Raw genomic sequence first — 60,948 nt, 5'->3', positions numbered from 1 at the left:
TTTGAGCATTGGCCTGCTAAACCCAGGGTGGTGAGTTCAATCCTTGAGGGGGCCACTTAGGGATCTGGGGCAAAATCAGTACTTGGTCCTGCCTGCGAAGGCAGGGGGCTGGACTTGATGACCTTTCAAGGTCCCTTCCAGTTCTAGGAGATAAAACATCTCCATAAAATAAATAAAAGAGGAAGATTTGGGTGTCACCCCTTATTGACCCAAGCAGCTATAGTCAAAATTCTGGGCCCTGGTGCTGTTCTAGCTGAAAGCAGAAATTGATGGTGTCTTGTTGGTTTACAAGAGCTGTACGAAGTCCTGCTTCCCCAAATGCAGGAGGAACCGGGAACAGTTTCTTAGCCAACAACCAAATCCAAAAGCACGCTCCCTAGCTTTTCCAGGGCCGTGTACCACACCCGTAGGCTACTGCCTTGCTTTCTCTCTCTTCTGCACGTGTTCTCACTCCGTTTCTGTGTGTTCTGCCTTCCCAATCCCCCACACACAAACAACGCACAGGCTATGGCTACGCTGGGCCACCAGAATGTTTCAGGGTAGGCACTCCCTACAGGATGGGAGGGGTTTTCCCATCGCTGTCATTAATCCACCAACACGAGAGGTGGTAGCTAGGTTGAGAGATTTCTGTCTTCTCTCTGTCCTGGGGTTCAGTTTAGCACAGCTGTCTTTCTCAGGGGTGTGCATTTTGGTGAGAGATCTCGCTATGCCAACATAAGTTTTCCGTGTAGAGCCGGCCTTAGCAAACTGTTCCGCCCCGAACTCCTGGATGAGTTCACAACCCCTTCGGCCTTAGGCCATGTCTACACTAGCATTTATGTCATGCAGGGGTGTGAAACACCCCTCCCAAGTGATGTAAGTTTTGCCGGCATACGTGCTCGTGTGTCGTTGAGCTGGTTTTATGATGTCAACAGGAGAGCTCTCACCCGTTGGCATAACGTGGCTACAGGAGCGCTCTGTGTCGGCACGTTGTAAGCTTGTAAGTGTTGTCATAGCCTTAGGTGGGAGCTTGTGGTTAACTTCTCCTTACAGTTATGTTAATTGAAGCCCGCGTTCACACCCGTCAATCTCAGCAAGGTTTTAACTCAACCCCTAACAAGGTTTCCTTCACCCGGCTCATAGCAAGTCTATTCTGTTTCTTTGCTGTATCAGCACTTTGCTGCTAGCAGTCTGCAGGGAAATCCATCCATCCATTTCAAGCTATGATTGCATGTAGTGGACTGGGGAGAGGAGAGGCATTGCTCCAGATCGCTGTGTATCACACTTCCTCAATCAGGCCCACATGCTGCGTTCAGTATTTTTGGAGTGAACAGAGGCATACAACATGCTGTCAGTCATCTGGATAAATATTCTGCTACAAAATGCTTTCCATTCAGTTGCTGTCTCTTATGACCTAGTTGCCATTCCAGTGCCCATCTAACCTCATCTGCCGTTAAAATCTTCATTAAGTCCCTGCACTCCAACCCCCCATCCTCTACTATTCAAATAACATAATAGGCTTTTAGCTTACAGACAAAAGATGCTTGGAACATGTGATTTTGGGCTTCTAGCATCTGAGGGAGGATCGAACGATCATGTTGGGAGTCTCTTTTGTCTGTAGAATAAAAGCATTTTGTGTGTTTGAATGAGAGATTTGGGGATAGAGGGGAACTCGACATGCATTTTCCTGAAGGATCTGCAGGAAAATCACAGCCCCCTCCCCATGAAATAAACATGATTTGGAGGGATTGGTCCAGTATTTTATTCCTGCTTTCCTGCAATGAACTGAAAGCACCTCTAAATCTTTCACGATTTCCTTCGGGCAGCTTTGTGCAGCTCAGTTGTCCTGCTTTGAGGAAAATCGCCAGACTTCGGAAATCAATGATTGAATTGAATGTCCTGAAGCGTGGCTAGTGGCAAAGTCACAGTATAAATTTCCTACCCAATACTGAGGAGAGAAACATCAGTTCACAGGTTATTCTAATGGGATGAAATTCAAATTCCAGCATGAGGCCTATGCATCAGTTAAACCCTCAGAATAAAGACTGGCTGGTGAATCCCTGGTTTTCCCAAGCACCCTTCACAACATACTGTGGCTGGAGTATGGGTTGGGGAAAGATGGTTTATGTGTAAAGACTAAATGGCGGCTCAGGAGACAAGGGTTCGAGTCCTGCTGCCTCGAACCAAGTCTTCCTATGTAATCTTGTAAGTCACTGCATCATTTTTCTTTTTTGCTTGGGGTGGCAAAAATCCTAGAGCCGGCCCTGATGTCCGCGTATTTCACCAACAAGAACTTGGCAGGAAAATGCAGGCCGGGTTTTCGGAGCAAAACCCTCCATCTGGGAAATGCTTTGGCTAAGTCCCATGCAACTGGCTGAAGTTACGGAAAGAAAAGCACCAATATGGGCACAGTTGGCTCCATGTTCATAGAGACTCTCTGAAGCTGCGCCAGTGAAATAGTTAAGGGGAAAGTGTGCAGTTCACCTTAACTGTGGCTAATGAGTGGAGAGAGACAGACAATGAAGTGTTTCCTAGAAGTGAGCTGGGAATTATTTTCTCATAGTCACATCATGGCTCATCCAACCTCTTCCCTCTCCATCTCCATCAGTCAGGCAATCTGATATGAGGCTGTGCCGGTAGTAGAAACTATTGTTCATTGTTACATTTTTGTTAACCCTAGATTTAATGAGGACATTTGCCAGATAAAGATGAGTGCCACTGGGACAGCACTGACCCATAAAGAGCGATCTGTCCTCTCACGTCGTCACAGGATTTCAAGCCCATCCAAACCACTCTCATGTTTAAGCTCTTTGTCTGCTAGGTTGCAGCTTTTTTTTCTTTTGCAAAAACAGAGGAACAAGCGGTAATATAATGTGACTCAAGTTTACAAACACACCCCAAATGGGCGTGGCTCTTTTATTTTCCCAAACGAAATATGTGATTAGCAACGGAAGAGACCTTGGATCTTCTTATCTGTCCCTACGCAGCGCTGTTCCAGAAAATGGGCCGGATCCTCTGCTGGTGTAAATCAGTGTCGCGCTATTGATATACACCAGATAAGAACATAAGAACGGCCGCACTGGGTCAGACCAAAGGTCCATCTAGCCCAGTAGCCTGTCTGTCCAGTGCTTCAGAGGGAATGAACAAAACAGGGCAATTTTGAGAGCTCCATCCCATCGTCCTGTCCCAGCGTCTGGCAGTTGGAGGTTTAGGGACAGAAATGAGGATCTGGACCGTTATTCTGAGTGCTTTGTCCAGGCCTGACTTAATGGGGCTTCTACTTCTTCTCTTGGGGGATTATTCTCCACTGTCGTCATCATCACTGTTAGGAGACAGTTGTTGATATTCAGCCTAAATCTTCCTCTGCTTAATTATATCCCATAATATCCCCTACCCCATGCAGCACTCTTACCAACTCATCTCCCTCCTTGTTATTTACTCTTCAAACATGCATAGACAATTATATGAATGGACTTTTAAAGCCCCCAGTGTTAATGATTGATCCTGGCGCCCTTGTGAGGTAGGGAAGTATCCTTATCCCCATTTTACAGATGAGAGAACAGAGGCACGAAGAGGGACGATTGACTTGGCACAGACACCCTGGGAGTTTGAGGCAGAGCCTGGTATGCAACCCATCTCCTGAGTCTCAGTCGAGTGACTTTACCCAGGATGATGTCATGGTAAATGAAAATGCTCATCCACGGCTCTTGTAATCTTTCTTCAGATGTTGTTCCCTTCAGTGGCTTAGGAACTTCTCAAAAAGAAGAACAGGAGGACTTGTGGCACCTTAGAGACTAACAAATTTATTAGAGCATAAGCTTTCGTGGACTACAGCCCACTTCTTCGGATGCATTAGTTATGCATTCGAAGAAGTGGGCTGTAGTCCACGAAAGCTTATGCTCTAATAAATTTGTTAGTCTCTAAGGTGCCACAAGTCCTCCTGTTCTTCTTTTTGCGGATACAGACTAACACGGCTGCTACTCTGAAACCTTAGGAACTTCTGTTGCTCTTCTGAGTTCCCATCGGTCACGGCTGGGTCGTGGGCAGCCAGACCTAGGGGTCAGAGCCGGAGTAGTCCACGGTCATGAGACAGGAGTTGGGTCACCTGGGTCGGGACCCTGCGAGAGCAGAAGCAGGAGATAAATCAGAGATCAGAACCCCACGTCGGTAACCAGAGTCAGGCCACCAGGGGTCAGAGGCAGGAGACAAACCAGAGATCAGAACCACACGTCAGAGGTCAAGGGCCAGCCCAGGTCAGGATACTGGGAATTCTAGCCGGGGAGCAGGAGGCCCAAGGTACACAATCCAGAGCAGTTGTTCAGACAGCTTCCTGTTGCTGGCATAAGTAGGGCCAGTTGGCCAATTGGCTCCTCCAGGACTCTGCCAATAGGACCTCAGAGGCAGAGCCTCAAACTGGGACTGGGTTTCATGAGTCCTGGGTCAGCAGTTGGCAGCAGGCTGCCCAGTGGAGGGTTGATGTGCGACTGCTCCTGTGGACCTGGGTTCGAGGCCTGTGGGTCATGACCCCTACAATTACTCCACATTTCTGGGATGGCGGCTCCCAGAACTGAACTCAGTGCTCCAAGTGTGGGCTCACCATTCCCAGATAATTAAGAAACTTCCTTTCCATAGTGGTTTTTCTCTCACTTTGGTGTAAATGCTTGTGTAAGATGGAGGGCAATAGAGAATCCGGCCTTCCACGCCTTTGCATTAGTTCTCTGGCCTCTTTTAAAGATGCTCCAATCTTCTCTCAGACTTGGGAACTTACGACTTCCTGCCGTTGTACCTTGCGCATGAGACTTCTTCATTCCCCTCTTGAACTCTAATGCCGCTGTACATTCCATTAACCGGTTCTTTACCATATTGAATTTGAATTTCTTGGGGCAACTAACCTCACCCTTCCTTATTACCCTCAATAGCTCCTTGCTATTGGTAAGTAGATCCCTCCTGGATTGCGAAGTCCTCAATGTAAATCAGAAATCTCTCTGAATCACGCTTAGCTATATTTAGCTGTATCTGTTGCACCACAGGTACCTCAGGGGGAATTGACCGGGAGAACTATAGGTGGTATAATTATATGCCAAAGCAGAGCTTTATAATATAATTATATCGTACTGTATAATTATGCTGGAATTAAGTCACTTTTCTTCTCTCTTCTATGTAGGTTCTGTTACCACGCTCGTCACCATAGTCTCTGAACTTCTTCCAGTCGTGCAGTACGCAATGTGACGACACATCTATCACATGTTCTATGTTCTCCTCACCCTCCGGGGGAGAAGCACATGAAGTACCATGTCTGCAGGGGAAGTTATAACAGCGTAGTTATAGCTATAATTATACTGCTATGGTCCATTTCCCCATGTAGACAAGCCGTAAGTACTTAAACTCCCTCCCGAGTACAATATCCGGTGGCGTCCAACTCTTACTCTGCAATAGGGGATCCAGCTGTCCTACCTGCATGTTGTCGTGTGATGGCATTAGTGACCCAACAGGTGTGGGTGTGTGGTCATCCTAGCTTTGTGGAGCCTGAAATGATTCCATTAGCTTCAGCACTAGCTTCAGGATAGAGAAATATCAAGTCAGGCAAAACATCCTCTGTGAACAAAGGCACAGTAATGATCATCTCTCCAGGTTTTCTGAGAGCCTGCATACATTTCAAGCGCCTTGAGAGGCAGGGGAAGGGGGGGGGGGAAGAGAGAATTTCCTGAGCCATCGCCAGGGAAGCCAGAGCTAACCATTTACATATGCATATAAATGTAATTATGAAGTCAGCCTAGACTTGAGATTCAGACAAAGGAACAGGCGGTTGTATAATTAATTGCACGTTTAAGACTATTACATTAGGGTTAATTAGCTGGTGGCTTTATTTAAAAATGATTCAGAAATTGCCTGCAAATGTAATTGATCTACAGTATGAATATTCTATACAAAAATATACCTAGATCTGTGTATAAATATAATCTTTCTCTATTAAAGTTGCATCTACATGCACACCATTTGCACTATTCAGCCAAATTCTCTGTGGGTGTAACTGCACTGAAGTCAAAGGAAGGTCGGAAGGGATCATTAAATTATCTGATCTCCTGTAGAACACAAGCCATAGAGTCCAATAACTTAGCTGACTAAAGCCCATCTTCCAGAAAGGCATCCAATCCCCATATGAAAACCTCCAGAGATGGAGAATCTATCTCTTCCCTTGGTAGTTAATCGCCCTCCCTGTTAAAGATGGGTACCTGATTTTCTAAAGTGTGTGTGTGTGTGTGTGTGTGTGTTTGCAAATTAAAACCAGGGATAATTACTGTCTGGTACGCTTGTTTTACGTATATAAAGCACATGTGCATACTCTTTTGCAAGCAATACTTTTGGGTGTAATTAGCTCCTTAAACAGGGCTGGCTCTAACTTTTTTGCTGCCCTATTGGCTGGCTTAGGCAGCTCCCCACTCGGCTTGCTGGTCACTCTCAGGTGCCGAACTCACCCCATGCATTGAACAGCCTGGGCGCCTAACGCAGGGTAGTGGATTGCATTAGGCCGCAGGGTACCAAAACGGTAGGCATCGCCACAACGAACCTAGGTCCCCTTTTTGGATCACCCCTTAATCGCTCTGTGCCTCAGTTTCCCCCTTTGTAAAATGAGGATAGTCATCGTTCCCTACCTCCCAGGGGTGTTGTGAGGGTAAAGTCGCCACAGGCCCAGAGACTATGATAATGGGAGGGTAGATCAATAGGTGCCACCCTGGGTTTGGTCTAAAGCAGCTGCCTGAATTCGGCTCTCGCCATGTACCTTCATGCCCACTGCCTCCTGTCTTAAGGCCGTGTTAAAGCAGCCCGGTTTGTTATGCAGAATAGCTTTTCTAAATCTATCTATCTTTTTTCCCCCCTTCCAGCACAATGGCAAATCATTTCCCTACTCCTGCCTGCCTCCCCTCCCCTGATTCAATCAGCAAATGTGCTCCCCTGAGACTGAAGGGTTATATCAGCGGGTGCTGATTTTTAAAATGAGGCCTTTTAATTCAGTGCTTAAATTTGCCCTCTGGCAGCAGCAGCTTGGCTGCCGTTTGGCAGCAAATATCGAAGGCGACGCTCGGCTCACCAGCCCCTAAGGTCACCTACACAGCTGTGTTTACTGGGGCGACCGAGGGCCCTATTGATTAACAAGGGGCAGAGACAGTTCCTTTTCCCCCGAGGCAGACACCAGGCAGACATTCTGTGTGTTGCTCAGCTGTATTTACCAAGCTGGCTTCTTCCCAAAGGCCAGTAGCCATTCTCCTGCCAAAACACGGGACGCAGGCCTGTCGCTAGAAACGCTAGCCGAGGTAGCCCCCTCCTCGCAGTAAATACGGGGTTGCAATTGGACCATTAAGGAGATGTGACACCGCTACGACTTTGGAATCCTCTCCAATGCCCAGCAGGATGGCCTGGATGCGGAGAGCCCAGGGAGCGCTTTAGGAAGATATGCAAATATCCCTTTTGGGCCAGGCCCCCATTGTGCTAGGCGCGGTATATTTACAGTATTATGGTAGTTCCCTGGCGCAGCAGTCATGTGCTAGGCTCGGTATATTTTTTATTGCTCTTAGGCAGAAGTGGATTAAGGTCTCCTGGGGCCCTGGGCCAGAGCAAGTGGGGGGGCCCCAGTGCCGGAACTGTGGCCCCGCCCCACCCCTTCCGCCTGTGGCCATGCCCCATTCCGCCCCCCCCACTTGCTCCTCTTCTCCCCCCTCCCCCCCCCGGCCCCGAGAGCTGAGAAGCTCTTTGCTGGGGTTGCAGCGGAGAGCAAGAGCGGTTCCAGTCCTGGGGCCATGGTGGGGGGAGATTTTGCCGGGGGCCCTTAGCACAGGCCCCATTGACCCGGGCACTAATCCGCCACTGCTCTTAGGTGTATTACGGTAGTTCCTAGGCACCCCAGTCATGAACCAGGACCCCGTTGTGCCAGGCATCGCACAAACACAGACCCAAAAGTCAGCCCCTGCCCCAACGTGCTTACAGTCGAAGTATAAGACCCGAGATAGCAGACAGGCCAATGTGGGGTGGACAGAGGAGCAATGCGAGGCTGTTGGTCCGCATGGTGGCAGTGATCTCTGCACACCAGCAACCAAACCGTTCCCAAGCGTTTTGTGGGTCCCACGGCACCAGCAAGTTTTGGCAGACGTTTACAGAACACCTCTCGGGTGCGAGGTAGAAAGCCAGGGTCTGATCCAACGCGGCTTTGTCCTTCGGAAAGCCATAAAGCAAAGAGAGGTTTAGGGAAAGCGTTTGCTTCCCCCTCGTGTTATTCGAATGTGAGAACGCGGCGTGCTGGACGAGCGCATCAGTATGTTCAAGCACCGGTCGTTTCGAGACAGGCGCACGCAGCCCGTGAAAGCTAACGTGGCGAATAGCTTGGGATCTGAACGGACCAAAACCGATACTCGTTCTTTGTTAAACCCGGAGGAAAGAAGTGTCACAGACTCAGGGAATCCAGTCTGCCCTGGCATCGAAGGCAATGGCAGATGTCGCTGCTTAATTTGAACCTAAGAACGTCCATACTAGGTCAGACCAATGATCCATCTAGCCCAGTCTCCTGTCTTCCAACAGTGGTCGGTGCCAGGTGTTTCGCAGGAAGTGAACAAAACAGGGCAATTTATCAAGTGGTTCATCTGCTGTCATCCAGTCTGAGCTTCTAGCCGTCAGAGATTTAGGGTCCCCTAGAGCACGGGGTGGGGTCCCTGACCACCTTGGCTAACAGCCATTGATGGGCCTATCTTCCACGAATTGACATAGCGGTGCTGACAGGCTCTGTAGTGTAAACGTGGCCTGACTCCTCAGTGGTTTGAAGGAATCTGCCGTGGGGTGGGGCAGGGAGTTATGTGATTTATTTTCCTAACCCCTCTGACCCTGGGTCTTACAGGGATTAGCCAGAGCATTTCATTAGCCTTTTGTAATGGAGGTGTCTCTTTCTGATAGGGGCGGGGAGCACCTGTCAAAAAATGAACTTTGACTTTCAAGCCTGGCTGAAATATTTCCTTTTTACTGCTTAAGCATGGACACGGCCAAGAGAAAGTCTACTCAAGTTTTAAAATGTTTTCTGCGCCACTGAAGGAAGCTAAAGTGCTTAACCTTCTCCCCCAATCTCCCCCCTCCCCCTGCCTCGCCTCACCTGGCACTGAGGATGGCAGCTCTGGGAATTGCACAAACTACTCATGCAAATCTGATGCCAATCTTCACTAGGCTGGGGCTGGCCAGCTGCAAAGGGGGCGGTCAGGATGTGTCTGAGGGTTATTCAGGGCTGGAACGGCAGAAGAGTTCTGGGAGGGGATGTAAAACCTCACGCTTCGGGACTTAAAGTGATCTCAAGCTATTAAGGGTTAGGATGGGGGGCAAATTACCCCACATCTGCCCACTGCAGGGGGTTCTTGCACCTTCCTCTGAAGCAGCTGGACCCTGGCCAGTGTCAGAGCTGGCATCCTGGACTAGATGGACCCACCTGGGTCTGAGCTTGCCTGGCAATGCCTGTGTTCCTAATGGGACAAGGGCAGAGTGCCAGCCTGGCAGCCCTGCCTAGAGGAGTCCTGTTATCCCCACACACTGGTACAGCCTGGGTGCTCCCTGAACTGAGACGCCACTGCTCATTTGGTCCCTGGTTAGCCAGGCCAATCAGTGCCAAGTCTGATGATCTCCCTGATATTGATACTTGCAATTAGCCTGAGACCCAAATTTCAGGTGCTTCCGACTGGAGCCAGATTCAAACCAGCTAGATCCTATTACCAGTCCCCAGAGCCATCCGGCGCCCAAATCCATATCTCCATTCCCCTAGGCCCCGGATCCTTCAAAGCACATTGGCCTGCGCATAGTTTCACAAATGCGTGCCCCCCCCCCCCTCGACTGACTCACCTGTTTAAAGTTAAGCGCGTGCTTAAATGCTTTGCTGGATTGGGGCCCTAGTTAGCTCCAGGTTCTGGCTTATCCATGTCTGGGGGTGCCAGGGAGCGCTGGAGCTCAGGAAGGCTGCCCTGTGACAGCCTGCCAGAATCCCAAGGCGTGTGCTTTCTGCTTTTGCCTCTGGGGGTGGTGCCTGTCTCAAAGGGGTGGGGCTCCCATTTCAGCGGGAGCTCCCCCGACTTCTGGCGGACTCCGTTAGATTTTCCTTGTAGCGCCTGCAGGACAGATTCTTGCCCGCACCGAACAGAATTGCCAGCCAAATATCCAATGGAAGCCTGCAAAGCCCAGCTCCAGACCCCGTTCTTCCCTAAGCCTTTTGCTGCTCTCAGCCTTTCGCTGGTGACGTTTCAGGATATAATTTTATCAGTTCACTCTATGAATAGGACGGTCGTTCGTTCATGACAGAAGTGTCTGTAGATCTAAACCCTACCTCTCTCTCTAATCCCATCACCTTGCCACTCTTTCCATTGTTTCTGAGAAGAAGAAAAACATTTCTACACGGAAAGGATCGAAGTAATAAATACTTAAATCCCAAAGACTTATTAACCAGAGAGCGAAGGGAGTAGGCTGATATGAACTATTCTGTTGCCTTTTCAATAAATCCTCATTTGCATTTAAATTGCAAATTAAATCTTACCAGAGTTGAACCAGGCTATTAAAATAAAACCATATCAAAAGGTCCGGCAGTAGCACATTGTGTTTGCAAAGGGACTCTACGTATAGTCGATTCAGTGTCAAGCGCTAATGATCACATATATTTTCAAAGTAAAAGGCTCAGAGGGAAGGCATCTGTATAGAGGAGGCAGGAACCTGAAGTAAACTACCTGCTGTAGTTGTGGGGACAGCTTTTTGGGATGTATTGACAATTGTGTTGGAATTGCAAGCTATCATTTTAAGGGTGGGGGTAGGGGGATGGGGGTGGGCATGGTTTCTGATCTTGCTTGTGGGCTAAGGAGCTCTATAGGAAAGTGTGTGGTTAGAGTCAGTTTGGGAAAAGAGCCAGCCTGGAGCAAGGCGGGGGGTGAGTCATGCCATGCTGCCTTAGGGAGCAGCCTGTTTTCTTTCTCTCTGTTCTTGTGTGTTGTCATTCTGAATTCTAAGAAATAAGTAGTGTTAGTCTGCAGCCTTCCAGCAAGAGTATTTATTATGTTTTTATTGAATTGTGTGTGTACTCCATAGCCACGATTTCAAGTGCTCAGCACCCATAATTGGGGACAGATCTTTCAAAACTCAGCTCCTATTGGGCTACTTGGAGCCAGATTGGCCAAAGGGCTCAGAGTGAGCACCTGACATGCTGAGCTCTTGAAAAAACCTGCTTCCGACTGTGGCTGCTGAAAGTCAGGCCTGAGTTTTCTCTACACCGAAGTCACTTGCATTTCTCAAGCGTCAGTGAGAGGAGAATCAGGCCCATGGGACGTAAAGCTGTCTTCAACTTGTTGTTCGTAAACGGGAGGGTTAATTGTCCTGATTAAAGCCAGAGATTAGTGCAAATTTCCCTTCATAGCTCTTCCGACCTGCTGCAACTCCTGCTCGTTCAATCCTGCTCAGACCCGCCAGTGCGCCTCATTCTAGACCCACAACAATCCTGCCGCTCCAGCCCTCAACCTCTCTTGTGCAGGGACGGTCAACTGTGGAGGCACGTTTGAGGGGTGGAAAATTATCCTTGAGACTGAAATTTTCAATGGAGAATCCCATTTATGGTCAACCTGTCTGACTCCCAATGGCTCCTTTAAATATTCCCCCTCCCCACAACACTTGTGAGATCAAAAGGCTTTTCCAAACGTTCTATTTATAGTCCCCCCCCCCCCCGGTGCATGGGGAAATGTCAGTCTCCCCAAGGGAGCCCCTCATCCCTTCCCCAACCCCATCACATCCCTATACAGACCCTGCGTAGATACAGTAATTTTGAGACCGAGCTCCAGCAGTGTTCCACTCTCATCTGTGTAATTTATAGATTACGCTCAACTCCCCTCCCAGGTGCAAGAGAAGAAAGAGCCCGGTGTGAATACAATCCCCGCGGCAGACTGGAGAAGAGAGGCCATGCACAAAACACACCATCAGCTCGTCCCACACACCCACGTGCCCCTTGCACGCTGCAGCGTGTGTATGGAGAATGTGTATGTCACATTGCGGGAAATAGCTTTATTACCGGCACAATTGCAGATTCATGAGACAAAAGCCAGTTTTCAAGGCGAAAGGAAAAAAACGCCCTGCAGGCGTGTGCAATGCCAACGAAGGGGCCGGGTAGGATAAAGCTTTCGTTTTTATGACTTTCCCACGATTGAGAACGATTGCCCAGCAAAATTAAAATGACAGTGAGCTTAAATCTGTGGTGCCGACGGGGACCCGAGTAGTGGCTGTGGAAGGGGCAGGAACGGAAGAGGATTAACAGAGCAGATATTTGAGCAAGGAGAGGAGAATATTTCTCGTTTCGGTGGTGGTGGTAGGATCTGATTTCAGCTGCTTTGTGGAAAGAGATGACTTGGGCAAAAATAAACATTGAGTAGGGCTGGAAGAAGAGATGTGAACCAGACCCACATATAGAGGTGTGGGGGATGCGGGGGTGGTGGTGGGGGGGAAGCATCAGTTTCACCAGTGGCCATAAATGCCTCTTGTTAGGCCCTTCTGAGTCAAATTACCCAGTGGGCCAAATCCAGAACGGGTCTCAGTCCTCTCCACTCTCCCTGGAATCAATGCGCTGCTCTTGTGGGTATGACAGTGGATTAGGATTTAGATTCTATTCCTGGCTCTGCCATGGAATATCTGGGTAACCTTGGCAAGGCACTTTGCCTGCTGTACACACAGATTTTACATCTGTTGGGCTGTTTTGGTATGGGCGTGGCTTCCGGCTACAGTGATACCCGCACAGTTCCTAGCGTGGAAGCAGCTATACAGAACGGGATGGTTGGGTTTTGTTCCCCAGGCACGATTGGCAAGGGTGAACCCACGCAAGGAGGAACAGAAAATCAGTTGGGATGAACCCTCCAGCCCTACTGAGCTTCACTGACTCTGCCTTCGCTGTGGCAGTCTTGCCAGGTCTCCACCGGCGTCGCACAGGTGCTGTGCCCTGTGGGGTTAGTGGGTGCAGGGCGGGGGAGGAGTTCTGCCAAAGGGACGGTCGTAACTAGATTGAGAGCCAAGCCTGCATCTTCTTTAATCTGCCGATGAAATAAATGCGCCGCGATGGGGGCAACAACAAACGCAGCCCCGCCTCTCCTCTGGGTGGATCGTTTCATCTCCTCTAAAGCACTTTCTTGGCAGACCAGCTGCCTGAAATTAAAGGGGGAGGATGTCCTTTTCCTCTCCCCTAATGGGGTCTCTGAAGGAGGTGGGGAAGCAGAGCAGAAGAAAAGCCCGTCTGTGCTCGGGTGGAACCTGCGTGCTGCCTGCCACAGGGAGAGGGAAAGGACAGGCCCAGGAGCTGTGTGTGCCGGGAGCTTCTAAGGCTGGGAACGGGTTCTGCTGGGGGCATAAAGAGACGAGGAAAAGGACCGGCGCTCCCTCAGCCCAGCAGTGCATGCCGTTGTCTGTTCATTGGTCTCTGTGCTTGGTACAGAAACTGACATGGGGCGGGGGCAAAGGTGGGTTTAAGCATTCTGGCATTCTCCTACGGCCTGCCTGGCCACTGGGGTAAATTAGCACAGCCTTAGGACTGCTCTACCTTATTCCTATGCTGCGCATGGCTCCGGTGCTCCAGGGGGAACAAAGAACAGTTGTAGTGCAGCAGCTCTCCAGCCAAACCCTCTCCGTACCTGCCCCCAACATGTCCCCTGTGTTGGAGACCACTGTAAAGCTCCCTGCAGGGGTTCTCCAGGGGGCAGATGGCAATGGAGAAAAGGGGCCAGTGTCCTACCTACGTAGGGTGACCATAGTTCCCAGATAGAGGTACCGCTGGGTGGAGGGGAGCTGGGGGTGTGTGTGTTTCAGTTCCTACTTTACAGTTTCTTTCTGCTTTGCATATCTAACATCTATAAATACCAAGTCTAATGGCCTCAGAAACAAATGGGAATCAAATTGAAATGTACGTTTTTACGCGCAGTCAGCCCTTTCCTACTGCACTTCTTCCTGTTGTGCCCATGCCTATTTCTCCGTGGAGCGTGTCTTTCTCAGCAGCGGTTGACGGCTCATCAGGTAGCCATGGAAGTCTTTGCCAGATGCGTGTCTGAAGTTGTACAATACAAGCAGGATCCCTTCAAGCGACTCAATACCATGCCACCCTTACTTCTGTGTTGGCGCTGCCTTCAGAGTTGGGCAGCCGGCCTGCAGCCGCCACGCTCCGGCTGCCCAGCTCTGAAGGCAGGGCTGCCAGTAGGGTGACCAAATGTCCCGATTTTATAGGGACAGTCCCAATTTTTGGGTCTTTTTCTTATATAGGCTCCTATTACCCCCCACCCCCTGTCCCGATTTCTCACGTTTGCTGTCTGGTCACCCTAGCTGCCAGCAGCAGCACAGAAGTAAGGGTGGGAAGCCAGTACACACACACTCTCTCTCTCTCTCTCTGCTATTCGGGCATGCTGGGAATTGCAGTTCTACCAGAATCGATGTTGGAAAAAGGAAGAGCAAGTCAAAAATCGTGGACATTTGTTCATATTTCAAAAAAATCAGCCTGGACAGAGATCAGAGGACCAAAAATGAGGTCATGTTGGGGGAAACCCTGATGTATGGTAACCCTATACCCAGAGAAGGTAGAAAGAGCCAGTTCCTAAGGCAGGCCTGGTCTGCTATTGGGGGAGACTCTCTGGTCAGGTGGGTCTGGTGGCAGGATAGCGCCTCTGTAAAGAGAGAGGTCTGGCCAAGAAGCTGTCCCCACCACCCTCGGGTGAGAAGTGGCTGCACACTGAGTGAGTCACTTTGTCTTGTTTAGGGTCCTGAGCCTTAATCCTTAACCTTGAGGTCAAACAATCCTGTGTCTGCCCCACTACCTACATTTGATTTAGAGAGAAACCCCCCTTTTCTTGCTTGGCCCCGCAGCCTGGCTGGTCGACGAACAGAAAAGCCCTCGACCCCTGGGTCATCATCACTCAGGATCAGGCCTTATGGGGCAGCCTCATTTCAGCCTTGCAGTCACCTGCTCTCAGCTTGGGAGCCCTGGCTCAGATCCCCAAAGGTGCCTAACTCCCTTTGAAATCAAAGGAAGTCAGGAGCCCACCTACCCGGGAGGATCTGGGTTCCCATGCTGATCTTGAGCCCAGGTATTTAGCAGGGCAGTTTGAGTTGGTTGGGAGAGGCTGTGGGAAGATAATTTTAGTCCCTGTATGACTCACCGATCGAACCGCCCCAGGGCTTGGTAATGCTCCTGCTCACTGGGGCTCTTTGCTTTGCATAGCCGCGAGGAGGACAAAGGGAATGGCGTAAACCTAGCGGAAAGACTCATTGTTCTATGATTGCACGGAGCCCACTTGTGTGGCAATGCCAATAGGCTGCTGAGACAGCTGCCCTGGGCCAAGCGTTGCAGCCGTTTTAAAGGTAATTTCATTTTCCACAGGAAAGTTCAGCTCAGATGTGGTGGCCGGGTCTGGCTCTCTGAGAGGTTCCCGCCCTCTGTCTCCCTTTCCCAGCTGGATTCTGCTGGGTACACAGAGGTTTTACCCCCAGCTCCAAGAGTGACCTTAGTGGCTATGCTCCTTACTCCCTCAACCCCCAAATCAGGGGGGCTTTGTGGCCACGTGGCGGATCCCCAGGGAGGGATGATGGGCGTTTCCCCTCACAGCTTTTGAGAAAGGTTGCGCTGGGAAAAGCGGGGTGCATTTCACTCCTTAGTGCAGTCTCATCCATGATCCAGGTAAAAGGCCACCAGGCAGCACCGCCTGGGACCATCCTTCCGGGAGCTGGAGGGCCAGAGGGAGGCACAGGGTTTGTCTGTGTCCAGCAGCCTCAGAAAGGTCAAGGTCAAAAGGAAAAGCTGAATCTTTGTTCTGACCGTTAGGGTTTTGTCCCTGACCATCTTGGCTAACAGCCATTGATCCTCCTTTAACTTTTAATGAGCGGTGCAGTGCCCCATTAACCCTCGCTTGTTCCCACCAGCCTGCAACATCTTCTGTGTCTTATTAATGAGTTTACAAACCCAGCAGTCTCTGTGCCTGTCCCTGCATATAAATTTCAAGCTGCGTGTCTGTCGGAGGTGAAATATCAGCATCCTCTCCACTCTCCGCTAGAACGGTTCGTATTTAACCAGCCTGCATCAATATTGAAGTGGTGTTAGCTCTCATTTATGCTCTGATTTAATTGACAAGCCTGGAGCTGGCGTGTTTATTAAAACCACCAGCTTCTCTCTCTCGCCTTCCTCCGCTCTCGCATTGTAACAAGGTTGTTAATAAAGAACTTCTGGAGAACTGCACTGCACGCATAGTTTATATTAATTGGCTTGGCTGGAACATTTGTTCCTCTCCGAAGGGAGGAGGTAGGTGGGATGGGGATCCCCAGCCAGATGACATGAGGATCAAGTTTGCCAATGACAGAGACATGCATCAGCTCTAAGAACAGGCTGTTCAGAGAGGTGAAAAGGTAACTATACATATGGGCAGGTCAGTTCTATGTCCATCTCTGGTTTTTATTAGAGATGGGCTCAGAACGAACTCCACAGCTGGACTGCCAAAGAGCTGGGGGAGATGGAGATGGATCTGGTGTGACCTCCAGACTTTGAGTTTGTTTATTATTACTGGTGGGGGTGTTTATCTGATGGCAGGACTCAGAGACCCGGACTGAGATCAGAACTCCATTGTGCAAAGCACGGTACAGACAGTGAAAGACAGAAGACCTTGCAATCGAAATAGACATTTATATTTATGGGTTATTTGTATTACTGTAGTGCTAGGAGTCCTAGTCATGGACCAGGCCTGTTGTGCTAGGTGCTGTACAAACACAACAAAAAGATGGTCCCTGCTCCAGGGTGCTTACAGAGGCGGATTAGGGGTTTGTGGGGCCCTGGGCCAGAGCAAGTGGGGGCCACTCCCCACCCCATCCTCCTGCAGTCATCCCCTCCCCCCAATGCTCCTGCTGGGGAATGGGGTCTGGGCACGGGGGCTTCCTCTACTCCGCCCAACCAGCACATTTCCCTGGCAGGAGCACTGGGTAGGCAGAGCAGGGGAAGCCCCCCTGCCCGGACCCCATTTCCCTGGCAGGAGTGCCGGGCAGGCGGAGTGGCTCAGGGTACAGGGGTGCCCATTTTCTGGGTGATCCCAGCATGGGCCCCGTTGGTCCAGTGGCTAATCTGCCACTGCTTAGAGTCTAAGAAAAGAGGCAACAGGTGGAGACAGACAGATAGGGGAGCACAAGGAGTATTGGTCAGTGGTCTCAGCACACCAGCAGCCTGGTTGTTGTCCAGTTTTTTGTAGGCATAGGGGCAGAGGATGGATCGAGGATAAGGAGGATAATGCGATAACTTTGCAGAAGTTCATGGGGAGCTGTGACGTTATTGACATAATCTGGGGCCATATAGAACATGGTTGCAACCAAGGTCCTGTAGTGGCACCAAAACTTGTATAAAGGGGTCAAATGGGGTGTCCAAGACAAGGTTATGGTTTACTGGTTTAATTATGCTGTCTATATGTGTGTATCAATTTTGTAGTTGAAGTTATGAATATTGGCTCTATACTGTCTGTATTTCAAACTTATGCTATGCTTCTGGGTGACATCCCAGACAAGCTGGTGTTAGCTCTACCTAGCCTGCTTGATGGCCCATTAAAGACCATCAGCTATACAATGGACCCATTGAGAGAAGGCAAATATGCCTTGAGACTCAGCAAAGTATGCAGGAACTGGCCCATGTGATTCCAGACTCCATTTTGCTGTAATTTTCCAAAGTAAGAACAAAGAGGTGATCTTACACCTGGAAAAGACTATATAAGGCTGATGCCTCATCTCCATTTTGTCTTCAATCCTGCTTCATACCTCTGGAGGGACTTTGCTAGAAACAGAAGCTCTACACAAAGGACTGAGGACCCATCCTAGCTGGGGATGTATTCCAGAGACTTGATTTGAACCTGCAGTTTATTCTATCTCTGCTACAAGCCTGAACCAAGAACTCTGCCATTACTGTATGTAATTGATTCCATTTAACCAATTCTAGCTCTCATCTATATCTTTTTCCTTTTATGATTTTAGATTCTAAAGGATTGGCAACAGCGTGATTTGTGGGTAAGATCTGATTTGTATCTTGACCTGGGTCTGGGGCTTGGTCTTTTGGGATCGAGACAACCTTTTTTCTTTTACTGGGGTATTGGTTTTCATAACCATTTGTCCCCATAACGAGTGGCACTGGTGGTGATGCTGGGAAACTGGAGTGTCTAAGGGAATTGCTTGTGAGACTTGTGGTTAGCCAGTGGGGTGAAACCAAGGTCCTCTTTGTCTGGCTGGTTTGGTTTGCCTTAGAGGTGGAAAAACCCCAGCCTGGGGCTGTAACTGCCCTGTTTTAGCAATTTGTCCTGAATTGGCACTCTCAGTTGGGTCCCGGCAGAACCGCATCGTTACAGGAGCATCTTCCAAGCACGAGGGGTAGCACTGGAGAACGCATGAAGGTGCTTCTAATGATGCACCCATGGATGTCAGCTGCACCAGAGATTAAACTGATGACTCTGAATGTAAATGTGGGGACCTCTACTGCCTAAGCTAAGAGACACCCCCCTTTTGGCTAATGAAGGCTGTAGCAGGCTCATTAACCTCTGGCAGAGTTCCAGTCACCATGAGAGGGAGACGGAGTGCCACTGGAGAGCGATACAGACAAAGGGTGTGAGTGAGGAAATAGTATTGTCCCCATTTTACAGGTGGGGAATGGAGGCATGGAGAGATGAAGTGACTTCCCCAAGGTCACACATGGAGTCCCTGGCAGAGCTGGGAATTGGCTCCGTCGCTCTGTCATGGGCCAAACCAAAGCTCTCCGATCTGAACACCCAGGATATTTGGGGAAATCCAGATGTGACCAGTGTAGTCCAGTCCCAGCTCCAATCTTAATGTCCCTCCCCAATCTTCCTGTCGTGATTGTAACTGAATTGGACCATAAATGTGGTGACAAGCAGAGGTTGCAGAAAATACCACGTGAAACTGCCAAGACGTGGAAGGATGGGCTTGCAGTTAATGCACCGTCAGGGGAGCTAACATTGAAAATCTACCTTTGTGTCAGATTTCCTGTTTGATGACAGGCATGTCTCCGTGCCTCGGTTTCCCCCTTGTAATATGGGGCTTATAATACTGCCCAGCCTGCAGAACGAAAGCTGCTCTTTTTTTGTCAAAACAGCAATTTTTGTGAAAAAATGTCCATTATTGTTGAAAATTTGGGGGGTTTCATTGAAAAAATAGAAACTGAAATTGTTTTGGTTTCCAGCAACTAAAATCCGAAAAGTTTTTATAAATTAAAACAGGTGGGAAAGCGGAGACTCGAGTCAGGGATCTGTTCCCTCTGCACGGCTGGAAATAAATATTGCCCCAAAAAGGTGCTAAGGAGACTCCGTTGGCTTTGTAATACTATAATTAGATCATATTTCATTGTTTAGCGCTCGGTTTGGAGCCTCTCAAGGAAGCCTTTTTCATTATGCAATTGAGGGCTCATCTTTAATGCCCGCAGAGAAAGGGGGTGGAAGCATCCCAGCTCATTGAAAGAAAACAATCAAAGCCCAGCTAGGTCTGAGGAGCATCTTGGCAGCAGAGACCCAGGGTAGATGCTGAGCGCTGATGTGGTATTGACGTCTGCAGAGCGCGGTGCTGACCTTAACCAGCCTTCTGCACAAACTTTGCCCCCCCGCTAACCACAAACATCCCGGGGAGTTCCACACCCTGACCCCTGGGGGGGGGCCGAGCTTGGGGTTACATCACCTAGAATCCCGGATCTGAACCCCGAATCCTGTTGAAATCCAAATGTGGCTCCGGATCTGAATTTCTTTCCCCTGGTAATGGGTTGAGCTGGAACCCCAGCGCCGTGCCAGAGGGCATTCCCAGTCCCACTCACAATGGGATGTTTCATTTAGGGGCTGGTTTGCAGAGGTGCAGGGCTCGTGCAGCTCACATCGGTTTCAGCTGGAGTGCTGGGTTGCAGTAAAATGGGTACAATGGGGTTAAGTGGATTACTCAAAGCAGTGTGGGGTTGGAACCATGGTCCGCCTCCTCCTTTAGTTCCAGTGCAATCTGGGGGAGCTTTTCTTCCCCCACCCCACCCCCGTTGGGATGCAGTTACATAAAGCAGCAACTTCCCAGCCTGCAATCCCGTGAGAAGACTGATTCGTGTTGCACTGAGTGGTCCCTTTCCCAGATGGGCGCTCAGCGTGAAGAACTGGTAGCTGCATTATTTCTTATGACTATTGTGCACGCCTCTGTGTTTAGGGGGAAACCTCCACGGGCCAGATCCACCCAGTCTGGGGAGTTTTGCACCACCACGGCTACCCCCCCTCAGTTTGGCACTGGTGGCTGGTCTACTTCGCAGGGACTCAAGCACTCCACAGCCCACCAGCTGCGCATTCTCTCTTTCCTCTTGGGCTGCCGCCAATATCACGTCTTCTTTTTTTAATGAGCACTGGAAGGGGACAATCAGCCCAGGAGTCGAGGGAGGATTTGGAACTGCACTCACTTTATTCAAACAAAGGAAAAAAGAGAGAAAGAAACGTCACCAAAACACCGCCGTCCCAGAGGCCAGGACTAGAGCCACTGGCCCAAGCGCTTGAAAGAGGACAAAGGTCGCTCATTACACCCTGGCTGATTCAACACCTGTCCCAGTCTTGAAAATTCACCTGCACGCAAGAACAGGCTGGCAGCAGAGCTGGCACAGGGCTGGGTTCATTTCAGCTGACGTCCATAAAGAGAGACAGAGATGTGTACATTTTTGTACAGCCATAAATACGGTTTATTTCCGCTGTACAAATCCACAGGAAGCAAGTGGTGCTGATAGCAAACAGCCTCTGCTGATATAAAACCCCATTGTTCGCTCCCCACCGCCTTCAGCCTGGCTTTGATATAGTTACATGTGTGTTTGCAGCTGGACAGACAGATGTGGGACCTACATCTGCTCTCACACTGCTTCAGCCCCATTGTCTTTAGTACTTCCTGCTGGTTTTTCCAGTGTAAATGAAATCAGAATCAGGCCTTAGAGCTTACTTCTTAAAAGAGACTCTGTCAAAATAAAAATCACAGGCCCTATTGGTAGTGATATTAATTAGTACAACCCCATTGGCTTGCTTACTGCCCAGATCCTCACCTCGTGTCAATCAGCATAGATTGCTGGCCCCCAAAATCATGAGCTTTGCTTAAAAATCCTGGGATTAAAAATACATTGGGGGGGACGGGACTCCATTTTTGAGTTGTTAGGGTCATGTTCTCAAGCTTTTCCCCACAACTACGAAGGGTAGAAGCTTAGGGTTTTGGGTTTTTTTGTTAACAATAGCTGAGATTCTCATGTAATCACAGGATTCCAGAAGCTGGGGCTTTAAGAAAAAAACACCAAATATTGTGAGACTCGCAGTAAAATTGCAAGAGTTGGCAATGCTGCATCAGATAATTAAAACTGAAATATATGTAAACAAACCCCCAAATCCTAATGTTATTGTCAATATTATCTGATCACTCTGAATTCAGATAGGTCAGTTTTGCTTTCTGTTTATAGTCATTTTCTCTTTCTCTTGCACTAACCCACTGTTGTTGTGTTTCGGGCTTTCAGCACTGTAGAGGAATATGTGAATAAAAAAAACCAACTGCTTAATCCGTTTTCAAGAAACAGTGAAAACATTTCTAGGTGTGTTGTGAAAATTGGCAATGCCCCTTTAAATGAAAGCAAGGATGTTACGCATGTGACCATTTGCTTCAATGATTAGGGGCAAAAAGTAGTAATTAAAACTTCCACAGGCCAATGCCGATGGGGCCTGATCAGAAGCCTTTTGGAGTCCATTGAAAGACTTCCCCCTGTTTTTCATCAGCTTTGGATGAGGCCCCTGAATGTTCAGAAAACACATGATTCATGTCCACGTTCAAAGTGAACGGCAAACAGATGTTTATATTTCTTTAGCCTGGGCAAGATGGTGTTTCACCAGCATCAAATGAAATTGATTCATTACAAGGGTCTTATATTTGCCAGTGATCGGGTCAAAGCCAATACAGCCTCTCTTAGTGATAGACTGATTGGAGAAAAAATAAAAACAACCAAACCAAAGGGGAAAAAAAAGGTTGCCTTTTGGGTGTTTAGAAACAGCGAGGGACTGATAGCAGTGCCCAGAGCGAGACATGACCTGGGCAGATGCTCTGAAAGGTTCTCCCCATCCATAGCTCTTGCATTGTAGAAGCAAAGAACAGCTGCTCTGCTGGTGTAAACGCTCATCGCTCCATTGACTGGTGGTATGGGGGTAACATGAATGGAGCTGTGCCGATTTCTATCAGCATCGATGAGCATCTGGCCCATCACATTTATGACAGATCTCACCTTCCATCCAAGCATCTCAAATGCGGGGGAGGGATAGCTCAGTGGTTTGAGCATTGGCCTGCTAAACCCAGGGTTGTGAGTTCAATCCTTGAGGGGGCCACTTGGGGATCTGGGGCAAAATCAGTACTTGGTCCTGCTAGTGAAGGCAGGGGGCTGGTCTCAATGACCTTTCAAGGTCCCTTCCAGTTCTAGGAGATGGGCTATCTCCATTAATTTATTTATTTATTTAAAGCACTTGACAAACCCTGAATAAACCTCACGCTGCTGCTGTGATCCGAAAACGCTACTATGATTTAAGTGAGGTTCATCACCGTAATACGTTGGTCCATATTCCCTGGATAAACTGAAGCAGAGAGGTTAAAGCCAACATTTTCAAGCGTGGCCAACGATTTTGGATGAACGTGTTTTTGGGGCCGCAGTTTGAGACAACCAGTGAGCTGCCCAAGGTCACGCACGAACTTGGTGGAAGAACCTGGAGCAGAACCCAGGAGTCCTGATACCTGATCTAACCACTAGACAACATACAAGCTCATCATACGTGTGGATCCGACCTCACAAAATGAAGCAGGGCTCACTGAAATGCCTTTGGTCGCAGCATGATGAATAAGAGCACATCAAAGGCAGAGAGACCCCTATATAGACAGACAATGAGATGAAACCAAGGCCTCTTGTTTGGAGTGCAGTAGGAGCAGCAGGTTCCCGTGGCTATGAAGTAGCCATGGTGTCGTGTAGAATGGCTGTCCCTCTCAAATAGTTCCTCGCAAGTCGTCTTCCTTTGTCAGTCAGTTGGGAGGATTTAGGCTTCTTAAATTCCTCAAAATTGCGTCTTTCCCCTTCACTCACAGCTGGCCTCATGATCTACCTCATTCGACCTCACCCTGAGTATGGAGGAAGCTTTTAAAGGCATCTGAAGAGGTTCTACAAAATTGTAAAGTGTGATCATATTCAGCGAGGCGGGACTATAAGGTTTCCCATCTCGTCTCTGTGGGTGACATCGGGATCAAATCAACCACGCTGACCTACCCAGAGCTTCCTTTTGTCATATTCCCAGCCCTGCGAACCTCACTTGGGCTCTGAAAAACCCAGCGGGGATCCTTCCTGCCACTTTAACAGCCTCACCATCCATAAGGATTTTCCAATTAGAACTTGGGAGCGATTTTGTTGCCAATGCATGGAGCTAGACTAGAATCCAGCTCGCGCTCTCATAGATGGTGCATTCACTACTAGCATCTGTCCTGGTTCCACAAGACTGACAGGCTGCCGCTGATAAACGTGAGCAGGTCTAGCTCAGCCCCGTGGGAGGCGACCGACACCAGTCGTGCAGTTATTGTTCTGCCGTCACTAAGTTCTATGCCAACACATTGCAGGGGCATTGTGCTGTCCTGCTCACCAGAGCAGATGTCCTGTCCCCTACAGCCTGGGCGTGCTGCTCTGACCCGGAGGAGATTCAAGATGCTAGCACGTGCAGTATGGCTCGCTCGCCTACATGAAGAACTGAAACGGCTGCTGCGTTTGGTGGTGGAGTGAAACAGACGTAACTGCAGCAAGAGCAGGTTCTGTTTCAGGGAGACAAGTACTGGGGAGAGAAGACAGATTGTTCACCCTGTGTGTCTGAGATCCAAACGTCAATTTTTCTCACTTTGTCCTTGGGAGGAAAATAATGTTTTTACAGACTTGTCAGAGGCTCATTCCAACCTAAGAGCCTGTCTTTACCAATAGGGCCATAAAGGTCTTCTGCAGTAGAGGCTGCTTAGGATACAGGGTTTACCTAGCATGTTTCGAGTCAATACAGTATTCCTAGGTTTTGAGGTCAGAAGGGACCACCCACAATCATTTAGTTTGTAGGCCACAGAACCTTAAGCACGAATTCCTACATCAGGCCCGTTACGTCTGTTTGAGCTATATCCCGTCGTTTAGAAAGACATCCAGTCAATCTAGTGGCGTTGTTCCCTAGTGGTTACTGTTGTACACAGATGCTCCACCTGATTTAGGCCCTGAGACAGCAATGAAGTTAACTTTGGCTTCAGCAGAGCTTAAAGTTAAGCTCAAACTTAAGGGCTTTACTGACCTAGGCCTTTACTGACCTAGGCCTTACTGGGTTGGTTTTGCCTGCCTGCTGTCAGATATTCCCTGGCCTCCAGGGAATGAGTGAGTAACCAAAGCCTTTTCAGCACCAAAACACAGACCTCTAGCACTTGAGCTAAAGGAGCAGCTTCATAAGCGGGCAGCAATAGTAGGTTGTTATCCAGTGCCCAACCAGAAAAGCTATCATCCTGAAATGTTGCATGCCCCATCTCCTCCTGGGGTAGAGTTTTTCTGGGAAGCTTGGTATAGTTCAGAAAAAGGAATTTTGAATTCATGGTGTTTTTTTGAACTGTCACCTGCCCTTCAGTTTTTCCAAAAATTCCTGAATCTTTTTGGCTCCTCTTTCCAAAATGGCTCGGTCTAGGAGCTCCCTAACTCAGCTGTTTCCAACGTGTAATGTGACGGAACCACACAGGCCCAGCGGGGTCCGAATACCCATGTTCACTAACTATATACAACATGCAGCAAGGCCCAGCTACACATACGCACTGCCGCTCTGGCAGGGCTCGGCTGCCTTTTGAAACTTGGTGAGCACCACTAGAAGGCTCACAAAGTATTTAAAGGGGTACAACCCAATTCCTATGCACTACACAGATTCTTTGAGTTGCTGGGGAGCAATGGAAAACTGGCCAGTGGCCATTCTTCCTCTTGTCTCTACGGCTTGTCATTTTCACTCATCAGCCAGATTTGCTCATTTGTTAATTACCGTTTTATAAAGCCACTCCATTCCTTTTGGGACTGACTAAGGCAACCAGGTTCAGCTGTTTGGTGAGAAACTGCAGCGCATGGTGGCAGTACTAATCCATACCAACTGTTTTAACGCCAACCGGGAAACATGAAGGCCCCGTGAATTGTTTCTGTTATGGGATCTTGCTGCAGTTGACAGCCATTAGAGGACTGATTCTCCATTGACCTGCACCTGGCCACATGGATGTAAGATGCTGCTAGGAGCATTTTATTCTCACTTGGCCCTAGTGTCAATATCGGCATGGGGTGGCAGTGGAGACTCAGGTCCCAGGAGGGTACTTCCTCTTCTGTCTTGGCTCCATCTGCCCTGGGCTGAGCTGGTACTTCTCACTCTTCGCGTCCCGGGTCTGATCATGAACCTACTGAGTTTCAAGGCTCCAGCCGGGTGGCTGGATCTGACTGGATTGTGGAAGGAGATCGATCACATTACTTAGTCAAGGCTTGCGGATTGCCATCTTGTCATTACACATCATCATAGGGCGCTCAGGGGGGATCCCGAGCGCTTGTCTAGTTGTTGGGTCTGAGCCCATGCGTGGGGCAGATCTGTGCAAAGATAAAGCCCAAAGATGGAAGGATTTATTCTTTGCATAGTTGCCTTGGTCTGTAAGTTAAGTGTTTCCTAATGGTAGGGAATCTGAGCTGTTTATATACATGTATATACGTGTGTGCCCAAATGCATACAACCCACCCACACACATACAGGAATTGTATGTGTGCAGGAATACATTTCATTTCTATTTTGTAAGTCTGGTAAGAGAGATAGGAGGGTTCGGTGGTTAAAGCGCATGCCAAGGCATCATGAGGTCTGGGTTGGACTCCCAGCTATGTCACAGACTTCCTGCATGACGGTAAGCAAATCATTCTGCCGCTTAGTGCCTCAGTTTCCCCAAACAGTTGAAAAGGGATCATGCTCCCCTCTCCCAGCAGTGGTAATTAATTCCTGTTTGCAAATACTGCCAAGGTTCTTATCTAGAAGCACGGAGTATTATTACTGTAAAGTCTCTCGTATTTTGAAACTAAATTAAGAATTATGCAGCTTAGGAAAGTTGTCTTGGGCTGCTTCATTAATCTTTATCTGCTGATTTATAGAAAGAATGTGCAGATCTTGTCCTGTGGGGCGAGAACAAGCCTATGGTGCATAATGAATTGGACATGCCACTCTGATTTTATAGCCAGTGCAGAGACTGGCCTGCACCGCAAAGCTCCGCTCCAGATGCACAGCTGAATTGGAACCTTTCCACGGGCTGGAGTGGTTCATTGCAGGTGTAGCGCAGCCATCTCAAAAGGATAGCGAAAGCGGGGCCAGCGCTAAGGAGGATGGACAGTCTTGTGGTGGAAGGCACTGGTGGAAGGCTCAGCTGATCGGGATCTCTGCGTGTCATCAGTGAAACCGGGAAAATAGCGCATTGTTCGTCTGTCTTGTTTATTTCGCCTGTGAGATCTTTGGAGTTGGCTGGTCTCTTCCTGTGTGTGTGTGTGTGTGTGTGTGTGCATGCGCGTGTGCGCAGCACGTACCGCAATGGAGCCCTGATCTCAGCTGGGGCAGCTAGGTACTGTGGTCAGAATAGTAATAGGACCAGCGGTAGGGTGACCAGATCACACAGATGAAATATCAGGATGCGGGGGTGGGGAAAGCAACCCCCCCCCCCCCCAAAAAACGGCCGCCGGAGCTCCACGCCCCCCCCTCCGCACCAGCATGCTTCCGCTCCGTCTCCACCTCCCCCTTCCCTCCAGCGCTTGTGCCACCATACAGCTGATCAGTGCAAGCCTGGGAGGGAGGGGGGAGGAGGAGGAATGCGGCGTGCTTGGGGGAGAGGCGGGGCCAGGGTGGGGATTTGGGGAGGGATCCAATGGGGCAGTGAGGGGACGGGGCTGGGGGCACAGGGCCTGGGCGGGGATTTGGGGAGGGATCCAATGGAGGAAGGAGGGGGCGGAGTCGGGGTGGGTGGCGGGGATGCGAGCCCCCTCCGGGCTCCGCTCCGCCTGTGAGTGGAGGCAAAATATCAGGACAATTCGCATCCCGACTGAAGGTAGGTCGGGACGCGAGACAAATCAGGACGTCTGTTCACCCTAACCAGAGGCAGTGGACAGCCGTCCGCTTTGTGCATCAGCCCTAGGTTGCCAGAACCATTCGTGATTTGTAGTAAAAGGCCACATCTGCTAAGCAACCCACATTTTTTCCCCTGATCCTTGGCTGATCACTTAGGACAGGTCAAATTGTGCATGTATATGTAAGAGTCTCTCTCTCTCACACACACACGCACACGTATGTGTTTTTATGATGAAGAGCCTTTCACCTGTAGGTTACAATCCAGCCCCAACAGCTAACAACCACAAGTCGCTTCTGTCTAATGAGTGTCCCCAGGCTGGTGTGAAATGAGTGGGATCAGGTCCGTCCAGCTCCCAGCAAGCAGGTGGACACGTCACAGAACCCACCACTTCTATTGGCACTGACGGGTCTCCTTGGGAGCCCTCCCAGCAGCGATGTCTTGGCATTGAATGGGCTAAGGAGACAGAGCTCTTTTCACCCCCAAAAGGAGAGTGCCCCCCGATGAGAGTCAAGGCACATTGGCAGGCTTGCAGCGTGAGACTGCTGGACCTGTTTTGTGGACAGAGGACTGCGGTCCCCAGGACTGTCTCACTCCAGTGTGAATCCGGCACAACTCTGTTGACTTTGTTGGATTTATACCAGTGTAGCCGCAAGCCGAATCCGGCCCTCGGTATTGGTGCAGCCCTTGGGCTGCCGCTGGCCTGGATCACCTCTGCTCATTGCTAAGGGCCTGCACTTTTCCTCCCCATCAAATCATGGGTGCCCAGTTCCCACCAGGCTGACCAGTTCTGCCGGTTTATCTGTTAGACTGGAGCCTGGCCCAGAAGCTCACGTCCCCACACGCTGTCCAGCTGGATGAACTCCAAACAGGGCTCCCACCTGGAATCATGCAAATAATCTTCGAACAGGGAGAATGAAAATCCTGTGTCCGATTGCTAGCGTGTTTGAGATTTGGCCCTGGGTCCGAATTTAGTGGCTTGAGCACAATGTACAGCACCAAGCACATGGGGGCCATGACCTAGATAAGGCATTTAGATGCCACTGAAATAAAAACAACAACAATAAAGTCCGTGTCTGGTATTCAAATGTGCATATGCACACAGAGAGCATAGAATGGAGCTGGCGCCTGTCACACTCAGGGTATCTCAATGCGCTTTGCAGAGATGCCAGAAACCCAATTTGCAAACTACTATGAGGCCCCTAGTTCTGCATGTGGAGGCACCGATCAGCGCGTCGACGCCTGGGATGGGTACCCGGGCACCTGAATGCCCACTTGAGCACTGTGCAAGTGGGAGCCCTAACTTCTGGGCCCAGGTTGGAGAGTTGGGCCCTGAGACTGACTGCGGCGGGCAAAAGTGAGAGCCACTGTCTGCCTAGCAATGGCTCTCCCACAGTGTGGGCCCCCCTAGCCCACTTTAAGGGCTGATCCAAACCACCGAAGTCCTGGGAAAGATTCTCATTGACTCGACTAGGGTTTGGCGGAGGCCCTAAGTGAGAGAGAGGGAGGGACAGCAGGGATCCTGGTTCTCTTTTTAGAAAAGTCCTGAAAGGATCTTTAACTTCAGTGTTTCGCCTCCCCCAGAGACAGGCAGAGGGAATCCGTTTAATCTCCCCTCTCCCAGTGCCGTCACCCTTCCGCTGCTGGTGTATAGCTACAAGCCCGGTTCCTACTGTGACACTGAACGCAGGACGCGGTGCCTCTCTGCTCGGGCCGGTGTGAGTGCGTTCTCGCCAGGCAGACCTTCCACGCGTGTACGCGAGGCTCCGAGCTCCGTGGCGCGCCGGGCCGGTGTGAGCAGGGGAGTTGGCTGACTCCTACAGATCCCGCGTCGGGCTGTGCAGGGTAATAACGATGTGGCGAAAGGAACGAGGCGGGCACACAAGACGAGTAGCCACGCGCCTCCGTCAGGAACGTCCCAGGCCTCCCCGGCCAGGCGTTGCCTCCCGAGGGCTGTTGGAGTGTACATATGTACAAGACATGGCAGTCGGTGTGTGCTCTGCTCTCCTACGGGGGGGGGGGGGGGGGGTCCTGAGCAGCCATCCCAGAGCGCAGCAGCAAAGAGCCAGCAGGATGTGCTGGTGTCTGCCATGTACAAGGTCAGAACGGGCACAAAAAAAGCGCAGGGCTCCTCCCCAGAGTCCTTGGGCTGTTGGAGAACCCCAGTTCTCCCTGGCCTGGGTCCCAGAGCATGATGCGCGACTTGCTCACAGCTGGCTGAGGTGTCTCTCCACCGGCGCCACCTGCTGGCGTCAGGGGAACCAAACCCAACGCTTCAACAGCACAAGATTTCACAGGGTTGCAGCTTTGCAGTTTGCATCGTGCCGACCGGGGTTCGAAGGGCGCCTGGGCTTTTACATCAGCTGAGAGCTAAAGAAGCAGCCCCACCCCCATGAAAGCAGCGGCAGGTTCCCCCATCTTGCCCTTCCTGATGGCGGGGTGGGGCTCCAGAGCCGTCCGTCTCCAGGCTGCCTTGTGGTGCAGGTTTGGTGGTCGTCTGATGACGTGTTTGTAGCCTGTGGTTCCTCCTCATTCCCCATCCGATGCCGCAGTTTGTTTTTTCTGCAGTTCTTCGAAACGTTCAGCCAGGAATCTGTTGCTTTGTGACTCCTCTGCCCAATTCCCCATCCCCCTGGTGTCTTCATGGAAAATCAAGCATTTGCAAATATATTTTTTTGAAAGAGTCCTTGATGAGCCCCCCACCCCTGCCCGCTCGCCTCCAGTCACCTCCACTAGAATTCCGTGGTGGTGACCTGAGTCACCTCCGAGAGCAGTTCCTCCCCTCTGCGGCTGCGGGAACCCCGCCGGTGGCTGTCCATGCCTAGTCATGCCGGCTTATTGAGGGCTTCGGAAGGGGTGCAGGTGGAGACGCGCTCCCGGGTGGTGGTCCTCGCTCGGGAGAAGCTGTTCTGCTCCATCTGGGACCGGAAGGGCAGGCAGAACTCCCGGAAACACCTCTTGAAGTTCTCGTCCAGGAAGGCGTAGAGGACAGGGTTGAGGCTGCTGTTGGTGTAACCCAGGGCGATGCAGAAGTGTAAGCTGGCCACCACATAGGGGTTCTTCTTGTCTATGTCCACCAGCGTCCAGACGATGACGAAGATGTGGATGGGCGTCCAGCAGATGATGAAGGCCGCTACCACGACCAGCACCATGCGGGTGATGCGACGCAGATTGCGGTCCTTCTCCTTGGAGCCCGAGAGGAGGCGGACGCTCTTGAGGCGGAGGATCATGAGCCCGTAGCAGATGGTGATGACCAGGATGGGCACCAGGAAGGCGAAGATGAACACGCAGATCTTGGTCACCGTGTCCCAGTACATGGCGGGGTCGGGGAACTGGAGCATGCAGAGCACGGTCCCATCTGCAGGGGAGAGAGGGTAAGGGAGAGTGGTGGATAGGTGGGAGAGCCAGAGGAATACCCCCTTAATTGGCTGCCCCAGGGGTGCATTTATAGCCCTCTCTGCTTATTAAAATGGCATAGGCAAGAAACTCGTACCGTGTTCCTGTGTTTCTACTTCAACATAATTAAATACTCCTGACAGTTTTACACCAAGGGGGATCACATCTGCAGGATAATTGGAACTGCAGTTGAATTCAACAGGCCTAATTTGCACCAGAGTAGGAGCCTGCTTTTGCATACAATTGGGCCTTATTTGCATGCTGTGTCTCCCATTGTATTCAAATGATTAGACTGTCTCTAAGTTGCCACCCCCACAATCCTCCATGCAGCCCACCGGGCACCCTTTTTCAGCAGACAGCTCTGTCGGTGTGCATACAGCTTCCAACCTTGTCAGTTTCCTAACAGATCTAGCTAAATTCCTAACATTTGCGCTTGGTTTGATTTAACGCTGACTAAACAGAGCGCGTCAGAGATGGAGTGCTGCCTAGTGGTTAGTGCTGGTGACTTGGTGTGATGTTATCTACCCACGTGCCAGCTCAAGACAGGGCTGCAGACTAATTCACTCGTATGCTAATAGAAATCCAAGCAGTGTCAAAAGGTATTGTAATGTAATCAGGCCAGTTCACTTGTGTGTTAGTTCAAAGGAACTGTTAATGGTATTGTCTTCACTTATCTATAACCTGTGGATTGCTATCGCATTACTTTATGTATATCCCTGTAATTACCTAGATCAGAAGTGTGTGTTAGTGTTAAGATTAGAATGTACTTGATCTGTAAACTTCATGAAAACTAATGAAGAATTGTTGTTTGTAATTACAATAGGGGCTTTCCAAAACTCTGCCACTGACACATTTAATGGTCTTGGGCAAGTTTTTTAACAAGATCTGGACACAGAGTCAAAGACCAGATCCAAACTCCTGCTCCAAACTTCAGGGTGGGTCTGGTCTGAGTTTTGGAGTGCTACATTTCACCTATTGGTGCCTCAGTTTCCCCATCTGTAAAATCAGTCTAACACTATTTACCTGTCTCATGCTACACTGTAAGGGCTAATTAATGTTTGTAAAGCATACATAGATTGCGGGCTCTTTGGGGCAGGGGGTCATCTTTTCCTTTGACGTGTGTACAGCACCTTGCACATTGGGACCTTTATCCTGAGTTAGGGCTTCTGGGCCATGCTGCTGTACAAATGATAAATGCCTTGAGATTCTTAAACAGAAGCCTCTACGGATGTGTAACGATAAAGCCCTTCTCTGATCACTGCCAGTCGTAACACTGATCCCCATGATGCAGATGCCTGTACTCTGGAAATGGGGCCAAGGACTCATTGCAGAGAGGCTGCCAAATGGACACTGACAGCGACATCCCACCACTAACCAGCCTGCTCAAGGTCAGAACTAATCACCTTCGCTAAGAGACAGGGCAGGAGAGGAACCACTGGGAGATCTAGGGCACGTAGGGGAGGTGGGATGGGTTTGGGGGGAACTGAGGAATTCAGTGATCTGCATGGGGGGAGTCTGGGGCAAAGCCAAGAATGGAAGCCAGAACTTTTTTGTCCTAGCCCAAAGCTTTAACCGCACCACCATCCCTCCCCTTTAGCCCAGGGCCACCCAGAGGATTCAGGGAGCCTGGGGCAAAGCAATTTCGGGGGCCCCTTCTATAAAAAAAATTGCAATACTATATTCTCGTGGGGGCCCCTGTGAGGCCCGGGGCAAATTGCCCCACTTGCTCCTCCCCCCCCCCCCCACGGGCAGCCCTGGGAAAAATAAACCTTCCGCATCTCGGCACAAACCCAGTTTTGAGAAAACTTCTTTACAAGGTATCACTGGTTCTCAGCATCAGCTAGTGCTAAAAGGCACTAAAGCTCATTAAAAGGGTTGGACAAATATTTTCCGTCAACTTTTTTTGGATTGAAAACTAGGGGTTTTTAAAAAGCAGAAAAAATCACGGACGATATCTGATTTCCTTCAAAATTTGTTGTGTTTTTTTTTTTTTTAATTGAAAAGCTGAAATTAGTCTGCCAAAACCTGAACATGGTTTGGGGTTTCAGAAGTGTGTGGCCGAATATTTGCTGCTTGTTGTGTTTGATTGTTTAAACAAACAATAAAAAAATTCTGCTTAAAAAAAATCCAAAACTTTTGAACCACCTCAGCTTGTGACCAAACGCCTGAGCCCATCCAGTCAGAGATTTTTCCAGGTTTCTGATACTCTGCTGTCTTCCTTGACTCATATCTGTCTCCATACCTTTGGGTTCATTTAGGTTAGAACATAAGAACGTCCCTACTGGGTCAGGCCAAAGGTCCATCCAACCCAGGATCCTGTCTACTGACAATGGCCAATGCCAAGTGCCCCAGAGGGAGTGAACCTAACAGGTAACGATCAAGTGATCTCTCTCCTGCCATCCATCTCCATCCTCTGACAAACAGAGGCTAGGGACACCATTCCTTACCCATCCTGGCTAATAGCCATTAATGGACTTAAACTCCATGCATTTATCTGTTTCCTAGAGACTGGCACCATGGGGTCCATCACAAACTGGAGACGGTTACTGTGGGTTTGTCTTTAGTATAGACTATGTACATACTCCACGAACTGAGCATTTGAGCTTGTTCCAGAATCTGGGATGAGCCTATGTTGTGAAAACTGAAATGCTCAAAATAGCACATGCCTGTGAATGGACACAGGGTGCTAAAATTAAATTAACCCAGGGGTTCTCAAACAGGGGGTCAGGACCCCTCAGGGAGTCACGAGGTTATTACTGGGGGTCGCGAGCTGTCAGCCTCCACCTCAAACCCCACTTTGCCTCCAGCATTTATCATAGTGTTAAATATATAAAAAAGTGTTTTTAATTTATAAGGGGGGTTCGCACTCAGAGGTTTGCTATGTGAAAGGGGTCACCGGTACAAAAGTTTGAGAACCACTGAATTAACCCCTCTGAAGCCTCAGGGAATGCAGGGGAGGGGGGTGTCTCTTAGTAGGGTTGGGAAGGAGGTAGGTGGTGTAGGATATTGCTCTTCTCATGTGATCCCTCCCCCAGTGGCTAATTTTAAATGAAGCTCCCCTCCCCTGACATGAATCTCCCTATGGCACTGAAATTCAATCTAGACTATCATTTGGCATTTGAGAAGTGAAAGGGATGGCAGCCCTAACGGAAAAGCTAACAGCTTGGCTCTTCTGCAAGCCTCAAACTGCTGAATGAGCTTTAGGGTAGGGAAGGTGTGCCTCCCAAACAGCCTTTCCCTGCCCCCCATCTGACCCCCACCCACTTCCTGCCCCCCGACTGCCCGCCCCCCACAGAATCCCCAACCCATCCTGCTTCTTGTTCCCTCACTGTGCCCCAGAGACTCCCCCAACCACCACCCCGGGATCCCACCCCTGCTCCCTGTCCCCTGACTGCCCCGACCCCTATCCACCCCCCACACCAAGTCCTGACAGACCCCCGGAACGCCCACAATCCAACCCCCCTGTCCCCTGACTGCCCCCCCCAACCTCTGCCCCCTCCCTGCCCCTTATCCAACCCCGCCGGCCCCGGCCCCTTACCCGCGGCTCCCCCCTCACCCAGAGCCTCAGCACTCCATATCCAGGAGCAGCCCTGGACAGCGCTGCAACGTGGCTCCGGTAGGGCCTGAGCTCCGCCCCACTCAGAGCCGCGTGGTAAGGGGGCGGGGCTGCAAGCTCCAGTGGGGCCTGAGCTCCCGCCACTCGGCCCGGAGCTCGCAGCCTCGCCCCCTTACCACGCAGCTCTGAGTGGGGAGGAGCCCAGGCCCCGCTGGAGCCAGGGACGCTCCTGGATGCGCTGAGGCTCCGGGAGAGGGGCGGAGGTGGAGTCGGGCCGGGGCCGGGGAGGGAGCCTCAGCCATTCTCGTGGGGGCCCCTGCGGAGCCTGGGGCAAATTGCCCCACTTTCCCCCCCCCCAGCTGCCCTGCTCTAGCCTGCAGCTCCCTGAAGCTGCATCTACACTTATGTCTTACACTTATCCAAGAGCGGCGCCAGGGTTTTCGGCGCTCTAGGCGGGCGTCCTCCGCGCTCCCGGTCGTTGTCGGCAATTCTGCGGCGGGGGGTCCTTCCGCGCTCCCGGTCTTTGGGGCACTTCGGTGGCGAGTCCCGGAGCGAGTGAAGGACCCGCCGCAGAATTGCCACCGAAGACCCAGAGCGCAGAAGGACCCCCCGCCGCCAAATTGCCACCAAGGGTGGCAAAATGCTGCCCCCCCAAATCCTGGTGCCCTAGGCGACCGCCTAGGTCGCCTAAATGGAAGCGCCGGCCCTGCACTTATCCCCAGCTAACACCGGTATGGAGAGCAGTGTAAACAGTGAGGCACTGGTTAGGTGAGTAGAGTACAGCCATGCCAGAGCCTTAGGGTACGTACCCTGAATGGCTCTTTGCACGCCCAAGCAGCGCCTACTCCAGCTACACTCCTCTTTTTAGCACTATTGATGGAGTATAGTGTCCTGCTGCCTCCCTGCATCCGGAGCCTTTCCCCAGCACAGGGAAAAACTCTGGCAGAGGGAAAAGGCTCTGGGAGCTCCCCGCTGCTGGAGTCTTTTGCCACTGCCGCTCCCTGGCCACAGCCTTCCACTGCTGCGTCATAGCGACACACCGCAACATGGACGCAGCCTCTTTTTCACCGGGGTGTGTAGCCACCACAAGTGTGCACGATGCCTGAGTGTCAGCCCTCCTGTTACAGCAGGGTTGATTGGCGCTGGCATACACGCCAGTCAATGGATCACAGCAGGGGGCCACGTTCACTTGCCTTTTGACTTGGTCACAGCCATGACCATGATGGGCACGCCAATCACAGAGGAGAGGACCCAGATGCAGACGTTGATGATCTTGGCTTTGGCTGGGGTGCGGAAGTCCAGGGCCTTGACCGGGTGGCAGACGGCAATGTAGCGATCCACACTCATCATGGTCAGTGTGAAGATGCTGGTGAACATGTTGTAGTAGTCGATGGAAAGGACCACCTTGCAGAGCAGCTCCCCGAAGGGCCAGGTCTCCATCAGGTATTTGGCACTCTGGAAGGGCAGCGTGCTCGTTGCCAGGGCGTCTGCGAGGGCCAGGTTGAAGATGTAAATGTTGGTGGCCGTTTTCATCTTGGTGTATCTGAAGGCACAGAGTGAAGGAGAAATGTTAAAGTGCATCAGAGTTTTATTCAGTGCCAAGGGGATATAGGTGCTGTGTGGAGGCTACCTAAGGCCCAGATCCTCAAAGGTATTTAGGTATTGAAACCAATGGGATTAAGACCCCTAAATACCATTGAGTACTGGCACCGACTTTGTTCTTTCTGGGTGGCTGCTCCGCCCCCGCTCTGCCCCACCCTTGCTCCGCCTCTTCCTGCCCACACTCCGCCCCCTCCCCTGAGCATGCCCCACCCTCGCTCTGCCCTTTACCGCCCCTCCTCCGCCTCCTCACCCCAGTGCCTCCCACCCGCCATCGATCAGCTGATCAGTGGGGTTGCTGAGCAGCTGATGGGTGGGGCCCACCAAGCAGCTAATTGGCAGGTTATTTTTTTTTCCGTGGGTGCTCCAGCCCCAAAGCACCCACGGAGTTGACACCTATGCCGTTGAGGGTCTGGAGCCCAGACTCTCATCTATAATGTGACCGTGAGAGCTGGGTTGAGAATTTTCCATGCAACCCCCATCCCCTTTTCCACCCCCTGCCTCCCATTTTATCAAAACAGAACTTTCCATGGGGATGTTGCAAAACATCGCTGGGCAAATATCCACTTCAGGAAGGGTTAAGGGCTCGATCCAAAAACTCATTGAAGCCAATGGGAGCCTTTCTCAGGGCTTGAATGGGTGTTGGATCAGAACCTAGGTGCACACTGGGTACAAATCCATCTTCCTTGTTGAAGGGATATGTGCAGAAATGAACCATCTGTCCCAGTTCAGGATGTGATTCATCAAAGCACTTAAACACTTGCTTAGCTTTAAACACACGATTAAATCCCATTGACCATAAATTGGGGCATTAGAGCAAGATCCTGTAACAGGCTGACCACCCTGGCTTCCGCAGGACTAGGGCCACGTCCACCCGACCAGCTAAATCAACACTGCTACGACTGATGCAGCGGTGTCGATTTAGCGGGTCTGGTGAAGTCATGCTAAGTCGATGGCAGAGCGTCTCCCATCGACATAGTGCGGTGTAGACACCACTGTCAGTTGATCTAAGTTACGTCGACTTCAGTTACGTTATAGCGTAACTTACCGCGTTAGGGAAGACCAGCCCTAGAGGGTGTGCAGCATTGGGTCCATAGTTCTTCAACACTGGTACATCTAGGATCACTTCAAGGCCTTGTCTACGCTACACAGTTTTGTTGACAAAACGGTGGCGGTTTATGCACTGAAATGCTCCTCCGGCCGATGTAACTCCCCTGCTATGTTGGCATAATAAAACCACCTCAACGAGAGGTGTAGGACTTATGTTGGAGTAGTTAGGCTGATGCAGTGTCTGTGTAGACCCTGCCTTCCTTACATCCCCTGTGGGCTGTCTCTTGTCGATTTCACGGCTCTGCGGGAGCCATGAAATTGACAAGAAAGCTGGCTCACAAGCCAGGCTGGGGTCCGGTCTCCACTCCAAGCCAGGCTCCCGGCTTGGGCTGACTGCTGCCTGGGCTCCCTGCTGCGAACCTACTGGAGCAGGGCAGCCGACTAAACTCGGTGTGTTTGTCTCCTGGCTGGAGGCAAGAAACCCCAGCGGGCAGCAGGTCTCCCGGTGGGGATCTGCGTGGAGCTGAGATCCCTGGCTCTCAGTCCTCCACGCTGCCCCTCTTCAGTCGGTGGAACCGCTCCTGGTGAGGATGGGTACCACCGACAGAAGGAAGGTAGGGTGGACGTGAGCCACCTCAGTGATTAATGCGGTGGCTGTAAATCAACCTAAGGGCTAGTCTACACTGGCAACGCTAAAGCGCTCTCTCCCAGCGCTCTGAAAAAACCACCTTCACGGGGGGCGTTTCTACCATTGCTGGGAGCAAGAAAGTTTCAGCGCTGTAAATTGCCAGTGTAGACAAGGGGTAACATAGGTCGGTTTATCTTTGTAGTGCAAACTGTGGAAAAACACCCCCCTGAGTGCAGCAAGTTTCAGTGCTGTACAGCGCCAGTGTAGACAGTGCACTGGTGCTGGGAGCCACGCCCCTTGTGGAGGTGGTTTTTTTAGAGCGCTGAGAGAGCTCTCTGCTGCGACTACACAAGTGTAGACAAGCCCATAGCCTTAAATACGTGCTTAAGTGGTTTCCTTAAAATTACACCCAAGCTCAGGTACTTGGCTGAATTGGGGCTCTCATTAGGAAAGAGTAGAATAAAGTTCAGAGCCTGCCGAGGTTCTAATCCCATTAGCTGAGCAAGGAGGTAATAATCATTTCTGTAGCTAGATTGGAGAGAAAAGCAGTTGCTTTGAGAATTCAAAGGAAGATGAGGTAATAATGCATGAAAAGTCTTTCAGACAAGGCCTGGTTTCAAATTAAACCAATTTAATCTATCTCTGCAGCTAGAGAGGCAGTTATGCAACCTTCCTCATATGGCTGGCTGCTTTTCTTTCTTTCTTTCTTTCTTTCTTTCTTTCTTTCTTTCTTTCTTTCTTTCTTTCTTTCTTTCTTTCTTTCTTTTCACTCAGTTTTGTTTTCTACCAGATTGCTTGCAGAAATCCATTCAGCTGCCTAAGGGAACTAGCATGCTGAAACATCATGATTAATAATATTTCTTTGCAATTGTAGCTTTTTTTTCACCTGAGCTTCCCCAAAGACTTTACAAACTTTATATAATGGAGCCCAGAACAAACTTGATTATTCAAACCATTTCAGAGCAGGTAAATTGAAGCATACAGGGACACATTTCCAGAAGAGTTCTGGGCCGGGTTTTCCCTGTGTATAGCAGCTTCTACTGTGACACTTACAGACAGCTTTTCAGAAGTGCTCAGCCCTCAATGTGCACCTGATGTGCTGATGTCTTTTGAATATCTGTCTGCTTATTGAGATGCCAGCATAATTTAGCTGCTTATTTCAAAGCACTGTTCAGGATGTCTAAGATCTGGGTATTTATTTAGATGCCTAAATGAGAGCTGAGCTCTTCTGAAAATTCTGGCCTAAGAGATTACGCAGTTTATACAAAATCAATGCAGCCAACGGCTAGCAGGACCTGGAATAGAGCTCAAGAGTTTTGCCTTCTCACCACATTCTGCACTAACCACTAAGCCCCTCCTTCCTGTTTGCAGAATGTTTCAATGTGTATTAAACATGTAGAAACAAATGCAATTAGCCATTTTCATAACGGCACTAGGGATGAGGTCCTGGGTCCCTCACGAAACATTGAGAATGTTCAGAACATGAATGAAATTATTTTTTTCCCTTTTGCCTTTTAAATTATGGGATGCCACCCTCAGAAGGTCTAAAAGGTCAGGTTCCTGCATGAGGCAAAATCTAGAACCCTGAATATTCTAAAGGGTTCCAAGGTCTTCAAGGTTCTGAACCGTGGAATCTATGAAGCTCTTGGCATTCAGAAAGATCTACAGCCATAGCCCCAGTCTGGTCTTGGCCAAGTGTTCTTGACTTTGGAATTTGCTTCCTCAGTTGGTTTGAGAGCTGCTGAGTCTGTTCACCACAGGGGCATGCTGCAAACCAGACCTGCTTGAAGTGGAGAAGAGGTGTGATTGGTGTTCAGTTCTGATGACTGCCCAGGAAGGGGGTCATCAAAACCTTGGGAGATGTTGTGGTCAGTCATGAGCTGGACCATGAAAATGGAGTTTTATGGATAGGTAGACACCAGAGGCTTAGGCAGGGTCAGCTGTGTATGTTATGTTGCATGATTTGTCCTGTCACCAGAGGTCCAGGGTAGTAGGAGTGGAATGGAAGGGACAATACGTGGTAGCATCTTGCCCTTCCTGTTTCAAAGTAACAATGGGGCCCTTGCCTTTCCTGATTAGTGATGTGCACTAACTGCCTGGCAGCCTGGCTCTGTCATGTGGTGGCTGTGGTGCAGGTCTGGTATCTGGGTACCCTCCTGCTGCAGAGACACACCACAGGCAAGTAACTCCCTACACACTCTTCCCTAGTGAACTTGATGTTGTGGCTGGTCCAAGCCTGGGGTGCAAGAATGGGCCCGATGAGCCTGGCCCCCTTTTAATGGAGCCAGCCACAATCTTAGTCCTGGCCCTCCCTGAATGCAAGTGTGATCACCCCCTGGGTGGGAGCAGGATTTGAACCCAGTACCATTCACAATAAAATAAATTTTAAATTGTTGGAGATATCCTATCTCCTAGAGCTGGAAGGGACCTTGAAAGGTCATCGAGTCCAGCCCCCTGCCTTCACTAGCAGGAAAGCATGGCCCCTCTGCTTTGTGAGCTACAGAAGTAACTCAGTCAGCTGGTTGCAGTAGTAGGTTGTTCTATGGACCAGCCCTAGAGATGGCCATGACACTCACTTAGGGTGACCAGACGTCCCGATAAAATCGGGACTTTCCCGATTTTGAGGAGTTTGTCCCATGTCCCGACCGGAGTACGGTCGGGATGCCATTTGTCCCGATATTTTGTTTCCCGGTCTTTGGTGGCAATTCGGCGGAGAGTCCTTCAGTCGCTGACGGTCTTCGGCGGCATTTCAGCGGCGGGTGCTTCTGTCTTTGTCGGCAAGGTTTATTACCCGCTGCCGAAATACCGTCGAAGACCGTCCGCGACTGAAGGACTCTCCGCCGAATTGCCGCCGAAGACCCAGATGGGTGAGTGTAAAAAACAAAAAAAGCCCCCCCGTGGCGGTCCCCATATTTTCCCCTTACCATCTGGTCACCCTACACTCACTGTGCCAGTGTGTTACACATGGAGGGCATCAGCAACTCCCTTTGCTCACCTACAGCCTCCAGGGGAATTCTGGGTGTGGCAGCCGGGAACGCCCACTACTCTGTGCCCAAGCCCCGTCATACCAACACTCAGCTCTGTCAATGCATCTCAGCCCTCATCTGCAGAAACCCCTGCGGTTATGGTTCGGGAGCTCCCCCGCTCCCCATGCAATTCCCACCATGCCCTTCAGTCTTAACCTACAACCCCCACCCAGCTATTCCAGACCTGGGCTTCCTGTACATATAGTCTGCCAATGTACCCCAGTCCTGGCCGGCAGCACCCTCTGCTTTTCCAGTCTGACACGGCCGGTTCCTGGCAGCCACTGTCTGTCCCTAACCGGGCACTTTATTAGGAGCTCTGTGGATGTAGTTAGTGTAAAATCTATTGCTCAGCGAGCACATTGCTGACTGCAGCATTGTGTTACCGCATGCTGAAAGAGAAGAGACTGCGTTCCCTCCAAGGTTCATGGCTTGGAAATCCTCTCTCAGTCCCGGGGTGCGGCTTTGGCGCTTAGCAGGAGTTTATGGAGCCACCTGCAACTGCTAAACACCAGTGATCCCTGCAGACGCTCTTCCGTAGGAGAGGATGTGTCATGTCGGTTTTGATCTATGGCTGGTTAAGCATGCGGGCAGAGCGAGCGAAACATTTCCTTGGCTGAATGCCAGCCACGGGCCTCTGCTCATGGAGAAATTATGATTCCAAGATGATGGTTTCGGCAAAGCCGTTCCTTTGTAATAGAAACACACTGTTCTCACGCTAAATTGTAAGGAGGGGAAATGCACTGTGCAGCCTGTCACCTCGCTCCCCTTTCGTCCGTCTCTTTCTGCGGACGGCTGTAGGTATATTATTGAGCCTCCTTTATCCACACAGACAAAGATCCACTTGCGGCTGGGGCAGTGGGTGAGCCCCTAATGTGTCTTCCCATCAGAAAGTCGTCCCTTAAGCCCGAGCGCTCCTCACCCAAGTTCAAAGTGCAGAGCCCACATTAACCAGTGTTAGCATCATCTCTACTTCACAGCTGGAGAACCGAGGCCTGGGAAGATTAGGCAACTTGCCCAAGGTCACATGGGACGTCTAGTGGAGCCAGGAACAGATCCCGTGACTCAACCTTGAGGCGCTCTTTCCTCTTCTAGAGCATCAAGCGTTCCCCCTTGGAGGTGGGCCGAACCGCTGAAGTTACACACAGGAAACTACAGACCAGTTAGTTTAACTTCTGTGCCAGGGAAGATAATGGAGCAAGTAAGTAAGGAAATCATCTGCAAACACTTGGAAGGTGGTAAGGTGATAGGGAATAGCCAGCATGGATTTGTAAAGAACAAATCGTGTTAAACCAGTCCGATAGCTTTCTTCGATAGGATAACGAGTCTTGTGGATAAGGGAGAAGCTGTGGATGTGGTATACCTAGACTTTAGTAAGGCATTTGATACAGTCTCGCATGATATTCTTATCGATAAACTAGGCAAATACAATTTAGATGGGGCTACTATAAGGTGGGTGCATAACTGGCCGAATAACCGTACTCAGAGAGTTATTAATGGTTCCCAATCCTGCTGGAAAGGCATAACAAGTGGGGTTCCGCAGGGGTCTGTTTTGGGACCGGCTCTGTTCAATATCTTCATTAACGACTTAGATATTGGCATAGAAAGTACACTTATTAAGTTTGCGGATGATACCAAACTGGGAGGGATTGCAACTGCTTTGGAGGACAGGGTCATAATTCAAAATGATCTGGACAAATTGGAGAAATGGTCTGAGGTAAACAGGATGAAGTTTAACAAAGACAAATGCAAAGTGCTCCACTTAGGAAGGAACAATCAGTTTCACACATACAGAATGGGAAGAGACTGTCTAGGAAGGAGTACGGTAGAAAGGGATCTAGGGGTTATAATGGACCACAAGCTAAATATGAGTCAACAGTGTGATGCTGTTGCAAAAAAAGCAAACATGATTCTGGGATGTATAAACAGGAGTGTTGTGAGCAAGACACGAGAAGTCGTTCTTCTGCTCTACTCTGCTCTGGTTAGGCCTCAACTGGAGTATTGTGTCCAGTTCTGGGCACCGCATTTCAAGAAAGATGTGGAGAAATTGGAGAGAGTCCAGAGAAGAGCAACAAGAATGATTAAAGGTCTTGAGAACATGACCTATGAAGGAAGGCTGAAAGAATTGGGTTTGTTTAGTTTGGAAAAGAGAAGACTGAGAGGGGACATGATAGCAGTTTTCAGGTATCTAAAAGGGTGTCATAAAGAGGAGGGAGAAAACTTGTTCACCTTAGCCTCTAAGGATAGAACAAGAAGCAATGGGCTTAAACTGCAGCAAGGGAGGTTTAGGTTGGACATTAGGAAAAAGTTCCTAACTGTCAGGGTGGTTAAACACTGGAATACATTGCCTAGGGAGGTTGTGGAATCTCCATCTCTGGAGATATTTAAGAGTAGGTTAGATAAATGTCTATCAGGAATGGTCTAGACAGTATTTGGTCCTGCCCTGAGGGCAGGGGACTGGACTCGATGACCTCTCGAGGTCCCTTCCAGTCCTAGAATCTATGAATCTATGACATGCTCACCGTCCACACAGGCAGGGCGGCAGAAGAGCCAGGATTAGATCTCAGGCAGTCCAAGAGCACAGCCTGCTACTTGGGTGAGCCCCTAATGTGTCCTCCCATCAGAAAGCCTGGCGGGGTACCTGGAAGCAGCTGACTCCCTCTGACATTAGTAAATTACAAGGACTAAAGGTTGGTGCCCCATTGTTTCCAAGACGGGGAAAACGAATGTGACTTTATTAGGTGGGACAGAAGAAACATGGCGCTCCCTAAGCCTACCGAGGAGCTGCTGTGTAGGGAAGAATCACAAAGTAGCCTTCATTTCTAGTCAAACCCATGATGACAAACACTTAAGGGAGAGAGAAAACAGGAGCTTAAACCATCTTCCAGCCAGAAGTCACTTTCAAGCCAGTGCAAAGCACAACTTTTCAGCGCACCTCCCCGCTGCGCTGGGCTCACACAAAGCTGCCCTCACTAATTAAACACAAGTGCAAGCTATGAAGCTAGAACATTAATATCGCTTGTGTCGTCTCATGTACAAACCTGTCCTTGACTGAGAGGTGCATGGGGCCGTGACATTCAATCCCAGATGTCCCTTCCCTGAGTTCACCCAGAGTTAAACCCGCGATGAATTTGACCCCAAGTGTTCTAATTAACCCACATGCACTAGGCGTGGAGACAACTAACCCTTTGGTTAATGCAAAGCATTTCAAACAAGGACACGGCCGCACATCCACCCAATTAAAGTGTAGGGGTGAGCCGCAAAGGGAGAAGCCACTATGATCAATAGGATTGTCAAAGCACAGAACAGACTCAAAGCAGGGGTGTGGACCATATTCCCGCCCCAGAGGGCTGGATAATCCAGTCAGGGGTTCTCCTCTGATCCCCCAGGTGGAAATCACAACCAGTCTGCATTTATGAGAGGGGCACACGTACCCTGCTCCAGCTTCAGCCGGGCTGAAGAGGCAGTGAATCGGCAGTGGATTGAAGTGTCAGAATGAAACAGACTTCAGGCCTGTGAAAAAGGGAACAGAAAGGCTGCAGAATCCCATGGGAAGGAGGAAAGAAAACCAGTGGATGTTTTGTCACCATTAAAGTCACAGGCTTGCCCAGAGACAGGGGAAAAGCTAACCGTCCTTCCCCCCGCAGCCCCAGAAGTGGTCCTTCCTGGTTAGAGTGAAAGGTTAGTGGCAAAGTGGAGGAAGGATTCTTGCATGGCTTGTGCCTGTTCTTACAGGTAAATAACGAAAGGGCTTCAGGTGAGCCCAGCCCGGAATGGCAGTTCTAAAAGTTACCTTTGGTTTAAAATGCAGCGGCTTAAACACTAGCAGGGCCTGGTTCTGGCCACCTCTGCCCTGAGCGGCCATTTACTCCCGTGCAACGCTGGGGTAAAACGCTAGCTCCCTGGGCGTGAAAGAAAGAGATCCAACTGAGGATCTGTCCCTCTTCGCTCAGCTCTGGTCTCTCGCACACCAATGTCAATCAGGGGTAAGTCCAAGGAAGCCAGTGGCTCTACACTGGTCAGGCTAGGGTTACCCAGAGCATTATGGGATGGCATCATGCTCCACCCTTCCCTTGCTTGCTGGTGCGTGAGTGGGAGCACTCCCTTCTCCCCCGGGCTCTGCTGGGCTGCAGTGGAATAAAGCAGCAAGTTCCCAGCCTGCTGTCTGGTGAGTAAAGCATTGGTCTTTGTTGACCTAAGCAAGCTCTTGACAGCGCTAGTGCAAATGAGAGCAGAGGTTTGGCTTTACTTTGTTTCCTCTCTTGGCAGAGGGTGCAATGCTTCTTTCCCAGTAGCTGACTCGGGTTCAACTCTTGCGTCACACTGCTGGGGCGCTGTTTATTCTGGAGGCAGGATGGCCTGGTGGGGAGAGCACTGGGCTGGGACTCAGGAGGTGTGTTAGTGGGGAAAAGCGCTAGATAAGAGTTGCAGTGAGGGAGGGTTAGGTTGGATATTAGGAAAAACTTTTTCACCAGGAGGGTGGTGAAGCACTGGAATGGGTTACCTAGGGAGGTGGTGGAATCTCCTTCCTTGGAGGTTTTTAAGGTCAGGCTTGATAAAGCCCTGGCTGGGATGATTTAGTTGGTGTTGGTCCTGCTTTGAGCAGGGGGTTGGACTAGATGACCTCCTGAGGTCCCTTCCAACCCTGATAGTCTATGATTCTATAATATGAGAGAGACAAGAGCTCTGTGGAGCTCGGAAGCTTCTCTTTCACCAACAGAAGTTGGTCCAATAAAAGATATTCCCTCCTGTACCTTGTCTCGCTAATCTCCAGTTCATTCTCCTGCTGGAGGTTTGTCTCTGGATTCCCTGCTGAAGGGAGGTTACTCTGAACAGAAGTTCTGGAGGTGCGGTTACCCTCCACCAACACACCTCTGAGGCTACGTCTACACTTAAACCACTACAGCAACTGGAGTGCTTCAGGGTAGACCCTCACTACAGCAGTGGTCCCCAAACTGTGGGGCGCGCCCCGAAGGAATGTTCAGGGGGGCATATGCCAGGGACCAGGCCAGTCTCCACAGGGGCGTGGAGGGAGAGCCATGCTTCCAGCCCTGCTCTGCCCCCAGACCAGCTCCGCCCCCAACTCTGTTCAGCCCTCAATCTTGCTCCGCCTCCAGGCCCAGATCTGCCCCTAGCCACATCTCTGCTCTGCCTCCAGCCCCAGCTCCTCCTCCATCCCCAGTTCTACCCCCAGCTCCACCAAGCTCTGCGGCTGAGGAAGCCTGGGGTGTGCAGTAATGAAGTGGGGGTGCAGACGGATTCCCTCAATGGTAAGGGGAAGTGCACCTTTCTTGCTCAGTTTTTCCTAAGTGGAATATTGCAAGGGGTTTCTGTTTGTGCATATGTGATGAAGTGTGTGTGTGATGATTTGGGGGATCTATCTTTGTACCACATAAGAATTCTAGCTGGTTTTATGAAATTGCTGTGTCACCGAGTGCCTTAATGGCAGTGGAGTCTGATCTCAGGCCCGGTGTCACATCTCCCCTAGACCACGGGCAACAGAGAGTCATTAATATGAACCGTTCCCATTCAGATGGGAGCACCACAGGACAATCGGACGGCTGAAGCCTGGGGAAAGCAGTTCCACTAAGTTTGTCGGCAGGAAGGAGGGTGGAGGAGTGGAATTTCCCCAGAAAGGGAACAGAAAACCTAGCGTTGGTGCTAGCATTTAAAAACTGAGAGTGCCTGACGGATGAACACAAGTGGGCACATTTCCAGAGCGCGGAGGAACATTTCTACCTACCTGACCAGCAGCCAGGATCTGGAGGACACTGACTGCAAAGGTCCGAGAGAGACTCCCCGTTCTGGAGGAGAAGACCTGGGCAGGAGGGAAGGGGAGGAGGAAGGGTCCTGGGCCACTTAGACACTCGGAGCAGATCCCAAAGAAGGCTGACGAGTGGGGAGGAAACTGATGCAGGGATTCACTTGCAGCGTGTTTCTTATTTTGCCTAGATCTCGTGCGCTGTGTAAAGCAGAAGGATTGGCTTAGAAACCTCATGCAAAGCCTGTGTCTATGTACTTCCACTCTCCTGTGTCCCCGGAGGGGCGGTAAACTCTAAACCACAAGGTTGGAGCTCTGGGATGGGGTGTGCTTAAGCTACTGTGGTGTCTGGGGGAGCTGACGCTAGTCTCAGGGCCTACGCAGTTGGACTAGAAAATCCCCCTTCTGTGAAGAGCTAGCAGACAGAGTCTGTGTCCAGAGAATGCGCCAGAGAGGCCAACCTGTGCTGGAGCCTATGCCTACAAAGGGAAACTTAAAAGCACCTGGGTCCAGTGGTGGGATCCAAACACAGCAGAGGGAGCTTGACCAGGGCTGTGACGACACGTGTATTTGTGTGTGCCCGGGTGTGTCTGTGCGTTGATGCATGTATCTGTGTGTTCCTGCACAGCCACGCATGTGCGTGCATGTGTGGGTGGGTGCCAAGTCCCACGCCCGCACCTGCAGGAGGAGCTCTTTCTGAAGCGGATGGCATCCCCGCTCCTAGAAATGCTTAGTATTTAACGAGGTGGCGAGCGAACCGGGCCGATTTCAACTGACTGGGCTGTCCTCAGAGAAACCCTCCAGGAAGCTGGTGAGAGTTTCTTGAGTGAAGACTAAATAAGGGCTAAGTAAAGTGAAGGGCTGGAATCTGGCTAGACTTCTGTGGGTTTGTCGTAGGTGGCATCACTGCACTCAGTGTGGAACAGAGGGACTGCTCCCTAATATTTCCCCTGGGATGCTCGCAAGGGGACCGGGGTGGAAAGTAGGCGGAGCCATGGCTGTATTCTCCAAGGGGACAGGGCGGAGCTAGAGTGTAGGTGCAGCCATAACTTTCCTTCCCTCTCCCCGCCCCTTTGAGCCAGCTAGGGGAGCCTGTGGGTATGAGAGGAACAGGTGGTATTCTAAGGGTGCAGCAGTTTATGTTCTCGCTCTTCCACACCCTGGGAAGCTCTGGGGCCCCCAGCACCGGGCTGAGCTGCAATGGCACAATCGAACCCTAAGGAAGGACTTCAGATTGGGTCCCACTAGAAATGATCCGCCTCGGCTCTTCCTTTTATAGCCTCGCGCAACTTGCCAAAGGCCAAAGCAATTAAAACCAAAGGGGTCTCAAAATTGTGCAGCCGAGGCTGAAACCTTTTCTAACCGGTTCGTTGGAGGAGTTACAAACCCTTGAAAGCCCATATGGGGTTAAAAGAGAAACACTGCCAGGACCTTCACTGCGGTTCTGGGAATCCCACCTCTGCCACACACAGGTTCTCTTAGCAAATTGGGCATCAGGCACGCGTAGAGGAAACACATGGCTCCTGCAGGAGTGGAAGTCGTCAAGATGAATTTTCTGCAATTATACCACACAGTGCCGTTAAATGCTGGGCCTTCGCCGGGGCAGTTATGCGGCTGCCAGTTGTTTCAAGGGGTATTTTACAGATCTGATGTCAGGACAATGGTCCTGGCTAAAATGCAGAACAAAAAAGGCAAAGGGCGCTCCCACTGGAATTGACTGATTTGGCTAGAAGCACATGGGGGCACGTCACAGCTCCAGCCTCCCCCTGTGCATTTCTCTGATTTTGGCCAAGAATCACTCATCAAAGGACCTTTTGGGCTCCACTTTCGCACGAGGGCCACTGGATTCTGCATTTGGCAGAGACGTTCCACCCTTTCCTCTGAGCGAACCACTATGGGCAAGATCCTTGGGTCAATTCTAGTGGCAGAGAGCAACGGCTCAGTGGAAGCTTTGTACCCCAGGTTGACACGGTGCCTTTTGGACCCCTGAGGCTGCATGGCTGCCTCCCCACCCTTGCAGCTCTGGGAGGGAGGCATCCGCCATGGACCTGCTGACCGCCCGACAAATACCCGCCTGGGACTCGACCGCCATCAGTGGCACTAGCGAGGAGTTGTCGTTGTGCTCAGGAGATGCCAGGGCTAAGGTGCTCCATCCCCTGCGAGGGTAAGTAAAGGAGGAGAGCCCTTGTATTCTGTCCCCCTTGCTGGGGCAGCCAGGCCTAGGATCCCAGCACAGTCCTGCCCGCTGGATTTAAGGACTGGGAGGAAGAGGGTGTGAGGAGAAGGTGGGCGCCAGGGCCCTCGCCCAGTGGCCCCACCTGGGCTGAGACAGGGACAGTGGTTCTGGGAGAGCAACCAAGGCACAGGCCTTAGTGATTCCTGCTACGTTCTCTCACATGGTCCAGCGTGTGCCCCTTCCTGCCATTGGCTTATCTCTGCTGGCCAGCCTGGGCCTAGGTCCTGCCCTCCCTGCTTCCTGAGTGAAAACGGGGGAAGAGGCTCTTTTCGCCTTCCTGCTGCCCTCCTTCCTGCCCCCCCCCCCCATCTGCACAGGCATGCGGGATCGTCCCCAGCCCTCCTTAGTCAGCTTTGAAGTTAGCTTTGACTGTGAATGGCATGTTGGGTGCAGCTTTAGCGCCCTATCCTGCATGGATGCGTGGAATTCCCTTTGAAATCAACAGGAGAGTCCCAGGTACAGCGTGGGCTCGGTCCTGCCCTCAGCTTCCCCGCTGTAAATCTGGAGTGACTCCATTGATTTAAGTGGCGCCACTTCACTTGGGCAGCTGAAAGCAGCAGATGGCCCAGGGCGTGCAGGGTTGGGTCCGTGCTTTTTCCTTTAGGGCCAGATTCCACGGGTGTCTTTGCTTTTCCAGCTCATTTCAGCCTATGGGCTGGGACTGGTGCATTGTGTCGCTCCCGTGTGCAAAGCACTTTCAGAGCCTCGGACTGAAGGTGCTGCAGAACGGGCAATTGGTTATTTCATGTGGATTAAAGCGATTAGGGTCTCAGACCACTGGTCATTAGACCACCGCAGTAGGCTCCATATAGGAACCTAGATAGATAGATTTTTAAGCTTTAGAGGGAGCGGGTAACAATTATGGATTTTTAAAGAGCCCCTTCCTGACAATTCTTTCCTGAACCAGCCTTTTAAAGAGCCAATAACGTGCGTCCTTCACAATGACGCTGCAATGGGATATGTCTCTAGAAGAGCTTTGATGTTTTAATTCGCTTTTCAGTAGGGGCCCGATGCAAAGCCTGTTGGAGTCAATGGAAAATCCCCCCCAGACTTGGGTCAGGCCTGGTTTGATCTGCTAGTCACACAGTTTGTCCTCCCACCCACCCACCCAGCCAGCTCGTGGGGGCTGCAAAGGTTAAAAATACCTGACAGAGGCGGGCTAAAGATTATACAGGCACCAATGCACACCCTTGTGTTTCATAGAATATCAGGGCTGGAAGGGACCTCAGGAGGTCATCTAGTCCAACCCCCTGCTCAAAGCAGGACCAATCCCCAGTCAGATTTTTGCCCCAGATCCCTAAATGGCCCCCTCAAGGATTGAACTCACAACCCTGGGTTTAGCAGGCCAATTTTACTTGCTAGGATGCGGCAGAGAACATACCACGATAGCTACTGTTTGAGCAGTTTAACCATACTGTACTTTCCCTTCCTTTCAAAAGTCGAGGCTTCACGGCGCTGTACATTTCCTACCCCAGCCCCCTAAAACGAATCAGTAAAGGTCCAATCTTGCTACTGTCAAAGCCAAAGGGGAGTGTTTCAAGGAGCTTCGGATCAGGCCCATTGAAGTCAATGTGAGCTGTGCCAATGGTGCAGAATCAGGTCCAAAAAAATCCTTTTCAATTCTATATCTAAGACAGGGTGGGGAGGGGGGAATCCCGCACTGACCTATTTGATTTCACTACAGAATGAAAGGGGCCTGCGTGGCTTGCGATTCCCATTGAGTTCAATGGGAGCAGGATTGGGCAGGATGGATCACGCACAGGTCATTCCATTTCTTCCAGCCCTGATGCAGTCTGTGTTTTGTGGGGTAACTTACCTCCTGTGAGTCACACCATTTATTTCCCGCACAGCCAAAGCCGGGCTGGACCAATCTGGCGTGCTGGTTGCTATGTACCGAATGTGCTGGCAGAGGGAAATTGAAAAGCGCTAAAAGTTGGCATTTTGATGGGGTATATTCAATCTTGCCCAGTTAGGCTAAATTCCTGTGAGTTTGGCTTTTGGCTCCGCACGCAAGAGTGTGGTTCTGCTCGTATATTTCGTCTCTGGGGCGGCAAACCAGAGATTTCGCAGTAGCCACTTATGCCACAACAATGGGAATCATTAACCTCCTGGAAGTTCGCCGCTTTAATTCATTGCCATTCATCAGCAGGATGAGCACTTCAGACTAACGGAGTGGTGGGATGAAAGGGGAGCAAGAGGGTTTCTTTTTCCAACCCAGGCGCCAGACAAATCTTTGCTAATTTCTGCAGCTGCGGTGGAAATTGTAAATCAAAGCACTGTGGAATAAAGCTGCCATTTTACGACAGCCCACGTAATAAACAGCTTATTTAGTTCCTACCTCTGATTACTACCCATCGTTAGCCTCTTATGCGCATGTTATGATGTTGATCACAACACTTAGACAATTTCTTTTCCCCCAGAGACTCTCCAAGCACTTCACAAACATTGATTGGCGCTGCACAGTGTTCTGTGATGTCGGCACCATTGCCCCATTTTGCAAACGGATAATAAACTGGAGTCCTGGACCTGATTTTCAGAGGTGCCTGAGAATCTTCAGCTGCCGGGGCGCTCGGCACCTGAAAGCCAGGTCCTTAGAGCTGAAGGGTAACACTTTCAAGGACCAGATTTTCAGATATTTAACTCCTCCTGGGCACCTATCTGTATCTTTGTGCACCTAAATACCTTTGAAAATCTGGCCCTAAGTGTCTTAGGGGCCTAAGTCCCAAGGACATAGGCTTCTAAGTCCCTTAGGCACTTTTGAAAATCGTGCTCTAAGTTACTTGCCAAGGTTACCCAAGACTGATTCCCAGTCCTATTCTCTTACCACGCCAATCAAAGGCCTGGTTACACTGGAGTTGGCGATTGAGCAATTATGACAGGGCTGTAGGTCTTTCACATTGCAGCTGAAAAATGCACAGAGAGATTTTCAAGCGGGTGGCTGCCTCTCAAAGGGGAGGCAATCTTCCCTAAGGGTCTGAAGATCTAGGTTCTAGTCCCAGTTCTGCCGCTGAATCAGTGTGTGACCTCGGGCCAATAATTTCACCTCTCCATACTTCAGTTTCCCTACCTGTAAAATGGGGCTAATACTTACTTTGGTAAAGTGCTTTGAGATCCACAGATGAAAAACCCCATATAAGAGCAAAGTACACAACTCACAACCCCCCAGGTTCTAAATGTGTGAAACTGACTGTTAAAAGGTGAGATAAAGATCCCCAAATGAGGAAAACACACGCGCAAACGTGTGTACATCACCTTGCACAAACAGCTTGTTGTGCATGCCCATGGCTCCTAGATGCTACAGTAATATTACTATAAATAATAGTCAAGGGAGAAGCTGGAGATGGTGCAGGATTTATCTACTAAAATATACTGAGTTTTCTGTAACCTCAAGGCCGGATGCTGCTACCCGAGCCCTGAAGAGTGCATTACTTCACAGATATTTTCAGTAAGAGCATCAGCATCTGGCCCCAAGTTTGATGGCTCTGCATGCCCAATATCAATAATTTACAGGCCTCACCCGGGAAGTGCTGGTAGGTTTGTGTGGGAGGGAGGTAAATTTGGTACCAGATGAGTGACAGCCCCAGTGATCAGGTGCAGCGAGGGTTATGGTGAGCAGTGGGGGGTACGGAAAGAACATGGCTTTTGTTTTAAACAAACTGTCTAACATCCTACAGAGCAAACAGGGGATGACAGAATTGCTGTCTTGAGTAAAGAAACTTCTAAGCTCCCTATGCCAAGGCAGGAGGATTGTTGTCCTTGCCCCTCCAACAGGAGCTAGAAACCTAGAGTGAAGGCATTAATTTTGGGGCTACAGCCCCTTGTGCTCTTGAGCCAACACAGACTGTAAGAGATTGGACAGGGCGTTAGCATTACGGGGTGGCCATCCAGGAGCCCCCGGAACTCCTGATCCTTGTGACAGAGCAGGAGTGAGGGTGTGCTATGAGACTGATGGGAGGATGAATGAGAACTGTGGAGAACGTGATCTCAAAAGAGATTTTACAGGCTAAGGGCCAGATCCTCAGGTGGTGTAAACAGGTGTAATTCCACGGAAAGCCACTGCAGATACACCAACAGCAGCTGAGGGTATGGCTCTAAATTTCCAGGGCCCAATTTGCTGTGAATTCTGGTGAGCCAGGCTTGGGGCCGGATCCAGAGCTCACTGAAGGCAATGAAAAGACTCCCATTGACACTGACGGGCTTCGGATCCCCTACATGGGAAACACACAACGATTCACCTGCTATAGCGAGCAATAGCACGTCTCTATCCAGATCATATTGGATGGTGCCTGAGGCCAGAATCATTAAGCTGAGATCGGCAGCCATCTGCGTGACTGTCCACTGACAAGGAAAATCTCCGTTCTGTTACCCGTAGGGTGTTTTATTCGATACCTGCAATATACAGCCAGGGCACGCAGCCGAGCTGTGAGACTCGGTAACCTGATGAGGATTCTGAAACTCACAGCAGGCGCACACCAATTCCCGCTAACAAAGCTACGCATTGTATATTTCATCTGTGTCAAAAATAACAAGGAAAAACACATTGGCACCTTGCTTATTTCCAGGTTCGGCACAGACACATGTGAGTGGTGACTCATAGCCTCTAGGCTAACAATGCATTTATGAGCTAGGGCTGTGTCCTATTTTCATGGGTGGGAAATAAATATGCCCAGTGGTCCAGACCCGCAGAGTAGTTCCATTGACTTCAATTAAGTGATGCCAATTAATGCCAGCTGAGGATTTGAGCCCTCTGCCCTCGCTTCTTAACCACCAGCGAAGCTTTCAACACACAGATCTACCGAACCCAGTTCTTATGCACAACTCCTTCTGCAACTTTAAGATTTGAGAGCAACTGATTTGATCACATTGACATTTGATGGCACTGATTTGGTAGGACTGGCTTTTACAGCAGGACATTAGGATTGCATTGAGATTTTGCTAACCTCCAACCATCACCTCTTCCAACGTACAGCCTGGTCAGCTTTAGACCTTCTGTTGTAAATAGCGTTCAACACTAACACTGTATGAATCACAACTAGGAACTAAAGGAACGTGCAGCATTTGGAACCAGTTACACTAGGGGTTCTGTATTCTCCCCTTCCCTTCCTTCCCCTCCAGGGCATGCTGCACACACACAGACACACTTTCTCTCACACACAAGTGTTTTTTCATTCGCACACAATACGCTGTTGCTTCACAGACATACACACAGTCCTCTGTTATCACACACACATTGTAGCTTCACTCTCACATGTAATACGAGTTTTCACACATACCCCACCATACTCTAATATGCTGGTTTTATACGTCCACCCACACAAATGCTCACACAACATTCTGCACACATACACAACATTCCGTACCCACACACTCACACAACATTCTGTACATGCAACCACCATGCTGTTCACACACAAATGCTCATACACCATTCTGTACACACAACATACACATACACCCCACACCATTCTGTATATATATATATATACATACACACACAGAGAGAGTATTCTGTACACACCCACCCACACCATTTTGTACCCACACAACATTCTGTACCCACACAAACACTCACACAACATTCTGCACACACAACCATCATTCTGTTCACACACAAATGCTCACACACCATTCTGTACACACAACACACACATACACCCCACACCATTCTGTATCCACACACACACAGCATTCTGTACAGACCCACCTACACCATTCTGTACACACACACACCCCATTATGTACACCTCCACCCACCCCCACACTCCATTCTGTACACATACACACACACACACCATTCTGTACACACACACCCCATTCTGTACAGAAACACACTATTCTGTACACAAACACACCCCACACCATTCTGTACACACACACACACACCCCATTCTGTACACCCCCACACCATTCTGTACACACCCACCCACACACCATTTTGTACACACACACACCCCATTCTGCACACACACCCCACACAGCATTCTGTACACCCCCCACCATTCTGTACACACACACACACCCCATTCTGTACACAAACCCACTATTCTGTACACATACACACACACACACACCCCATTCTGTACACAAACACACTATTCTGTACACACACACACACCCCATTCTGTACACAAACACCCCCCCCCCCCTTTCTCTCACACACAATATCCCGCCCATACACCTACTCTGGCTTCTGGCCAGCCTGCCCCGCCGTGTCACCCTAGTCCCACTGGCTCCCTGGAGCCGGGCAGGTGACCCCCCCCCGCACACCTGGCCCAGGTGGGAGCCGCCCGTACCTGACGATGCCGTACATGACCAGGATGTTCCCCAGCAGCCCCACCACGCACACCACGGAGTAGAGGGCGGTGATGGCGATGGCGATGATGATGGAGGTGGGGTCCTTGGCCCCGGGCAGCCCCGTGTGGTTGAAGCTCTCGTTGGGGAAGGGACCCCAGGGCGAGTCGCGCAGGCGGCTGCTGTTGAAGAAGAATTCGGAGTCGGCTCCAGCACCGGGCAGTGTGGACAGCTCCATGGCGCCGGTGCAAAGTGAGGCGAGACTTTCCACTTGGACCCGCGGAAGGGGGCGGGGGTCGTGTTTGCTGCCTGGCCCCCCCGCGTCCCCTCAAGTGCATCCGACTCCCGGGCTCCTCTGGGCGCGGCGGCTCCCCTCGAACCGGCTGCCACGGACCAGGAGCCTGGCTCGGGCTCCGGCTTGTGGGGGGAGCCGATCCCCGCTCTCCTGCGCCTCCTCCTGCTCGGCGGCCCGCACCCGGAGCGGAGAGCGGGGACTGTGCAGCGAGCGGGTTCGTGCCAAACCTGACAACTCCCGCGGACGTCGGGAGCCACGTGGTGGCAGGGGATCAAAAAGGCGGGCCTGTCAATCAAAACCCATATGCCGGGGGGGGGGGTGCGGATCATTCCACCCATTACCCGATGTGCGGTGAAACTGCCAACAAGTGTCCCCCCGCCCCCAGCCTTGGAGGGGGTCCCTGGAGCTTAGCCAAGGAGCGCCAAGTGGGACAGGTTCGTCTTAGGGCCAGAATGGCACGTGAGCTGGGCAATCGATGGGGAAAGGGGGAATTCAGGTCCCTTTTTCATGGCTAGCCGCGGATGAAGGGGAAAGGTGGGATGGACCTCATGGGTCGGGTCTGGTCTCTGCGGGTTCCCATGCCAGCCTCTGCGTCCATCGCTTGAGAACCAGTGGGGTTGGAGTCATGCAAGGAAGTCATGCCTGTGGGGGCCCCAGCAAAGGGCCTCAGAATGGTGTGTGTGTGTGTGTGTGTGTGTGTGTGTGTGTGTGTGTGTGTGTGTGTGTGTGTGTGTGTGTGTGTGTGTGTGTGAATTTAACATCATTGGGAACATAAATTAAAGAGGAATTTAAACACACCACCTCCACGTGACCAGTCAGCCACCACAGTCCTGCTGAGACTTGCCTGATGCTATCTAACATCCCTTTCTGGGCTATTTCACCAATTACAAATAGCTGTTTCCTGGTTCAGCTCCGTTTACTTCATTTGCACCTTTTAGTTCATTTTTCTCCCTTCTTTCTGTTCCTCAACCACCTCCCTTCATAGACATTGGGATCCTACCCCCCACCCCACGCCAGGTATCCACCTCATTGCTCCAAGCAGAGAGGCCAGTGGTAACAGAGACCCAAGATAGCGCTCAGCTCGTAGAACAGGGCAGGATATTTGCCCATCCCCAGCTGATTATGTAATGGCCATACATATTCATAGGCCGGGAATGTGCCAAGATGTGTGCTCATTAAACAAGAGACCCCTGCGGGACTACACAGGACAAAACAGAGCTGTTAGGCCTTCTTGTCCTAAGGGGAGGGGGAATAAGGGGTTGGGTTTTTATTTTTTCCCTTTTGCAGCGTTCTCCCCACCCGTCCCCCACTCCAGGGGAAGCAGATGTGGCTGCTCAGTGGGATATTTACTTACACTCCCAAAGAAATGGTCTTAGAGGCAGAAGAACAGATGCTCACCTGCCTACCTCACTGTGTGGTTGCTTAAGCCTCATGAAAAGAGACGTGGTTACTCTCCACCTTGCCACAAGGGGCGCCAGAGTGTTAGATTCCTACAGATCACGGAAGTCAAGATGAAACAGCGTGTTCTAAATGAGATCTCTTTAAAGTCTCTAGGGAACTGGGAAATATAATAAAGAGATGATGCCCCACTCCCTGCTTGGCAGAACTTTCATTAGTAGACAGGCTAGGAGAGAATTGTTTTTTACATTGTTGGCGGAGAAGTCCTAACTTATCGGATACTTTGACATTTTTGAGAGACAAAGTGTGTGAGGTGATATATTTTATTGGACGAATTTCTGTTGGTGAAAGAGACAAACTTTTTAGTTTACTCAGAGCTCTACTTCAGGTCTGGGAAAGGTAACCAGAGTGCCACAGCTAAATACAAGGTGGAACAGATGGTTAAACATAAGGAGTTAGCACACATTGAAAGAGACCATTCAGGGTGAAGTGGGTAGTTAACACCTCTGCTGTCATAGGTGAGATGGTGGTTTTGTCTTTTATCATTTTTCTCTGTGAGTTCATTTGAGAGCACAGGGTTTGTCTGGTTTCACCCACATAGTTGTCATTGGGGGCATTTAGTGCACTGGATGAGGTACCCCACATGTTGTGATAGGCAGGTGTGGGAGCCATGGATCTCGAAAGTTGTGTTGTGGGGGGTGTTGATCGTTGTAGCAGTGGAGATACATCTGCAGGTTTTGCATCTGTTGTTTTGACAGGGTATGGTGCTGCTTTGAGAAAAAAAAATATTTCCAGAAAGCGGGAGGGTTGGGAAAGATTTCTTTTGGGATGTGGTCCATGTCGAGTATGATATTTTTAGATCTGTGGTTTCTTTTCAGGGAGGATTGCATTGCAAACTTGCCATGCATGGTTTTCTTTGTCAAGTGTGGTCCGATGACAGTAGAGACCGAATATAAACCAGATGCCAATAAAGGGTGTAAACACAGAAGCCTTTTGCAACAAAGACAAGAGTGCAGTCATGGGGGCCAAGATTTTCAAAAGGGACTAGTGATTTTGTGCACCTCGGTTTTTGCATGTCCAACTCCATGTCATGTCACATTGGGCAGCCAAAAGTGGAAGCAGCTTCTGAAAATCTTGCCCGTGCAATATTAGTTTGGCCGCTTATGCATATGCCTTATGATACAGTCTTGACTTATATGATCACATACTATTTTCCCCACAGGACCCCTGCCTCACTCGGTGCACAAGATGCACCTGCTCTGAGGACGAATCGGGGTTGTGTAGTAACTAAGCCTGTTGTCTTAAGGACCATGGCTTCATTTGTTGCAGAAGTTGGAAGTTGTGTAGCACATAAAGCAGGGGATTTCGGGAAGAGAAAGGATAAGCTCGTGACTTAGGCAGCTGAACGCTTCCCTGGATAAATGGATTTTACCTCTGCCACAGCATTTCTATTTGATGCTGGGCAAGTCACTTGAACCAAAAGGTTTACAGTTGGACACTGATGGTGTGTTCCTCATTTTCTGGGCACCCAACTTGAGACGTATGGAGCCCAGGTTTGTAGTAGTGCTAAGCATTCAGAAGTGCAACTGACGTCAATTGGATCTGAGCTTTGAACATATGAAATGCTATCAAGAGGCTCCATACTCTGAAAAATTAGACCTTACATGTCTCAAGTTGGGCACTCAAAATCAGTGGACACTTTCAGCAATTTTGACTTTAATTGCTCAGTTTCCCTCAGTAAAATGGGGATAAGAATGCTGCTTAATTGGGGGGGGGTGTCTAAATTCAATAATGATGGTGAAGCACTCAGACACTATGGTGAGACCATCCTAGAAATACCCAGAAGGAAACTAACCATTTTGTATTCAGTGCAGGGTTTGGATGGGGTGTGGTAAATAAGGCCTGGGACCACACGTTGAAAAGGAAGGATATGAAGAGAGGCTGAGGGAACTGGGATTGTTTAGTCTGCAGAAGAGAAGAATGAGGGGGGATTTGATAGCTGTTTTCAACTACCTGTACCTATCTATCTCATAGAACTGGAAGGGACCCTGAAGGGTCATCAAGTCCAGCCCCCTGCCTTCACTAGCAGGACCAAGTACTGATTTTTGCCCCAGAACCCTAAGTGGTCCCCTCAAGGATTGAATTCACAACCCTGGGTTTAGCAGCTACACAGCTATTTTAAGCCCTGTCATGTGAGCCCCAGATTGTAAACATGAGCTCTGAGATTCACGGCTGCAGGTTGGTTGGTTGGGGGTTCCAAAGAGGATGGATCTAGGTTGTTCTCAGTGGTATCTGAGAACAGAACAAGGAGTAATGGTCTCAAGTTGCAGTGGGGGAGGTTTAGGTTGGATATTAGGAAAAACTTTTTCACTAGGAGGGTGGTGAAGCACTGGAATGGGTTCCCTAGGGAGGTGGTGGAATCTCCTTCCTTAGAGGTTTTTAAGGTCAGGCTTGACAAAGCCCTGGCTGGGTGATTTAGTTGGGAATTGGTCCTGTTTTGATCAGGGGGTTGGACTAGATACCTCCTGAGGTCCCTTCCAACCCTGCTAGTCTATGATTCTATGATAATAAGAAATATTGAACTACCCAGTCACTGAATGAGGCAGTAGTCCTTCTGAAATAATACTAGGTGATGAAAGACCGTATCACCGTGCAGATATGCAAAGGGGCTGAATTAAGGTTGTACATGTTGCCTTCTGGCGTTTCCCAACTTTCGAGTGCTTGAATTTGCAACATGATCATGTAGCTTTTTTGGGTGTGTGTGTGTGTGTGTGTGTAATATAATTAGAATTAATATACTTTGCATACAGATTGCACTTTCCATCTGTAGCTCTCCAAGTGCTTTACAGAAATGGGCAACTCAACACGATTGCCTATGATTTTACAGAGGAGGAAATTGAAGCACAGAGAGGTGAAGCGCTCTGCCCAAGGCAAAACACCCAGTCAAACAGCTCAGGGTGGGAACCTCTCAGTGCCTCAAGTAAACAAAACCATCTGATGAGAAAAAAGCCGCCTTCCCCCTCCAGAGCATAATGTTCTAATGAAAAGCTCATTCAAAGCCTTGCTGCAATTAAGCCTTTCACTTCAGTACCACGGAGAGCGCAGCAGTCAATGGTCTGGAGAATGCCTTGTTCTCCTAGCAGATGAATATTTTAGGATGGGATTTTCCAAGGAGCCTGAGGGAGTTAAGCACCCAAATCTTAGGCTCCTCTGAAATCACACATTCCGGCATTCTGAATCCCATGGTGATGCATTTGAAACTGCCAGTAATGAATACCGTATGCTGACTTGGTTATTGTGATGTCTACTCTGTGCATATAGTGAGTGAATTTGCACCCAGGAAGCGGGAAGTGGATCCCGATTAGGGTGACCAGACGGCAAGTGTGAAAAATCGGAATGGGGGTGGGGGGTAATAGGCACCTATATAAGAAAAAGCCCCAAATATCAGGACTGTCCCTATAAAATCGGGACAACTGGTCACTCTAATCCTGATAGACACGTCTCAAGCAAACACTTGAGAGCCAATGCAACAACTATTCACTTTGATGCCCAGCTCAGTCTCCGGCTGGGCCTGCCAGACCCATTCCCCTGAGTGACTCAGTCCCTGTGGGGAAGGACAAGGATCCAGGAGGTTTTACAGAGAAGAGGGGGGGTTGTTGTTGAGGCTGAGAACCCGGATTCTAGAGTTTGGGGGTGTCTGGGAAGTTGCCCCTACTGGGGTCCCCAAGGAGGGTGGTAAGAGCCCAGGTGAGATAGACACTCAGGGAGACCTCTTGCTGTTTGAAAAACCCTTTTCTCTTCTGTTACATTTCGTTCCAAGTGTGAAGAGTTAACAATGCTTCAGTTTAATAAGGCAATTGTGGTCACTGCTCACAACCTCCCAAAGGGAAGAACTGCAAGTGCCGAATCCAACCAGACCTGCCGGGTAAGCACAGCGGATACACAAGATATTGTAGCCCAGGGACAGATCTCAGCATGGGAGGATCAGGGGATCCCAGCCCGGGCAAGGCATGAGCCTGACACCCAAGGGGGTGCACTCAGAGACCAGAGCGGGGTCAGAGGCACTGCTAGCCCTAACACACTGTATACATCCAGCAATGTGGACAGTCCTCTCCCCTTAATAGGGTGAAAATGGACACTGGGTAAAGTCTGCAGCTGGTGTCAGTTGGGATAGCTCTGCTTCTCCCCAGGTAAGGATCTGACCCCCAGTGGAAGATAAACAATGTAGGTTTCTGTTCGTTTGGCCAGAAGCTGGGAATGGGCGACAGGGGATGGATCACTTGATGATGCCCTGTTCTGTTCATTCCCTCTGGGGCACCTGGCACTGGCCACTGTCAGAAGACAGGATACTGGGCTGGATGGACCTTTGGTCTGACCCAGTCTGGCCGTTCTGATGTTCTTATGCTTAAACTGCATCCCAAGCTCTTTGAGAAAGGGAGCATCTCTTCCTATTTGGGGCCTCTGGGCTCTCCTGAATGCAGACGATTAGTTATAAGAGTAATCATAATGCCTGCTGTTTTCTGCAGGGACTTATTCTCTGCTCTCCT

At 50.2% G+C, this 60,948-nt stretch overlaps 1 protein-coding gene across 1 annotated transcript; it reads right to left on the bottom strand.

Annotated features, from left to right (window-relative positions):
- Nucleotides 1–20,430: 20,430 nt before the first annotated feature.
- Nucleotides 20,431–55,200, bottom strand: OPRD1 (opioid receptor delta 1). The gene is made up of 3 exons (XM_005286148.5): nt 54,711–55,200; nt 35,314–35,663; nt 20,431–30,526 (listed from the first exon to the last, which is right to left on the bottom strand). Exons 1-3 carry the CDS (start codon nt 54,944–54,946, stop codon nt 29,994–29,996), a joined length of 1,119 nt encoding a protein of 372 aa, XP_005286205.1. The 5' UTR covers nt 54,947–55,200; the 3' UTR covers nt 20,431–29,993.
- Between the last annotated feature and the right edge of the window lie 5,748 nt (nt 55,201–60,948).

This window comes from Chrysemys picta, chromosome 23 (genome assembly GCF_011386835.1).
Source record: "Chrysemys picta bellii isolate R12L10 chromosome 23, ASM1138683v2, whole genome shotgun sequence".
In the NCBI taxonomy this organism is placed as follows: Eukaryota; Metazoa; Chordata; order Testudines; family Emydidae; genus Chrysemys; species Chrysemys picta.
The sequence above is the reverse complement of the archived record's forward strand: the minus strand, read 5'-3'. Positions and strand labels throughout refer to the sequence as shown.

Coding starts and splice junctions, on each gene's coding strand:
- OPRD1 (XM_005286148.5), bottom strand. CDS start 54,946: ATGGAGCTGTCCACACTGCCCGGTGCTGGAGCCGACTCCGAATTCTTC. Junction 35,664..54,710: donor GTCATGTACGGCATCGTCAG/GTACGGGCGGCT, acceptor CTGTGCCTTCAG/ATACACCAAGATGAAAACGG. Junction 30,527..35,313: donor GGCTGTGACCAAGTCAAAAG/GCAAGTGAACGT, acceptor TCTCCCCTGCAG/ATGGGACCGTGCTCTGCATG.